A 60,948-nucleotide genomic window follows, 5' to 3' on the forward strand; every position below is an offset into this window, starting at 1 on the left:
TACCTACCCCGTCTTTGTCGTTTTTATTTTATTATTTTATCCGATCTGTCGAGACTTTCCTCTATTATAGAAAAGTACATAATTATTTATTTGCTCATTACTCGGCGATAATTCACTTTCTAATGTGCTGTGAATTGATACGATTCTCTGTCTGTATCAATGGTCAAGAACAACGAGTTTAATGACATATTATACATTCCGATATTTTTTTTTTTAGCTTAACTCCCCCCCCCCCCCTCCCCCGTCGTATTATTATTATCCTCCAAACAATACTTATTCGTGTACGACGAGTTTTTTTTGGTACATTTTTTTACTTTTTGTTATTATTGTGTACTCGATACTTATTATTTTTTTATTATTTTTTTTTCTAGTTTCACAATTTTTTTTTTATTTGTGCGAAGTATTTTTTTTCCTTTTTTCTCTGTGTTTTTTGATTACGATTACTTTGTAGCTTTTGAGATAACACTACTTAATAAAATGATTTTTGAAGTGTAATCTTTTGTGGTATGAATGCGAATTGAGTAATTGAAGGAGAAGTTAACGCGGATAGCTCGAATGTAAAACAGACGAGGAGTGGATCTTGTCTTGTTCAAACTTGCAAAGTTGCAAGTTCAATTTGAAATATGTGCAATTTTTAACATTTTAACCGCGAGGATCGAGGATGGCGGAAGGGTCATTCCACATCAATTGGACCAAGAAGTGGTAGGGGGGTTTGGCGATTTTTTTGAAATTTTTCCTGTGGAAAGACCTTCCGAAGGGATGACCAATGGCGCAAATCGCAGCCCTCCAGCCCATTTTTAAAGGCAGTCAGGGGGTGTCAAAGTCATTTTCCCATAGTTGAGGGTTTTGAAAGGCTTTTTGATGATATCATAAAAATTAGTGTTGCCACTTTTTTCGTACAAAGAATTAGCTCAAAAAGTTTCGAAACGTAGTTTTCATATCGTTCCGACTCTCAAAAATTCTGAAAAAAAATATATTATGGACAACTTTTCATGCTGAACAACGTATTAAAAAATTAGGATGGTACCATGTTGCAAAGTCGATTTAAAAAAATTCAAAGTTTGCGAAAAAATGCGATTTTTTGATTTAAAACATGAAAAAAAGTTTTGATAGGTGAAGTTGACCCATTTGACCCCTATTTTTACGTATCTGTTGAAAAAGTTGAAAAAACCCTTTCACTCGATGAAATGAACTCCTCACAAAAAAATTAAAATTTGAAAAGATTCAAAAAATGAACGAATTTTTATTTTTTTGTTGTGAGTGTAATTTTCAGGCCCGTAGCCAGCATAAGGGCAGCCAGGGCGGCGCCCTGGCTGGCAAAACGCTTTGCCCTGGCTGGACGAATTCGCAAATTTCTCCTCTTTCAAACAAATTTTGAAATCATTTTTACATTTTTTGAAATTCCACATTCAAAATAATTGCATACTTATTCAAGGTGTCTAACAGGTCCAATTGGTTCTAATAAAGTACTACTTTTTCTCAAAAGTCTTTTTAGTCCCACTAAAGTCCTATTGTTCAACAATTTTATCCAAAAGTCCTACTTTTTTCAAATTTTCAATGTTTCCCTTTTTCCAGAATTTTGAACAAATTTTGTAGAAAAGGGCTCATTTGTCGACTTTTTTAGATTTTGAATTACATATTTTTGAGAGCTTTTGCCCTCGCTTCGCTCGTGCTATTTGCTTCTTCTTTTCTCGCCTAGAAAACTTAGGTATTGTTAATATTCAATAAATGTTCAAAGTTTGACTCAGAAAAATAAACTACTCTCTCCATGAAGAAACTTTTTATTTTTGCTTCTCAAAACATGATTGAATTTTTGAAAGCTTTTGATCTCGCTTCATTTAGGACTGTTTGCTTTTCTTTTTCAAGTTTGAATTTTTTTAAAAATAATCATTCGAATTTTTAAAAATTTTGAAACAAAAATAATGAACATCTTCATTTCTTCATATATCATACAAGAAAACATCGTTTTCATACCCTTCATAATACCTACTAATTTTTCGGGATTTGCCATCGCTTAGCTCAGGTCCCTTTGCTTATCTTTTTTCGATTTTAAATTTTCCAAAAAAATCATCACTTGAATTTTAAAATTTTGAAGCAAAATAATAAGCTTTTTATGAGTAACTCATCACACACAAAAAAAAGTTGTTTTATACCTTTCGAAATACTGATTTTCAAGAGCTTTTGCCCTCGCTTCGCTCGGGCCCATTTGCTTTACTTTTTTAATTTTTAATTTTAAAAAAAAATCATCATTCGAATACCATTGTTTTTATGCCCCTCGAAATACTGATTTCCAAGAGCCATGACTGCTTGAATTATTAACCAAATACAAAATTTGCGCCTCCCCCCACACAACTCATAAATTTTGGTAAATTTTCATGCCCTGGTTACAATTCCATGTGCCCTGACTGAAAAAAATCCTGGCTACGGGCCTGGTAATTTTTATCAACTTTTTCATTAAATACGTCAGAAAGATGTCAAAATAACTAAAATAAGACAAACCGAATTAATTTAAACTTTTTTTGATGTTTGAAATTGAAAATTGAATTTTTGATAAGTGGAAATTCCAGAAATCAGCCCGATTTTGAGCAAAAAATTTCTCAAAAATGCTCAATTACATAATTATGTTCGTAGAAATATTTGATTTTTTCACGAAATTTTAACCCATTTTGATAAATTACAGCTCACGAAGCACATTTCCAAAAATTCCAAAAATCATCAATCATGACCCGACTTCGAACTCAACATTTTTCAAAAATGCTCAAAAAACGTGCTTGTGGAAATGTTTGAATTTCTCGCGAAATTTTAACCTATTTTGATATTAGGTCGCAAGGCACATTTTCAAAAATCCCGAAAATCATGACCCAATTTTTGGGCAAAAAATTCTTCAAAAATGCTCAAAAAATATTTTCGTGAAACGATTTGAATTGTAACTTTTTTTGATAGGTCGCAATATCACTTTTGAATAATTTTAAAGCAGTTCATTTCTACTCAATGTAGGTATGTACTCGTACTTTAAAAATGAACTAAGAAAATTGAAACTGGACGAAACACGCCAAACTCGTTTCAGTAACAAAAAAATACATAATGTAAGAAAATACATTTTACAATCATGAAATGAATTACAATAATAAAAAAATATTACAACACTCAAATTATGAGTATTTTATGAAAGACTAAGTTTTTTCCCCGAGTGATTTCTTAATTATGAGATAAGTGACGTGATGAGTATCTTTTACCAGGTCTTGAGATTTTTGTTTTATTTATTTATTATTTTTTTCGGAAAGGAAATAATATGGAGTCTTATAAATAGATGATGTCTCCATGAAAAAATAATCCCGGGGGGTCAGTACGTACTACGTACCTTCATTTCATACCTTGGCAACATTTAAAATTGAAAATAGAAATCATTTCGATGGTTGAACATTTTATTTCGATGAAATTCGACAAAAACAAAATAATAAAAATCCTAGTTCCATTTTATTTTCTATTGTCCGTAAAAAAAAAAGTCAAAAACTGGTAGGTGAGCGGGCTTTTATTTTAAAAATATATCATTCAAATTATTGGTAAGCCAAAAAACGAACAAAATTCTATCAATTTGTCAAAAATAGCCTCGTTTCTTGCCAAAAATTGTCACTTTTTCGCAAAATAATTCAAGCAGTACACATTCCCCTTCCTAAAAATTATGTAAGTACTAAAAATCTCTCCTTTTTGCCTAAAAAAATTCCAATCACCAAAAAATTCCTCCCATGTTCGACAAAGATTGTAAAAAAGTAGATATCCATTTTTTGGCCAATATAGCCAAAAATTCGTGGTTTTTCCCAAAAATAGTCAGTCTTGCTTTTGGCTTAAAATTGTCAAAATTCTCCGTTTCTTAAAAAAAATTCTAAAAAGTTTTATTTTTTCCCAAAAGTTGTTCAAAAGTCTTCCCTATTGCTAAAAATTCTAGCTTTTTCGCTGGTGAAAAATCACGATTTTTAAAATTAAAAAAAAATCGCCATAAGTTGCAAAGTGAAAAATTTCACTTTTCGAAAAAATTGTTTAAAAAATGTACGCGTATGTATTTAATTTCTTATTCTCAAAAATTGTCAATTTTTACTAAAATTATCAAATTTTTTCTTCAAAAAATTTATTTTAATCAAAGCCCAGCTTAGGTATTTTTTGCTAGAAATTCCCAAAGTACATCTCTTTTTGCTAATAATTCTTACAAAGTTCCTCTTTTGCTAAAATTGTCAAAATTCTGCAGTATGCCAAAAATTGTAAAAAAAAACCTCGCTTTTTAACAAAATCTCCAAAAATAGTCGCTTTTTCAGAGAGTTTCAAATATTTGCTTTTTAAAAAAATGTCCAAATGTCTCGCTTTTCTGCCAGAAACTGTCAGAAAACCATTACCTACCTACTTTTGTTGAAACTATAAGTCTCCTTCTACTAGGGTGCCCAAAAGTCACTTTACGCCATCAAAATCACATATAATTTAAGAACTAAGCCTCCTAAAGAAAAACTAATAGCATTGATCTGATAGGAAATTTTATCCTTTACAATTTTCTTCAGGATCATTTTTCTCTAGGATGCACCGTTCGCTGGAAAAATCAATTTTTATGTCAAAAAACGTGAATTAAAAAAGAATGAAAAGAATTTAAAATTAATTCAGCAGTCAAGTTCAGCTATTTTTAACATGATTCCCATAATTTGATGAAATTTATAATGATCTTTTAAAAAAACACGTTAATTTAAATTTATTGCTTGTTTGTTTGTTTTTTACAAAAACGCCAGACCCTTAATTGTGATGTGAGGGGGAGGGGGTTGCTACCAAAATCAAATTTTGTAAAAATGGGAAAAAAATTGAGTGATATGTCAATTTGATTTTGGTAGCACCTCCCCAAAGGGTTTGAGGGGAAAAAAGACCTCAGATTCGTGTTTCTCGACCCAAAAAATCTACATTTTGACATATCACTCGTTTTTTTTTCATTTTTACAAAATTTGATTTTGGTAGCACCCCCCCCCACCCCCCACCAAAAGGGCCTGGCGTTTTTGTGGGGAAAAAACAAATTAACATGTTTTTTTAAAAAGATCATTATATTTCATCAAATTATGGGAATCATGTTATTTTTTTTTAATTCACGTTTTTTGACATGAAAATTGATTTTCCCGGCGAACGGTGCATCCTAGAGAAAAATGACATGGAAGGCAATTGTAGAGGATAAAATTTCCTATCAGATTAATGTCATTAGTTTTTCTTTAGGAGGCTTAGTTCTTGAATTATACGTGATTTTTGATAGCGTACATACTGACTTTTGGGCACCCCAGCCAGGAAATGACATTTTTCGTCAGAAATTGCCCAAAATTTAACTTTTCAAAATTAAATAAGCACATTTCTTATTCTGTTTTTTTTTTAGTAATTTTTTCTGTATTAAAATATTTTGTTCCGCGCCTTTTTTTATTTTTTGGCTACTTTTCAATCAATTTTTGGTTACTTTTTGGAGCTTTTTCAGTTACAAAATTACTTTTTTGGTGGAAAAAATTGAGTACAAGCCTCGCCCTTGCTTCACTCGGGTCTATTTACTTTTTATTTTCCAAACTGAAACTTTTCAAAACTCGTCATTCAAATTTTAAAATTTTTGTATCAAAAGAAATTAACAAATTAATTTTTTTAAACATTATTTTTACTTCTCGAAACTCGAATTTTTGAAAACTTTTGCACTTGCTTCACTGGATTCAATTCTTATTTTTAAACTGAAAAAAAAAATCCCACTTTGAAACCTCCCTAAATTCGATAGTTAATGTGAATATTATCCGTACATTAATTGGCAAAATTGATATGTTTTTCTCATCCCAGTCAGCAAATTTTCAATCAACACCCCCCCTTCCCCTCCACACCACTCCATCCCCCTTTCCTCCAAAAAAAAACTCAATTTTTCTTGTCAAATCGACTTATTTTCGCAAAAGTGAATAAAATATTTTAAAAAACAATCGTACAACTCGCATTCAAGTATCCGAACCTGAAAAAAGATGGAGGGGCTGAGAGTTTGTGGGCCCTATGCCCTATTCGGCGCATTCGCCAAGGGCCTCCAACCAACCCAGTCCGCACCTACCCGCCGGGCGCTGGACCGTCGACCGTCATCCTTTGAAGAGATGATAAGACTTCTAAAAATTTATATTTTTGGAAATTTTCCAGAAATGAGAATGATGGTTGTACTTGTAGAAAATATGTAGACTTGTATTAGCGAGTTAAGTAATCAATAATCATTTCATTTCATTTTAGACAATTTTATTATCAATACTTTTCAAAAATTAAACGTCTTTTTCGTTCGTAATTTTCTAGCTATTTAGTATTTACAGCAACTTTGAAGTTTTCATGTTTCTGATTCTGTTCCGTTTTTATTTCTCGAATGAAAACGTTACGATGTAGAGTTACGGTCATCGATATTATCACGTGGTGGGACCCTGCCTGGGGACGAGCGTCTGTTTTGTTACAAATGGCGTGCTGGGGCGGAATTTTTTTTCTAGACTTTGTCATGTTTTCAAGTGTGGCGTGTGTGTGGATGTGGTGTCCTGTCTTGTGTGTGTGTGTGGATGTGGTGTTTGTGTGTTTTACATACGTTTTTTTGTTTTTAATTTTTTTAAAATAAATTTCATCTCTGTGTATGTGCGTTTTAGCATTTGTCTCTTATATATTATTGTATTGTGGTACTTCTCTTACTACTCACCACTAAAAATATGTTGGTATTAGTAACATAGTCTTTGATTAAATTTTCAATTATCGTCACTTTTGAAAATGATATTCCAGAGATCGCGGGGGGCCTCCACCAGCTCCGGCTCCAGCTCCGAAGATTTTTTATGAGTTCGTACCTCGACCTCGACCTCCACCTCCGGCTCCAGTAGAAAAATTTCAATTTTCAAGTACCTCTTGCTCCGGCTCCGGCTCTTGGAGCAAGGCCCAAAAAAGGGTACCCTCCGGGGTGGGCTCCAGCCCTCCAGCTCCGCCTCCGGAGGTCGAGGAGGGGGGTTAGAGCCTTCCCCTCCCGCTATTTGACCATTTTTTTGCCTTGCTCCGGGAGCAGGAGCCGGAGCAAGAGGTACTTAAAATTTTTTTACTTGAGCCGGTGGTGGAGGCCTCCAGGCACTTACAGAAAAACCCCGGAGCCGGAGCCGGAGGTATTTTTTTTTCAATTAGCTGGAGGGGAAGGCTCTAACCCCCCCTCCTCGATCTCCAGAGGCGGAGCTGGAGGGCAGGAGCTCCCCTGGAGGGTACCCCTTTTTGGGCTTTGCTCCGGGAGCCGGAGCCGGAGCAAGAGGTACTTGAAATTTTTCTACTGGAGCCGGAGGTGGAGGTGGTGGTACTCATAAAAAATCTCCGGAGCTGACGGTGGAGGCACCGACACTCCCCCCCCCCCGCGATCTCTAGAATTTCATTTTCAAAAGTGAAGATAATTGAAAATTCAATCAAAAAGTATATGTTACCAACATATTTTTCAGTGGTGAGTAGTAAGAGAAGTACCACAATACAATAATATATAAGAGACAAATGCTAAAACGCGCACATACACATGAGATGAAATTTATTTTAAAAAAATTAAAAACAAAAAAACGTATGTAAAACACACAAACACCACATCCACACACACGCCACACTCGAAAAAACGACTAAGTCCAGAAAAAAAATTCCGCCCCAGCACGCCATTTGTAACAAAACAGACGCTCGTGCCAAAAGGGCGGTCGAAGCGAGGCGTCGGTCGTGGTGGGTCAATCTAATCTATTTTGGTTCTTGTTCTTTATCTGTTGGTTGAAAATCCTCGAATCGAAATTTTCGTCACGAATCTCGAACTTGGAATGATTCTCGTAGTGCTAATCTAATGAGAAATACGTTTGAAATGAAACGATGATAAACAGATCTCGAAAGATTAGACTTTTTAGTGAATTGAACGCGTGCTTTTAACTCTAATCCTGCAGCAGATAAGGTAGTCGTCAAGGTGCTAGTCGTTGATTCAGTCAAGTGGACGTGTCCGTGTGATTTTTCGCAATGGCGTTGAGATTCGTCAAAAATTTCGTAAGTACATCTTTCGTTGCATTTCAACTTTCAAATTCGTATCAATGTTGTTCACTTATATGTTAGAAATAGTTAACGTTTGGCTTCGTGCCACCCGCTGAAATTTGTGTTTTTATCTCGTGTATCTCGTATCGAAGGCATTCGAGTACGATTCAACCAACTTTTAACTGCATACGAGTATACAGGTTCTGGTCTCCGGAGTCCGGAGTCGATAGACAGTCAAGAACTCAAGATGGGTGCTACGTGCGTAAGTACACGGATGAGTAAATTGACCATACGTCGTTTCAATTAGCTATCGTAGCGATAGAATGGACAAATATGTACCTACGACTACGTGTAATAATATTCCATCCTGCGAGTCGTTTCTCAAGTTGACCGTAGTAAAATGTACGATGTTGCTCATCACGTAGAATTATATCTCGACGTTTGTTTTTGTTTTGATTTAGGCTCGATTACAACAGCAACTGCCTCGAAATTACAGTAGTCAAATTCACAAAGCTACGTTGATTCCAGGCGATGGTATCGGCCCCGAGATATCGGCCGCTGTGCAGAAGATTTTCGAAGCTGCTCAAGTAAACACGCATTGGGCGCAATCTACTCGACGGATTATTCCGATGTGCTAATTTCATTGTTGTTTTCCTTTTTTGATAAAGGTTCCTATCGAATGGGAAGTAGTGGACGTTACTCCGGTCAGAGGACCAGACGGTAAATTCGGCATACCTCAGTCGGCTATCGATTCGGTCAACAAGAATAAAATCGGATTGAAAGGACCTCTGATGACTCCAGTCGGCAAAGGCCATCGATCTCTGAATTTAGCTCTGCGAAAGTAAGCGTTTGATACTCGTCTACACCTCGTACGCTAGTACTTAATTTGGTTTTGACGAGAAAATTCTCATCTGACCGACTGTGCTTCGAGTTCTATATTATTCTTCACCTGTTGTTTGACTATTCCTTACGTTAATTTACGTTACGGTTACATATTTAGCGATAGATACGTTGTCACTATTGTCAGTGTGTCTGTGTCTACTCGTTGTGTAAAATAAAATCAAAATAGTATTTTTTCAGGGAGTTCAATTTGTACGCGAACGTTAGACCTTGTCGTTCCTTAGAAGGTTACCCTACGTTGTATGAAAACGTAGATGTGATTACGATTCGAGAGAATACCGAAGGAGAATACTCTGGTATTGAACACGAAATCGTCGACGGTGTTGTGCAGTCTATCAAGCTAATTACCGAAGAAGCTTCGACTCGTGTCGCCGAATTCGCCTTTAAATACGCGCAAGAAAATAAAAGGCATAAGGTTACTGCCGTGCATAAAGCTAATATCATGTACGTTTATCGTTTGCCTACGCGAGTTCCTATTGTACCAATATTACGGTGTATAAAAATGTAGAAGATTTTGAACTTTATGATATTTTTTGTTTGCAGGAGAATGAGTGACGGTCTATTCTTGCGCTGTTGCCGCGACGCTGCCAGTAAATTTCCGGATATAAAATTCGAAGAGAGATATTTGGATACCGTTTGTTTGACCATGGTTCAAGACCCGTCCATGTACGATGTATTAGTCATGCCCAACTTGTACGGAGACATTTTATCGGATATGTGTGCTGGTCTAGTCGGTGGCTTAGGATTAACCCCTAGTGGCAATATCGGAATTAACGGAGCCTTATTCGAATCGGTAAGCGTTAGCACGTATTTTCACTATCGTATTGCTATTCCAGAGATGGGTCGATTCGAATATTCCAAACTAAAATGAATCGTGAAAATTGAATCCGACGATTCAATTTTTTGTGGTTTAGCAATTTTTCAAATTCTTTCTCTTTGAGTTGTAGTGTTTTTTAGTGATACAAAATGTTTTATCAATTTTTTTGAGAACTGAGCACTGTTCTTCTTGAAAATTGAAAACACAAATTTTTAGCTACACTAGAGCAGACTCTGCGCTCCAATTTTGAGTCTACTGCGGGTGGGTGGTTCGAGCAGAGGTCGCTCCGAATTTTCTCCAAAAATAAAACCTCAACTAACCAAAAAAAAAACAGCTTGAAAAAAATAATCACGTATGTATTTAGCGTGAAAAGACTGACTTCTCTTCAGAAAAAAATCTTTTACGAACAAATTGATTCACTTATTTTGAAAAATTGAAACATTTATACAGCAATTGATCTGTTTACAATCAAATCGAATTATTTACAAACGATTGATGATTAAATTAATTGATTGATTTCTTGGTGAATCATTCGCAAACGGATCAATTAATTCCTTTTTTTGTAAAACTAAACTATTGTATGGGAATTGATCTGTATTCTGTTTTCAAGCGAAGTGAATCGAATCGAATCAAATCATTCACAATCGATTGGCGATTGAACAAATTGATTCATTTCTAGATGAATCATTCGCGAACAAATTGTTCCATAGTTACTGAGTCATTCCGGTCATTCGCGAACGAGACGAATTGAATTTTTTAGTAAATCCAGGCCACAGGTCTGGAAAACCTGGAAAAGTCAGGGAATTTGGTCGGTCTGGAAAAGTCAGGGAATTTCGTAATTTTCACGTAAAATCCCTGGAATTTTGAAAAAACGAATCAATTAAAAATTTTGAATAAGGACCTGTGATGAAAGGAAAACACTGTTTTTCACTTCTCGAAACGCAAATTTTCAAAAGTTTTTGCCCTCGCTTCGCTCGGGCTTGTTTTCTTTTCTCTTCAAGGACAACATGAAAATTTCTAGATTATAAAAATCAAGTTTCTATGCCAAAAAATGAACTCCTCACGAAAAAAACATCGTTTTTAAGCATCTCGAATGTAGGTACATACAAATTTACAAGAGCTTTCGCCCTCGCTTGGGCCTGTTCTGTTTTCTTTTTGAAAATCAACTTTTTTCAAAAAAAAAAAAAAAAAAAACATAATTCAAATATTCTAAAATTTTAAAAGCCAAAAATAAGCTACTCGTCCTCACTAAAAAAACCAAACATAATTCAAATATTATTCTAAAATTTTAAAAGCCATAAAAAAGCTACTCGTCCTCACATAAAAAAAACCTCGCTTTCATGCCTCTCGAAACTCAAATTCTCAGAGGCTTCCGCCCTCGCTTCGCTCGAGCCTGTTCTCTTTTCTTTTTCAAGAGTAAACTTCCTTCAAAAAAACATCCATTCCAATATTAAAATTTTAAAAAACCAAAAAATAAACACTCTTTGCATTCAAAAAAAAAACTCGTTTTCAGGCATCTTGAATGCAAATTTTCGAAAGTTCTCGCCCTCGCTTCGCTCGGGCCAATTTGCCTCTCATTTTAAAATGAACAAATTTCACATTTTGAGGCCTTCAAAAATCAGAAAAAGAAAAGAAAAATTTTCATAAGTTATATGAATACATGTATTTTATCAATTGGCCAAACTTGATGCATTTTTAATTATTAGAAAAGTTAATAATCAAAGTTACGCTGGTTTTTATATCCGAAGAAGTATCCAGTTCGAAGAGAAGCTTATGAAAAAAAATTACCCCCCCCCCAAATGTTTAATTAAAGTATGGGGTGAGCATAGAAAATTGAGAAAAATGGTCTGGAAAAATAGAAAAATTGGTCTGGAAAACCTGGAAAAGTCAGGGAAAATCATTTCCAGAAATGAGTGGACACCCTGAATCCTTCACGAACGAATTGAATAATTTTTGGTGAATCATTCGCGAACGAATAGATTCGTATAAGTGACTCGTTCACGAATGAATCGATTCATTTACTTAATTTTTGGTGAATTATTCGCGAACGAATTGAGTTGTATGTCTATATTACTTTAGTTGTATGAGTGAATCGTTCGCGAACGAATTGATTCATTTACATAATTTTTAGTGAATTATTCGCGAACGAATTGATTTGTATAAGTGAATCGTTCGCGAACGAATCGATTATTTTACTCACTTTTTGATGAATCATTCACGAACGAACTGATTATTTTTTTCAAGTGATCAAGTGACCCGTTCGCGAACGAATCGATTAAATTACTCAATTTTTGGTGAATCACTTTCGAACAAATTGTTCAATAGTTACAGTTACTGGTACTGGTACTGAATCATTCGCGAACGAATTGATTTGTATAGTGACTCGTTCATGAAGAAATCCATTCATTTACTTAATTTTTGGTGAATTATTCGCGAACGAATTGATTCATTTACTCACTTTTTGATGAATCATACACGAACGAACTATTTTGTTCAAGTGATAGATTAAGCGACTCGTTCGCGAACGAATCCATTCATTTACTCAACTTTTGGCGAATCACCTGTGAACAGATTGTTCAATAGTTACTAATACTGAATCATTCGCGAACGAATTTAATTTTTTAGTAAATCATTCGCGAACAAATTGAATAATTTTTGGCGAATCATTCGCAAACGAATTGATTCGTATAAGTGACTCCTTCCCGAACGAATCGATTCGTATTTAAGTGATTCGTTCATGAAGGAACTAGGAAGCCATTCATTATTTTATTACTCAATTTTTTGGGGAATCATTCGCGAACGAAAACGAATTGAATAATTTTTCTGGTGAATTTTTCGCGAACGAATTGATTCGTATAAGTGACTCGTTCACAAACGAATCGATTCATTTACTCACTTTTAGATGAATCATTCACGAACGAATTGATTATTTTGTTTAAGTGACTCGTTCGCGAATGAATCGATTCATTTACTCAATTTTTGGTGAATCATTCACGAACGAATTGAAATATTTTTGGTGAATCATTCGCGAACAAGTTGATTATTCGATTCATATAAGTGGCTCGATCGTAAACGAATCGATTTATTTATTCACTCAATCTTTGATGAATCATTCACGAACGAATTGATTTGTAAAAGTGACTCCTGACTCGTTCGCGAACGAATTGATTAATAAAATTAAAGAATTGATCAGAGATGAGGCCCCGAACGATTTTTTTCAGGTTCTGGGTTTCGGGGCTTGGGCTTTTAATCAAAGATTTATTAGGTCTTGGGCTTGCATTGGGGCCCAGGAAACTTTGGGTTTGGGTTTCAGGGCTCAGTGTTCAGGGCTTTCCGGGGCTTGAAGTAGAGGGGTTCCATGAAAAAAGGGCCTTGGTGATTTTTTTGTTTTTTTTTTCGTTTACAGTTTTGAATATATATTACAATTTTTAAAAAAAAATTAATTTCACCATAATTATTGTCCATATTCAGTGATATTGAACTGTTCTTCCATGAAAAAAAACGAATTGAAAAATGTTAGCTGGTAAAAAAAATTTTCAAGTCCATTTGAACTTATAAAAATCACTAATCAGTAAAAAAAATTAACTAAGGCCCCTTTTCCATGAAGCCTCTCAATAGTCAATTGCAATTCTAATGAAGAATAAAGTGAAATCTGATTCGACTTTCTGTTGAAAAAAAAACTAAAAACATTTCAAGGGCAGATTCCGATTGCTTTTTTCAAAATTAAATGAATGGAACAGTTTTTTTTTTTAGTTTTTATTTTTTGGAATTTTTAATTATTGTCCAAATTTTCCATGTATCATTTTTTAAAGAACAATGAACTACCTACAGAATAGTATAAATATGTAATGTACCAAAAACCCCTTAAAATATTGAACTTTTTGCTGAAGTTGGAATTTTTTTTTTTGAAAATCATCTTTTTCGACTTTTGAAGTTTTGAGATGCACAGAACAGTAATTAAAATAGTAACTTACAAAATTTGCACAAGCCCTGAAAAGCCCCAAAAAGCCCTGATCACAGTTTGGGTTTCGGTGCTCACGTTCTGTGCTTGGTTTTCAGAGGAAAGGGTTTCGGGCTTTGGGCCAGGGCTTTGTAAGTTACAGTTTTTAAAAGGTTTTGGGGCTTGAACATTCGGGCTTCTAGGAAATAATCGGGGGTTTTTCAGGTTTCGGGTCTTGGTCCTGGGCCGGGCCTCATCTTTGGAATTGATTAACTCGTTGGCGAATGATTCGCCAAAAACGAATCTATTTATTCGCGAATGGTTCTTCCAAAAAATTTATCAATTCGTTCATGAATGATTCACCAAAAATTGAGGGTCGTATTAGTATGTAACGTACTTTGTAGGAATCGTGGAGGTCTAGTGAGATTTGAAGTTTGATCGAAATCGGTTCAACAACCTCAAGAGGCTGTTTAGTAATTTCTGATTTTCAAAAAATGCTCCAAAATCTGTCCGAAAAATTTTATGGTTTCATTTTGTCAAATTTTGCTGTTTAGAAACTTCTGTTTTTCAAAGATAGCAACATTGAATTGCGAGTTCATTGAATCCCATTCAGAATCGGATTTATTTGAAAACCGAATCGCTGATTTTGAATTGGTCGAATCGCGCCATCTGAATCCGATTCATTTTTTTGTGAATCGCCTCATCATCTCTGAATTTACTATACATATTAAAAATCTGAACCCGATTAACAACCCGCTCTCGTCCTATTTCAGGTACACGGTACAGCTCCTGATATCGCTGGCAAGGATTTAGCTAATCCTACGGCTTTGCTATTATCGGCCGTAATGATGTTACAGCATATGAACTTGACTTCGCATGCCAGCGCCATACAGAAAGCTTGCTTCGAGACCATTAAAGATAGCAGTTTCCGGACCGGTGATCTAGGAGGAAAAGCAAAATGTTCCGAATTCACCAACGAAATCTGTAGAAAATTAGAAGTGTCCAAGTAACGAAAGTTTTAAAAAACACGACGATAGTGCCGCCGCATTATCGAGTCATTTTCATTTACGTACCGTAGAAAAAGTGTTTCCTACTTTATTTCATTTTTTTCCTACTCACTATTCTAATTAATTTCGCTTGATGAGATGAGATGTATCTACATTATTCATTGTATAAGTTAATATTATGTAGCTAATTCTTTTTTTCTTCTTCTTCTGAAGCTGCTCCTTTACGTGTATTATTTTAAGATTGTAAGTTAGACCAGTCATTCTACGTATAGGTACCACGTCATTGTAAAATGTAAAATGTAACATTTTGTTAGTTTATTTATTGTTTTCAAACACACTCGAAAAAAATGGCCATGTTAGCCCTGGATGTTATGCGATTTTAATAATCGATCATTGTGATAATAAAGTATTAAACAGAGAAAAAAAAACACAATTTCTTTTTTTTCATTGGTTCAAAAATTAACAAACAAAGAAAGTAGGTAGGACACTATGTAACGATCATAAATAAAATGTAAGTTATAAAAGGTAAAACTACGTTGTCGATTTGATCAGTCTTTGCTTCGATCACAGACGTTATAATGAACACTACGCTGGCCCATGACACGTACGACATTTCGATGATACCTACACAAAACATGAGATCGTTTACCGTTGGATTAAAAGAATAGACTCGAGCACGAGGAAAGACTCACCAAACAAGGCGAATGTACCAAATACGATCAATTGAGACACGAAACAGAACACCGAACCTTCGATGGTTTTATTGCTACCTGAAATGGGGAAAAAATCAAGCTAGCGAATTGTTGAGTGCTGGATGTGTTATTTTGAAGTAGAATACCTTTCCACTTATGTTTACCGAGCAGGGTACCACCAACACTAGCAGCAGCATCTCCTACAGCCACCGGAAAGATACCAGCCAGCACTGGTAGCGGTACCGGAACCGAATACGATAACGGATATATCCAGATCGGAGCCGAGCATCCGATCATCAAGTACAACGGTGTAAGGGCCAATTCTCCTTCGTCTTTTTCATCTTTGAACGTGTCGAAGCACTCTTGCAGCCACTCGCCGTATCTGGAGAAATTCAATTTGCGACACATCTGCAAAAACCTTTCCGTCGAGTTTTTTGTTATCGCACAATTATGTAGAAGAATCGACACGTACTTCGATAATGATCATTAAAGCGAATCCGACATTGCTGGCGGTATAAAGTAGGCAAGGTGACCAAACGGTACCCGGTACGATTACGAGGAATATTAATAAATGGAAGCTCTTTCTTGTTACGGTGGTGACTGGTGTTGAAGAACGAATTTGCCACAATAAGCACAACACAGCGATAATCGAACAGAGCAACCAAAGCGAAATTAATATCATCTGCAAAAAAAAAACCGAGAGCTTTGATCGTCAACCCTGCACCAAAAAAAAACTACGTTCAGCGTAATTTTACTAACCGAATTTCGATCCGATATCAAATTGAACAGCCAAAGTATGGAATTAATATTGAATATCACACGAGGAAGCGCAACTACGAATATGACAGCGGACGTAATCAACGCAGCCAAGAATATAAAAACGTTGCTCATGCAGTTCCGAAAATAATAGGCCAATAGGAGCGTTATTAATACAGCGAAGAAGCCACTCTGCGAAACGTTGACGAGAAAGTGTGAAAATTTTAGGCAATTTTGCGGCGAATGAGAATAACGTACTTGCACTACGACGGTTGCTGAATCTCCGCATGATTTAGAAGTCGTACGTTGAAGCGATAAAAATATCTTGACGACGAACGAGCTCAAATAGAGTATCAATGATTGAGCTATCAACGAAGCTTCTCCCCAAGTGAAGCTATTCGGGCAACATTTTATCAACGTTTGATGTATCGGATGGTATGCGAAAGACGTCGCAAGGGCTATTGATAAACTATAAATTACACCTGCGAAAAAAAGAATGATGAGTTGTAGCAACCTCGATATCATTCGGAATCGCGTAGGTATTTCAATACCACCACATACCTCGATTGATGACGAATATCAACAATAAAGATACCACCGTTGACGATAAAATGTATCCGATCTGAATAAAAGGCACGTTACCAGAATCAGACGACCGCGAATCTCTGTGTAGAATACTACAGCAGGAGCTGACGAGTAGACCAATACTAATCAACGAAACCGTCGTGTATAGCTCTGACCATTCGGCGAAATGACCAATACCGGAGAGCAAAGCCAAAGGGACTAGTACACAAACCCACAATCCATTTCCAGCGTTCCTATATCGTTATTCGACACAAATTACGTATTTCTCCTTGCCATTTTACGTTTGAACATACGTTTTATTTATGTGAACCGTACCGTAAATGTAATTCATCGAGTTTACATCTATCTGCAATGTTGGCATCGATATGACGGAACAAGTCGACGTTGAGAAACATTATGGTAAAGAATCTGTACTAAAACATGCGATGAGATTCATTCGAACATGAATTTACGATGTGAATTTTGTTCCGAAAGCGCAGCCGAATACAAACAGCGAATAATTCATCTGAACCTTTCGATCGTTGAGTGATTTCATGATCGAGTCGGTGATTGTAAAATATCTACCTGTAATATAAAGTAAAACTGATTTAAACCTTGTCATCGGAATAATTACACATCACAACACCGCAAATGCGTTGACGAAAAAAAATTGTACTTGCAATAACTAACTACCTAAACCGAAACGAATACACGTACTTACCTTTCGTATATTATTCAGTATTCGCTTTTCTCTTGCAAATTATCATATCGCAACATGATAAGAAATTCGATTCAAGTTCTTCGAGTGAAATAATCACATATATTCGAATAATTACTCGAATTATTTTAATAATTAAAAATATGGTCAGAGCTCCAAGTCCATTCTATTCTATACTTAGTCCCGGCAAATTTGATAAGATTTTATCAGTACAACAACAAACAAACACAAAAATAACGTAACGTGCACTCGTGTCCGGAACGTAACGAATCGTCATTGGACCGCTGTGACTCCGTGACCTCCAACTTTCCGTCAACTTTCAAGTTTCAACGTCAACGTCAACCAATAGGTTCAGTTCAAAGCCTTCAAAGTTCAAAGGTTCCGTCCTGACCTATCGTATCATATCCTTAACGTGGTCCTTCGGGTGTTGCGTTTTTTAATCGTAGTATAACCAATGGGCTGAAGGCGCATCTGAAACCAAAATTATTTTAGTTCGTTTTCGTGTTTAAGTGCAGTAAATTGAAAATGTAATCGATCAAATCGCTAGTATATTGTGTAATTAATAAGATGAAATATTTTAAAGCATTTAAATAACTGTATATTAAGAATTTTTAGCTCTTTTTTGTAAGTGTTAAATTTCAAGATATCCGTTCGGTTTTAAAGGGATTTCTCCGCGAAAACTGAATGAAATTGGATGATTTTTGGATATGTTGTTCATGAAAGTGCCCTTGAGGCTGCTACGTTGCCCTTTTTTTCAAATTTGAAATGAAAATTCCAAATTTTAAAAAAAGGGCAACGTAGCAGCCTCAAGGGCACTTTCATGAACAACATATCCAAAAATCATCCAATTTCATTCAGTTTTCGCGGAGAAATGTCTTTAAAACAGTCATTCTGGACATCTTCCAAAATAACTAAACAAATGTACTTATATAATGTTTTTATCATTTTAAAATATTTTATTGTATTAAACAAACTAATATTAATCGTTCTGCGCAAAAAGTTTTTACTTTAGCACTTTTGAACACGAAAAAAAAAAGATTGAAATTCTCTGCCTTGATAAGTGAAACGCAACCCTCATGTACCGAAGGACCACGTTAACCCTTTTCAGTTTTCAGCTGTCCAGCCAGAACCAGAACAGAAACCTTTCCGTTATGGATTTTTATTCCTTCTCCTTCGAGTTCCTATGGATGGTGAAAAGGCCAAAGCCGCCAAAGGGCATGGAAAGGAAAGGGTATTCTGCAATTCTGCATCTGCATTCTGCCCTATTCTCAGGTAAGATAGGATAGGATCAGGGTACAGGATAGGGGAAAATGTCCCTGTTGACCAAGAGAGTGCGAGTGCCACTGCCAGAGATGAAAATTTTTAGAAAATTTTGACAGTTGTTTTCAGTTTTGAACTTTTGACATTTTGACAACTTTTTTGTCTTTTTTGTCAATCTAAAGAAACCTTTATATAGAATAATAGGTCTTTTACTCTTTATTGACAATTTTATTTTTTAATTTTTATTTTATTTTTCCCAAAAAATAAGTGTCAACTGTCAACTGTCAAGACAATTTACCTAGACTATAAAAACTTGAAAAGTAACTTTTTAGTTTTTGAGTTTTGTCAATTTTGACACATTTGCTCAAAAATGAGACTTGGAAAAATAAAATTTTGACAGCATTCTGTTTCTATTTCTAGTAAATCTTGACAATTTTGACCAGAGAAATTCATTTTTTTGGAAAATTTGAAAAATTTTTACAACTTTTTTCTCAATTTTGAATTTTAGCAAAAAATGTGACTTCAAAATTTTATGAAAAAATGAGAACTTTTTGATAACTTTTGACCAAAAATAAGTTTTGGAACAATTGTGACCGAGAGATGAAAATTTCTGGGAAATTCTACAGTTCAGACAACTTTTTTGTCAATTTAGCTATTTAGCAACAAATTTCACTTTGAAAATTTTACAAAAAAATTAGAACTTGACAATTTTTACCAAAAATGTGATTTTGGGAGAATTTTGAATTTTGACCAGAGAAATTCATTTTTTTTTTTGGAAAGTTTTGAAAAGTTTGACTACTCTTTTCTCAATTTTAGCAAAAAATGTGACTTCAAAATTTTAAGAAAAAAATGAGGACTTTTTGACAATTTTGACCAAAAATAGGTTTTGGAACAATTGTGGCCAAAGATGAAAATTTCTAGGAAATTTTACAGTTTTGAAAACTTTTTTGTCAATCTAGAAACCTTTGGGAAAAATGAGGTCTTTTTTGACAATTTTGTCCAAAAAATAATAGTATTAGGACAATTTTTGACTAGAAAAAGTAATTTTATGTCAATTTTGACACGTTTGCTCAAAACTGAGACTTGAAAAAATTTTGACAACTTTCTAGTAAATCGTGGCATATAATAATGTGACTTTGAAAATGTTGGAAAAAATGAAGAATTTTTGACAATTTTTGCCAAAAATGAAGTTTTGGGAAATTTTGAAGCTTGCGTTGTCAATCTCGTCAAATCGGTCTAAAAATGTGACTAAAATGTTTTGAAAAAATGAGAATTTTTGACAATTTTGACCAAAAATGTTAATGTGGGACAATTTTGACAACTTTTTTGTCAATTTTAGCAAAAAATTTGACTTTGAAAATTTTGCGAAAAAATTAGGACTTTTGACAATTTTGACCAAAAATGTGATTTTGGGACAATTTTGACCAGAGAAATTAATTTCTTGGAAAGTTTTAAAAATGTTGATAACTTTTTTCTCAATTTTAGTAAAAAATGTGACTTTCAAAATTTTGCAAAAAAATTAGGACTTTTGACAATTTTGACCAAAAATGTGATTTTGGGACAATTATTTTGACCATAAAAATTAATTTTTTTTGGAAGGTTTTGAGTAAATTTAAAACTGGGGGGTAGTCCCAAAAATTGCAATTTTCATCTAAAAAAATTTTCTACAAGTTCCCTATGTCAAAATTTTCATTTGGACAAATTTTCATTTTTTGGTTTTGCTCATTTTCTAGACTTTAGACGCCCGTAGTTTCTTCCCATGAATAGATAAGAGGGGCTTGTAGGTAGTGCCCCTTGTTCCCTGTGATGAGAGCTACAAGGCAGTGTTGTGCGTAACGATATTTTTTTTTGTTCCGTTATTTCGTTACGTTACAAAATTAGCATTTTTTTTGTTACGTTTTTTCGTTACAGTACTTGTAACGAAAAAAATGCTGTAACGGTATTTTTCGTTACACCGGTACTTGAACTTTTTCGTTACGTTATTTTCGTTATTTCCGTTACAATTTTTTCGTTACAGAAACGTTTTTTCAACGTAGAATTGATGATATTTTCAAAGAAAAATGCATTTGTAACGAAAAATTGTAACAGAAATGGCTAAAATAACGGAACCAAAAGGTTTAAATACCAGTGTCACGAAAAAAATACCGTTACATTTTTTCGTTACAGATATAATCATGATACAATTACGTTTATTAAAAAGGGAATTTTTGAAAAAGTCAAGCTTGGAAGGTAAAAAATCTCATTTTTTGACTCAACTTGAAAATATTGTAACTAAAAAAATAACAAAAAAGGTAACAGAATTTTTTCGTTTTTCGTTACGTTACATCAAGAAAAATATCGTTACGTTACGTTTCAGTTACACAACATCACATGATCAAAATAACGTTTTCGTTACAGTTCCGTTACCTGTAACGAAAAAAATTTCGTTATTTTCGTTTTTCGTTACAGTTACTGTTATGGGACGCCAACACTGCTACAAGGTGGCACTTCTGTCAATTTTTGGCAAAAAAAAAATGCAAGACTTTCCTACTCTCTGGCCTCTTGCACAAAAACGAGACTTTGTTGTTATTATAATTCATAAAAAAGTGAGATTTTGTACGTTTTTGTCAAAAAACCGAAAACTGCACAATTTCTCAAATTTCTCAAATTTCTGGAAAAAATGACTTTTTGATTTTTTTTTTTCAAAACAACGACAATTTGTTACTTATCCATTCTAATTCTAATAAAAAATATAGCACAACTTTGTATGTAAATTTTTACAAAATTGAGAATTTTTGAAAAATTGAGTATTTGAAACATTGAGAATTTTTGAAAGATAAAAAGTTTTTAATAAATTAAAAATTTTGAAAAATTGAGAATTTTTGACATTTTTTGCAAAGAGCATGCTGTTATTTTTTTAGCAATTGACAAAAGAAGATACCTTTTTGAGTTTTTTTTTGCAATTTGCTGAAAAACGTGATTTTTAGTCAATTTTTCGGATAAAGCAAGACTTTGGAATTTTCTGTTTTTAAAAAAAAAACTACAAATTTGTAGCCATTTCAAAATCAAAACAGCGAGAAGTCTTCAATTTCTAGCAATAAAACTCAATTTTTGGTTAAACGCATTAGTACTTTAAAAATTTTAGCTGCTGAGACTTACTTGCAATTTTTGGCAACGAAGGGAGAATTTTTCGAATTTTGATTTCTTGCAACAAAAAAAAAACAATTAACGGGAAACAGAGATACATTGACGTCATTGACGATTTAAGAAACAGAATAGACTTTTTCACAATTTTGTAAAAAGATGAGACTTTTGGTTAATTTTTGGGAAAATGAGATTTCTTGTTTTTTTTTCAACACAAAAAATAATTTTTAGCTGTGTTGCTAAAAAGCAGAAGATTTTGTATAAAATTTAAATTTAAATTAACAAATTATTGCTGGTGATAGTGAATGTTCGTCAACGTGATTTTTTCGCTCTTGACGACGGATTCGAACTCGAATTTTTTGGTAAATTTAACAATAAAAACTGACAGGATGGGGAAACTAAGCTTCGATTTGTGTTCATCAGTTCAAAGAGTCCGACTGTCCTACGCTTGTTTTTTTTTTTGTAGCAGGCTAATCAAAACAGTTGGTTTTCTCATTCAATTATTGTCTTCTTCGCCAAATCTATTTCTTGCAAATTAACACTCGGGTATAATGAATTGAAACTTTCATTACGGATATAAAAATACAAAATTGAATACGATACATTTGGTATACATATACTAATTGACACTTCGTAAGTCATTTTAATCTATACGATATAAAATATAAAACATAGAACAGATAAATGAAAAAAAACATATAGGTAATACAAAATACTTCAATTCACAGGTTACACTTACATAGATATGTTTAAGTCATCGAGATAATAAGTACCTACGCGAAGCAAATACTAGATAAAAAATGTCTGCTCCTCTTAACAGCTTTCTTCTTTGACTCTCGCCTTGAATTCATCAATCACCTCAGATGGGACCGGGTTCACATCGTGAAACCAAGCTAATAACTCTGGTAAATACTCGTATTCATCATAATCTACAAGATATGAAAACATAGCGAATTCATGCAAATCCAACATCTCCAATCTATTCAATTTATATTTAGTCGTTTCTTCGGTACTGGGGAAAATCCAATTCAAAAAATCATCAAGTCGATGCAGCAAATTATCTTGAAACTCGGAGTCATGGCAATAGAACAGGTTCACTTCGTCAATTACATGATGGAAGATTTCATCGATAGAAAAACTTTTCTTAAATTTCAGTAAGGCTTCTTCGTCACCCAAACACCACGTCATCAATTTACTGAAACAATTTATTTCGAACCATTGCCAACAAAATTCGCGTTTTTGTAATTTCGATTTGCGAGCTTGAGCAAAACGTTGCTTTTTCACTGCAAGCTCTTCAGGAGTAAAAACCTGTTCGACAATTTTCATCATCGCATCGATCTTCTCGTCCTTTAGGGTCCAATCAGTATACTGCTTGCAACTAGTGAAAAGCGAGGAAAGCAGTTGTTTCTTCAAAGTCGAGACCAACGTCGGATCATCGTGGAAAATCTCATCGATAAATTTATTCATTTTACTCCAATCATCGGCATTGTAAAAAAAATAACTTCTATTTAGAGATTTCGACTGCAGTACTCGCTTCGTGACTTCTTGAGCAGCTTTTACGTCGGTCGAATAAACTTTTAATTCAGACTTGAAATTTTCTATACCATTTCTGCAATGAAGGTATTTTGCCCAATGTTCGCTCATTGTGGACGAATCGATAATTTTTTTTTTATACAGCAATTGATCTTCCGAGCTAGGCAAACATAACCGGATTACATCAGTCATCAAACGAGGGTCGTAAATTTTCATCCCGAATGCGATTGCATTCTTCAGCATCAACTGTCTTCGAGTATCCGCATTTACTAGCGATAAAAACTTATACAAAAACTTCAGAGCGTATTCTTTCTTCGCATACTTTGACGCTGCTTCGTTAAAAGTAAGACCATCTTCCTCAAAATCCGAATACGCATCTATTGACATTGAATCGCCGAACTGAGATGGTGAAAAAATCACATTTACTAAGTGCTTAGCTGCATACGTCTTAAACTGGATGGGAGCCATATCCCATAAGTCAATGAGCATCTGCATATCTTTATCGAACCCAATTCTAGCTTGGAATATTTTTTCCACTACTGCGGCAAATTGTTTGGCAGTCATCGCACTTTTGGAATATTTCCATGCCCAACATACAAGCGAAGGTGATTTCACTAAGAGCCAAAAATTTATTATAATCTCATCGGGTACCATCGATAACAGATGAAGTTGCTCGGCGGACGTCATCATGAAGAATAATTGATCTTGGCAAAAATATGTGTGACCATCACGAGTACCAAAACGACTGATTTTGTGTTCAGCAACTGAAATTCGATCTTCATTGCCCAAACGATTCCAAAAATACTTGAACGAGCGCTCACCAGCGCACTGTTTAGCCATAGCGGCATCAATGGAGCCGGAAATTCCATCGAAGAGGTGGTGCAATTTATTTTTCAACGAAAAGATCCAGTAAGCGATTAAAAAGTCACGTTTCAGGTTCATTTTTTTGATAGAATACGCAGGAAGCGAACTTAAATCGAACGCTTTGATTTCGTCTTCTAAACAATATGCACACATGATGGCGAATTTTTGCGTTACACTCAGTTCGCAAGAAGATAACATCTTGTCAGCGGTCTGTTTATAATCGATCTCGCCGCTCGAAAGCCAAACGCACTTGTTCGGGTGAAAAGAGATATCGCGATATTCCTCCAAGGTAGCACATGAAAAGTCACGGGATTCAAAATGTTTCATCCATATATCCAATACTTTAGCAATCTTATCCACCGCTTTCTTAAGTATTTTTTCAATAGTTTGAGGAGTTTTCAAAGATTCCACCTTTCTACGCAAACCAAACGTCAAAGTTCCAAAATCATGAGAGAAAATGTACTTCTTTTTTGAAAAGTGCTCAAACATCATTGGCAGAACTACTTGAACGGATGCTAACTGTTGTAAGCTTGGTAGCGGAATGTGAGAGAAGAAACTGTCTTCCTGAAGTGAATCCTCCTGCAGTTCCTGCATCGGTTCGGATGGGTTGCTTGCACTCATTTTGAATTATTCTGGAATTACCTGAAAGTGAAAATTACTTTGTAGATGATAACAATTAAAAAATATGCGAGATATTTATGGATCTATAATTCTGTAATAAATGACAAGGTCAACTTTTTCATTCAACTTCCAAGAGAATGGGTTGAGAATCGAGATTGCCTCCACTAGAAATTATTCAAGCGGCGTAATAAATCTTAAATCCCATTTACGTTTTCATAACTAGTCCCACTTCTCTTTCAATCCCATTCCAAGACAAAAAACCCACTACCCAGTCGACTTAGTTGCAATTTTCAATAATTCAAACAGCACAATATTCTCAATTCTCATTCCAAGATGGAAAACCCAGCTGATTGTTCGAAAAACTAAGAATTTCAGGAAAAAACACATAATTTATTTCATTATTATTCCTTCCATCAATTTTTTTTACTTTTAGTCACATATTGTCAATTCTCGAAATAGTTAAATTTTCAAACAAAATAGCAAAATTCAAATTGTAAACTTTCCAAAAATTTAATAAAATTGTCAATGTTTAAAACACAAAAAGTCGTCAATTTCGATGTCTAAAAATTGAAAAATCATCAAATGACCGTATATCGGGTGCGCAGAAATATCGAGTACCCTCACTCAAAAAAGTTTTTTGCTGAACGTTTCGGATGGTCACAGGTCACAGACAGTCTCACAGTGATGATAACGATAGCACGTGATTGGTTGTTGGACTGAGGTTACAACATTCCACCAATCATATGCATTTATTTCATGTTGCCAACCTATATTTTTAAAATAAACAACTTTCTTGAGGTACTCGATATTTTTTTTGAGCACCCTGTAGGCAAAACACATGGCTTTTTCACAATTTCGGAAACATCGCAGTCGTAGTGGAATTGGACAGTTTTGGCATAAAAACCGAACCTTTCAAGCAATAACGAAAGACCACACAGTACTTTGGTTTCGCAATCTTGACATATGAATCCTCACAATCAGACAGCTACAGGCAAAAGTTAAGCTTGTCGTCATGTTTTGACAAAAAAACAGCATTTTCAAGACTATTTTAGCAAACAGAAATAATTCTTTATAGTTACCTTTAGAAAGAATTCGTACTTTTAGACGATTATGACATAAAAGCTTGACCTGTCACTTTCAGCGAAAATAATTACTGAAATAGTATTTCTTCACTCATCATCAACTTTGAAAAAATAAAAAATTACACAGTTTTGTTTTGGCGGTGGCATGTTTACTGATAAGAATCATCACACCACGGAACTCAGGGCTGCCAAATGGAAATCGCGAAAAATCACTAAATCGCTCCAAAAGTTTTGGAACATCACTAAAAAATCACTATATTATTTTTTTCTATTAAACAATGGTTACTGGTTAGTGGTGCTGTGCGCCAATCAAAAATGCTTCAGTTGAGCTGTTGAGCACCAAATTAATTGTTAGTGGGTTTTATTTCATCAGAGCTCCAACACTCCAACAGAAACCTTTCCGTTATGGATTTTTATTCCTTCTCCTTCCTTTCCTATGGATGGTGGAAAGGGCATGGCACTCAGGTAAGTAAGTAAGATAGGATAGGATAGGCGAAAATGTCCCTGTCTCCCTGTTGAAGTGTTGACCGCTGACCAGAGAAGAAAAATTTTGGGAAATTTTGACAGTTTTTATTTTACAACTTTTTTGTCAATCTAGTTCTCTAGAAACCTGTAGGAATAATAGGTAGGGGTGTTCGAGCGCTCTCCAGCAAGTTACAAAAACCTGCAGCAATTACAGAAAACGTTGAAATTTCTTTACAATTTTTTGTAAAATTGCATTACAGCAGTCTATAGTCCATTTTGAGTCTATCATGAGCGCACAAAACCCCAAATTTTTTACGTTTTCTGTAAATTCTGCGGCGTTCTGTAGAGCGCTCGGGCTCGAACACCCCTAATGAGGTCAATTTTGCCCCAAAAAAATAACTAATAAGTATTAGGACAATTTTGACTAGAAACACAAAAAGTAATTTTTCGTCAATTTTGACTCATTTGCTCAAAAATGAGACTTGGAAAAATTTTGACAACTTTCTTTTCTAGTAAATCTTGGCACATAATGTGACTTTAAAAATTTAATGTTAGAAAAAATGAGGAATTTCCGAATTTTTGACAATTTCTGCCAAAAATGAAGTTTTGGGAAATTTTGACTGCTTGCGTTGTCAATCTCGTCAAATCGGTCAAAAATTGTGACTAGATTTTTTGAAAAAATGAGAACTTTTTGACAATTTTGACCAAAAATGTTATTTTGGAACAATTTTGATAACTTTTTTGTCAATTTTAGCAAAAAATTTGACTTTGAAAATTTTACAAAAAATTAGGACTTTTGACAATTTTGACTAAAATGTGATTTTGGGTCAATTTTGAGCAGAAAAATTAATTTTTTTTGGAAAGTTTTGAAAATATTGACAACTTTTTTCTCAATTTTAGCAAAAAATGTGACTTCAAAATTTTACGAAAAAATTAGGACTTTTTGACAATTCTGACCAAAAATTGTTTGGAACAATTGTGACCAGAGATGAAAATTTTTGGGAAATTTTGACAGTTTTGACAATTTTTTTGTCAATCTAGAAACCTTTGTGAAAGATAAGGTCTTTTTTGACGATTTTGTCTAAAAACTAAATTTTAGGACGAATTTTGACTGGAAAAATTATTATTTTGTCAATTTTGACACATTTGCTCAAAAATGAGATTTTTCAACAATTTTTGACAAAAAACAGAATAAATTTGACAATTTTGGCAAACGTAGTGTTCATTTGCCAAATGCCAATTTAGGAAAAAAGTAGCCTATAGGGCTTTTAATTGCTATGTAATTTGACCGAAAATTTTAGAAAAAATGAGGAATTTTTGACAATCCATGCCAAAAACGAAGTTTTGGGAAATTTTGACAACTTTCTTCTCAATCTTAGTTGGCAAAAAATGTCACTTTAAAAATTTTACGAAAGAATGACGACTTTTATTTGACAATTTTTTACCAAAAATAGGTTTTGGGGAATTATGACCAGACTCATGTCACCAATCCCAGATTTGGAAAATGATTGACTGTTGTTGGGAATGTTGGGTAGTTGGGTAGGTACTTCCAGTTTTGGAAAACTTGTGATTTGAAAAGTGAAACAACATCAATTTTAATGTGAAAATTCGATCTTTCTGATCTGAACTTTTTTTTACATTTTACGAGTTCTCGTTCATCAAATAAATTATGGAAATTGTATGTAGGTAATGTTCGCCGCGGAGAAGGAAATAGAGAAAAATAGAAACTAAATCATTTTTAATATGAGAAGAAATTCGGTGAAAGTGGTTTCAAGTGACCACTGAAGCACTGACGGTTGTTGAAAATCGAATTTATCCACTTCATTCATTCATTCGAATATTCATTCAGTTTCAATTTTTATCGGTCACACGTAAATCCTCAGATTCTATTTCTATCTCTTCGTCAGAATTTCATTTTCGTTTCCATCTCTTCATTACACAGCTTTGAACTTTTCTTAAATCGAATAAAGTAGAAAAGCTCAGAAAGTTAATATGAAATGAACGAATCTATTCAAAGTACTCGAACATAGCCGAAGGCTAACCTAACGGAGTTGCACGAACGCTAACCTAACCTAACGGAATTGCCCGAAGGCTAACCTAACGGAAATACACGAAGTCTAACCTAACGTGAGGTTTGTTCGTTCGCTTTTGCTATCACTTTCTGCTAACCTAACCTAACGTAACCTAACCTAACTGTAGCAAAATTCGATCGATTGCTGCATTCTCTTACAATGATAGGGTCAGGTTTGCGTGTTTTTTCATGCGAACTCAATTAAACTGGTAAGTTTAGCAAAAAGCTTATTACAAATTCTCGCTTTTAAGCTATGGAGAATTAAATCATCTCATCGCAAAATGGAGAATCGATAAATAAATTGAGAAGATGTGTAGGTATTAAAATCGTTGCGAATTTTTTGAGTGTATCTAATTGTCGTTTCAGAAATCAACAATCAAGTCGGCGAAAATTTTTCAAGTTCATTATTTTATTAATTCCATTTCTCATTTTTAAAAAAATGTTTCATGTTGCTAGTATCATTATTGACAAAATTCGCCAATATCATTTTCATTGAGAGTACAAAAGTGTATAAATGTACGTATAAAAATGATGAAAAATAGGTACAACTTAGGCCAAAACCCACGTAAGAAATTTCGTAATAATATAATTATTGGTTTCTCTAAATTTTGAGTGCGAAGAAGAGAACCATATTGGCCCGAGCAAAGCGAGGGCTAAAGTCAATCAAAATGAAGTTTTCAAGAAGCAAAACAGCAGTAATTTTCACGTGAAAAGTCTGTTTTCCACAACTGACATTTTCAAAAGTTTGAATAAAAATACTTTCCTAGCACAATTATGAATAATTTGAGCGATAGAAAATTACAGTTTAGACCGAGCGAAGCGAGGGCAAAACCGTATTTTAAAAAAATAATAATTTTGAGGATAGATCGATGATTTTGTCGTTTCGCCGACGATTCTGAACATTGGAGGGGTGTCACCTCCCCCCCCCCCCTCTTAAAACTGTCCCTGGCTCTGAAAGCTATTCAAAAAATTGGTACTGTATTTTTTCGACCTCCCAAATCGATTGAAAATAGTTCGAAATATTTTTGAGCAGTTCCAAAGCTTCCTGCAGATTTTTGAAAAATGAAATTCTCTTAAAATTTCACCAAATGAAATTGTTGTGCAAAAATTTACCAACCGAGAATTTAAGTTTTCCATTCTACCATTGAGAGAGAGATTACCTATCGAAAATTGTAAACAAATTTTTCGACATCACAAGTTGGCCATTGTTCTGGTTCTTGATTTTACCTACATGGAAGAATTCATACGCAACTACAGAATCTTGAGATTGAACGAAAAAAGAAGAACGCTACAAAGTCACAAAACGATATAATATATTTTATTCATAATAAACTGTATTCGTGGTAATTTAATTTCATTCGAAGAATCGAAACAAATTTCAACTTTTTAGGAATAATGACGGTATTTAATATGAATAACACTAATATCACTCACACAGAACACGAAATTTATATCTATCTAGGTACTTCGTATTACTGCTACTACATTTAAGTAAGTAGGTACATCAATTCACTCACAATTTAAAAAAGTAAAAACAACGACAACATACACGCAACAATAATACATAGATAATTACTTTGTTTAAAATATTATAACGAAGAATACAATATACCAGAACACGAAATCTATTAACCTATAACAACGTAGAACGAACCAAACAGCTTAAATCTTAAATCATACCAGTTGTGTTATTTTGCCACCAAGCTTTTTAAATTTAGCAATTTCGGCGGCGTCATTTTTGAAAAACCATTGTAACACCGTTCTCAACTGCATATCGCCTCGATTTCCTCTCAAACAAGTCTGGAACATATCTATTTTCGAATACGAATGAATTATCTTCATTTTGTACTCTTTTACTTGATCCGGCGACTGGAAATACCAATTTAAAAACCGTTCGAGAACGTTGAAATCGCTGAGCTGGCACCGTTTAAAACTGCATTGCGTCAAATAATGATGGTACTCGTAGAACACACAATCTTTCAACATCTTGATGAAAATCGTATTCAGGGGTAACGTGCGTTTGAACTCTTGAACGGCATTATCATTTCCGAAACACCAAATCAAAACAGTTTGCAAATACGATTCATCATTATTATGCAATACCGCCTTCATCATCTTCATCATATCGCCGCCGATTACTTGTTTCTTCAACGCTTTCTTATCACCGTTTGAAGTGAGATAACGATTAATGCAGAGTTGAACGGCGTCTAAACGTTTATTTTTCAACAACTTCTGCAATTTGATAATACCCTCGGATGAAAAAACCATAGTTTTTTTATATTGTGTTATTAAAATCGAATCTGTCAAACTGTCTTCCAAGACCATATTCAGTATGTCAACTGTAGCACTAGCATCCATAATACTAACACACAATGCGAATCCGTCCGACGATGTTATCAAATTCTTTTTGTACTCGACTTTAACATTAGGATACGAGGCTAAAAGCTGCTCGAGATAATAATTCAGTCCATTCAAATCACCAGTAGTGTAAAACTTCAAACAGGTTTTTCTAACTTGCTCCGAATTCCTCACTAGCTTCAATTTGAACTGGGCTAAATTTTCGGTGCCAGAGAAACAATATTCCAGCAGTCGATCAAGCTCTTGAAATTTACTGTTTGATAATAAATTTTCGCAGTATACGTTGATAATATTGCTTTTCAAATCATTCACGAAGTTCCTTTTAAACTGCAGCGAATCTTCGGCGTCAGGAAGAAAACACTCCAGCAACTGGCTGAGTTCTTCGAATTTACAATTCATCAATAATTTCTCGCAGCGGGTGTAGAAGAATTTAGATCCTGAATTACTCACGAAGTTCGTTTTAAATTCAGCTAAATCATTGGCATCGGACAAACAAAATTCCAGCAATCGATGAAGCACTTTAAATTTACGATTCTCTATCAATCTTTCGCAAAAGGTATTGAAAAATCTCTTGGTTGTGATTGATTTTTTGATCGACGAACTCGAATCGTGTAGCAAAACAAATACGAATTCGTAATCGTCGCGCCACTTCCATTCTGTTAATACTTTTCTAACGATTTCATGATCGTTGAAACCGACTACGTGTTGTTTGAAATTATCACTGGCACTGGTCCAAATCTTCGTTAAAATTACACCTTTTACGTGTAAGCTTAACAGGTCTCGAACTAGAGTCAAAAACTCATTTTGGTTCATCAAATTCCGAGCTTCGAACCACGTCTGAAGAATAAATCTAGAATTGATTTGAGGACGAGCGTAATTCACAATTATTTTCGTAGCTCGTTCCATGTAAACGTGTTCACGCTGCATTTCATTCAGTTTCAACATCACAGCTTTCTGGTAAACAGAGGCATGTTTGTCAATTAGCCAAATAGCCTCTCGGACTTGCTCGTCAAGATTCAACTGATCGAAAAAGTATTCTTTGGCTGACCAGTTATCTACTTTGCTATTACGTAGCATATAAACATCGATAGATAGAGTTTGATCGTGTCCAATAATCCGGCTAATCTTGGACAATTTGTTTCTATAGAAACAATACCAATAAAAAATCATCGGATATTCTTGGAAGTTCGGATAATCGCGAATATGGTCTGAATACAACGACGTCGGCATCCGATCCATTTCATCTTTCAAACAATACACGGACAAAAATCTGAATTTCTCAACATCGCTCAATCTCATCGATGTCATCATATTTCTAGCTGTTTGAGCGCAGTTGATCGCACCAGTAGGATACCAAGCAATGTGATAAACCAGGCTGTAGACGTATTTATCGAGACTGCATTTCAAAAACACCGTTCTGTAGTGATATGATACCCAAGCGATTATTTGTTTCGTCATTATACGTATGTATCCAGTGATGTGTTCAGCGATAGGTTTCGGAACAGGTAATTGGTCGGTTAATGCGATTACTTTGCCGCACAAGGAGTTCCATTTTTTGGTTTCTTTTGCACATCTGTCAGTTACTTTGGATAGAGCTCTGGATATGTTGACGTGATTCCATAGAGTAGCTGCGGCCACAACAGAAGCCATATCCATTAATTTGGGAACGTTCGTTAGAATTACCGGATTTATCGTAACAAACACTGTGGAAAAATTCAAACATTAGAACGGATCCCCAAAGATTTGAAAGTAAATATAGATTTAAAATGATTGAACACACTAAACTCACCATAAGCATCATCATTTTTACACTTTTTGCACTCTTTGCATACGTGATCGTCATAGTAATCCCAATGTCTTTTTCTAGAATAATAATAGTCGTCTTCTTCCTCTTCAGCTTCCTCTTCGTCTTCTTCTGCGTCTTCATCTTCTTCGTCACTATCTTCATCGCTATCTTTAGATCCTTCCTCCTCTTCTGATTTTTCTTCGTCATCGTATTCAGATTTCTCTTCTTCCATCTCAATCTCAGCTGTGTTGTCAAGAATCTCTACGTTTTCCACGTGATTGCTCACGGTCGACTGCGAACATTGATTTTCAGATTTCTCTTCATCTATCTCAATCTCAACTATGTTGTCGAGAATCTCTTCATTTTCCGCGTGATTGCTCGTGGTCGACTGTGAACATTGATTTTCAGATTTCTCTTCTTCTATCACCATACTGTCAAGAATCTCTACATTTTCCACGTGATGGCTCATGGTCAACTGTGAACATTGATTTTCTTATTAATTCGTAGTTCATACACGAAAATGAAGACATGCGATAATAATTTCAGTGATTTCCGTAATATTTACCTTAAATTCAAAACTCCTACGAGGCACAATCAAACCATGTTACAGGATACAGAATGAAAAATCAATGAAAAATCACACGATAACTGAAAGTCTGAAAAGTGAAAACTGAAAAGAAGAGATGATCACACGAAAAACCAGTGCGCAACGCTAGACCTACTAAGCTAGACCGCTACCCTATCCCCTTTGTATTTGGAGTTGCATACCAGAAACTTTGCAGGTATTTTTCGAAAGTAAAATTATTCACTTCATTGGTCGAGTTCCTTGTTCAATTAAGTATAATTGTTTGAATTTGAAGATTAATGGCAATTTTTCAAAAACTGATGCAATTTAAATTTCGGCTCAATTTATCGAAATTTTGTACCATAACTGATAGGGTTGGAAAACTGAAAACTTATAACTAATCTAAAACTGATAGAATTGATCGATATTTTTGATTTTCGATGAATATTGAACGCTGGAACTGAGTGGATCGTAGAACTTATAAACAATAAAGAACACCTCTCATGTTGAAGATTGGTTGAAGACCACATTTTTTAAAAAAAATTCCAGCTTTAAATTTGTGTGATTTTTGAACTGTCAAAGTGCTTTGACATTGTACAACAGAATCAAATTAGGTAACCTCATTTAAAATGCTTTGGAATCTTAATTTTTATCAAAAAAAAAAATTAATGAAACATTTCTCAACAAAAGGTGCTTAAACTTGGAAAAAATTCGGGATAAAAAAGAAATTAAATCCCAGGAATCATGTCATGACAAAAATTTGAGCTCATAAGTCATAATTTCTCAAAAAATGCTTTATTGGGAATTTTGGATTTTTTTGTCAAAATTTTCACTCATTTTAACAAAGTCACATGACACTTCAAAATCTTTAAAACCATGACTCAGTTTTGTTTTATTTTCAAAATTCTTCAAAATCGCTCTAAAATCATTATCGTCGAAATATTTGAATTGTTCGTGAAATTCCAACTCAACTTGACAGATTGCGAGGTAACTTTTATAGTGTTCTATAATAATTGTACAACAATTCATTTTCTTTCACCCGAAATTGAGTCTGTTTTGCACAACTGACATTTTTAAAAGTTTGAATAAAAGTACTTGCCTAGCACAATCTGAATAATTTGAGCGATAGAAAATTACAATTTAGCCCGAGCGAAGCGAGGGCAAGAGCCGTTTTTAAAAAAAATAAGAATTTTGAGGATAGATCGATGATTTTGTCGTTTTGCCGACGATTCTGAACATTGGAGGGGTGTCACTCCCCCCCATACACTCCTTAAAACCGCCCCTGAAATCTTACCAAGATTCAAAGACCTTGAAAAAAATTCCAAAATTGTAATGTACTGAAAAGTCATCTAAAATTCGTTGTAGATCACGGATTGGTTCAAAATCAGATGAAAGTGAATGAGATGAACACTATTATAGTCCGGCATATGACAATAGGAGTAATTGCACCCCCCCGCCGCCGATCCTCCGGGACAACTTTTTTCTTAAAGGGGACATCCTAAGGAACATTTTAGAGCAAACTTGCCAAAAAAAAGTTGGCCTCACTTACAAAATGGCGGCTATTTTGATTGACAGGTCAGCCGAAATCGCAGATTTTGCGTTTTAACATAGGACTTGCACGAACTTATTCAAACTTTACAAAGGTAGATCGAAAGATCATGCAAAAATTCATCACCTGTCAAAATTTCAAGTGCTATAGTGGGTTTTTCGATTTTTGGTGAATTTTTGAAAATCGAATTTAGGCCAAAAATGAGGGGAAAAAATCAAAATTTTACCAAATTGACCAAGAAAGCTGAAATTTGGGATATACCCTATTTTCAACATGCCAAATCGATTGGAAACGGTTTCAACCCGTTTTGAGCAGTTCTGGAGCCTCCAGCAGATTTTTAAAACTCAAAATTCCTTCAAAATTCCATCAAATTGGAGTTGTAAAGCTAAAATTTATTCTAAAAACTAATTTAAATACCCTACGAAGTACTGCAGGTGAATTTCAAGTCGTTTTGGATCCTCCAGCGACTTTTTGAAAAATCCTGAAGCCTCCAGCAGATTTTTGAAAATTTAAATTTTCACAAAATTTCATCAAATTGAGATGGAAAGCTGAAATTTACTCTACACTGCAATTCTAACACCCTCTGAAGACGACTTCAGGTGGGTTCAAGTAATTTTAGGGCCTCCAGCGTCTCTTTTTGAAAATTACCGGAGCCTCCAGCAGATTTTTGAAACTTTAAATTTTCACAAAATTCCATCAAATGGAGACGGAAAGCTGGAATTTACTCTACACTCCAATTTTAACAACCTCTGAAGACGACTTCAGGTGGGTTCAAGTCATTTTAGGGTCTCCAGCGACTTTTTTGAAAATTACTGCAGCCTCCAGTAGATTTTTGAAACCCCCAGGCCCCAACATTAATTTATCAAATGGAGTTGGCAAGCTGAAATTTACTTCGCAGACTACATGGTGGTTTCAAATGGTTTTGAAGCTTCCAGCTACTTTTAGGAAATTTCAATTTAAAAAAAAACGTCATACAATCTTTCAAAAAGTTACTGAAGGCTCCAAAACGACTTGAAATTCACCAGCAGTCAACTTCGTAGCGTATTGAAATTAGTTTGCAGAATGAATTTCGACTCTACATCTGATGAAATTTTGTGAAAAATTAAAGTTTCAAAAATCTGCTGGAGGCTGCAGGAATTTTCAAAAAAAACGCTGGAGGATCCAAAACGACTTGAAATTCACCTGCAGTACTTCGTAGCGTATTGAAATTAGTTTTAAGAATAAATTTTAACTTTACAACTCCAATTTGATGGAATTTTGTGGGAATTTCGAGTTTCAAAAATCTGCTGGAGGCTCCAGAACCGCTCAAAACGGGTTGAAACCGTTTCCAATCGATTTGGCATGTCGAAAATAGGGTATATCCCAAATTTCAGCTTTCTTGGTCAATTTGGTAAAATTTTAATTTTTTCCCTCATTTTTGGCCTAAATTCGATTTTCAAAAATTCACCAAAAATCGAAAAACCCACTATAGCACTTGAAATTTTGACAGGTGATGAATTTTTGCATGATCTTTCGATCTACCTTTGTAAAGTTTGAATAAGTTCGTGCAAGTCCTATGTTAAAACGAAAAAATCTGCGATTTCGGCTGACCTGTCAATCAAAATAGCCGCCATTTTGTAAGTAAGACCAACTTTTTTTTGGCAAGTTTGCTCTAAAATGTTCCTTAGGATGTCCGCTTTAAGAAAAAAGTTGTCCCGGAGGAGAATTTTTTGGATAATTTGTGAAAACGAAGTCTTTGCCTACAATATTTTGTCAAAAAAGTAGAGCTTGCTCACAATTTTGACAAAAAACAGGTATTTTGAAAATTTTGACTAGAAGTAGAATGTTTTTTCTACAATAAGTGTAATAAAACAGGCTTTTTTGATGACTACAAAAAAAATTAATTAAGAAAATTTTGAGCAAAAACAAGCATTTTTACCCATTTTGGCAACAGGATTTTTTCAATATTTTGGAAAAAAGCAGGTAGGAGTTTTTTATAATTTTGACAAAAAAAGAACTTCTTTACAATTTCGACATGAACGAGATTTTTTTGATAATTAAGGCAAAAACAGAAATTTGCAGACAATTTTGGCAAAAAACATTTCGAAAATTTTTCGGGATAATTTTGGCAAAAGCAGGAATTTTCGAAATTTTGGCTGCTTTGTAACAAAAATTTATTCGATCATTTCTGCACAAAATATTGGCACTTTTTTGATAACCTCAAAAAAAGTTTTTTTCGACAATTTTGGCAAAAAACAGGTCTTTTTTGCAATTTTGACAAAAGCTGGAATTTTTTATAATTTTTTTAAAAAAGAAACTTCTGTACCTACAATTTTGGCAAAATGAGATTTTTCGACAATTATTCTGGCGATGAGATTTTTTGAACATTTTGGAAAAACATGTGCTTTTTCGGCAATATTTTCAAAAATTTAAATTTTTTGATAATTTTGGCGAAAATTCACATTTTTGAAATTTTGACCAACAACAGGGTTTTTCGTTCATTTTTACAAAAAACATTAGGACTTTTTTGATAACGTAAGAAGAATACGTATTTTTCGGCAATTTTGGTCAAAAAGAATGTTTTTTGACAATTTCGACAAAAGAGCAACTTTTCTCAACGACATTATCCTATTATTTATTTTCCTAATTATACTTCTGTAAATATGATTTACTGCAGGGAGAAAATCAATTTAATTTACGTACCTACCTAATTACCTACAGTCCTATCTATGGAGAAATTTTGTTCAGTATTTTGAATTTTTTAAAACATCCTTACCTATTACACAGTTTCTGTGTGTCTTATGTTTACTATAAAATAAAAATTGTCCTATGATAAATGAATCATTCCGATTGAAAATCAAAGTGAAGTTCCGTTATCATCATTTTTTGAAAATAAAAATGATATATCAAATAAGTTAGCTTTACTGGAAGGTACATATGTAATATGTAATATTACAGGTAATTAGTAATTTCAAAAATAGTTCCTTTGTACTAACGATAGAAAAATGTGCATCAATTTTTTGTAATCAATTAGTCTCAAATTACAATAAAATCGAACTTTAAGAAAACTTTGCTTCCTCTCTGCGAACCAAAAAACACAGTTTCATTGCGCAAAATTATATTTCATCGAAGCACGTGCTTATAAATAATACGTCTCTACACATAATAACCTACTTAAACAAAATAACAATTCGTAATGCGTTTAAAACGAAACCCGTCATGAATATATGCTTAAAATACATCGCATAAGTGATACTAAACTCAGAACGAATCGGTAATACAATCACACGAAGTATGTTAAGAAAAGCCAGAACTGTTTCGAAGTTAATCCTGGTACTTGTTTTTTTATTTTTCCTTCAGTAATAAGAAATGCATCGAGAAGGCATTTTTTGGTAACAAGTATAAATTATGTACATGGTATAGTTAAATTGTAAACACGGATTTTTATTATGGGTACATCATAATATACTGAAACAAGAACAGTAATATCTTGTACGGTAACTGGAAAATCAAACGTACTCTATTGGAAAATATCCCCTAGCCCCCCAAAGCATACATAAATAACCATTTCCGTTTCACAAACACACACTTAAACGAATAATAAATGAATGATCAGGAACACAACTGAGAAAGAAAATTATGATGAGGTTTGCATAGTGAGAAACAAGCATTCCGGAAGAAAATTACACATTTTTTTTTTTGGGAGGAAATGTACATACAAGTTGAGAATAATTTACATCGTTTTGAAACTAATTGTCGTAAAAATGTACACACAAAAAGCGAATAAATAATATAAATATTAAAAACGATATTAAAAATTAAATAATTCGGTCCACGATAATAATGTCATTCGATTCATGAATCCAGAAGTTCTCGTAAATAGGTAATGAATTAGTTACTAAAAACAGGCAATTCGTAATAATTTAAAATAGCATAACATAAAAGTCAATTATTATTACCAATCCGGCGATTGGTACTACAGAACTAAATTCCCACTAAAACACAGATTACTCGATAAGAAATCCTTATACATCGACAATGAGAAAAGAATCGCACACACAGTAAAATTAGATTCGTGTCCATTAGTTCTTCGAAAAAATTCCCTCCAAACAGGAGGAACGAATTAACACTAAAATAAACGTCACCGAGATTAAACTTGGTAGGTATGGTTTCGAAAACGACTGATAACACTTGGCAGCGTTGAAAAAAAAATGGACAAACGTACATCAAAAAGTAATATCTTCTTTCTTCAAAAAAAAAAAAATCAAAAATAAAGATGTAATGTTTAATTAATTAGGCGATCTTGAACGAGACCGACTTCTACGATGTTTGCTATGATTACTAACTCTTTCACTACGATCTCTGTTCTTTTGAGAGTCTTGGGGGGCAGCTGGCAGATCGTCCCATTCGGTCAAATCGTACTTTGATAAATCTCCATCGTCGTCCTCTTCCTCCTCCTCCTCTTCATCATCTTCTACTTCTTTTTCTGCCTTATGTTCTTCTTCATCGTCATCGTTTCGTCTGCTACGAGTGGTTTCGGGTGAACTTCGGTCACTACTTCTGTGATCGCTTCTCTTTTTCTTTCGTCTGCCGAATTCGTCGTATTCGTCGTCCGAGTCATCTCGTCTGATATATTCTACGACTCCTCTATCGTTATATCCTCCTCCGTAACCAGTACGTTCTTCAACTTCGCCATATTTAGGAGCGTTACACATATTACATTGTTGCCTGCGGGCCCAATTCACATTGCAACATTTAGAGCACTGCCAGTCATCGGCGCTAAACAATCCTTTACTTTTTTCTGCCGCAGCTTTGCCGATTTCTTGACCTAGTTTCTTCTTAGGTAGGACTTCTTTTTCTTTATTACAACGATTGCAGATTAAACGTCGAGCGAAATTCAAATTAGCGCATTGCGGGTCACTGCATATCCAATCGCCTTCGCTGACATTGTGCCGGAACTTACCAGCTGAGTCCGGTTTACTCGTACTCGTACGTTTATCCGCTGGATCGCTGCTGGTGCTGGTGGTAGACATTGGGAAATTACACTAATGAAGTAAAGTTCGTAGATAATCTTCGATCAGCTGCGAGTATAGCTGGTAAACAATACGACTGCACTTGAGCCCAATATCACTCGGAAATCACAAATACATCGTTTGTGAACGATACCGACCCATTCGGGAGATATTAATGTAACTTTTTGAAAACAAATTTCTGCGTTAGAATAGTAATAAATAATTTAAAATTCAAATGGAAACGAAACACTTATTTTGCCAAATGAATTTTCGTCAAAACGTCAAAATATTTTCTGGAAAAGCGGACATCGATTGTTTGTTGAATTTTCAACCAACGATTGCAAGCAGTTGCATACACCTCCTCATTCCTCCCATAATTTGCAGCTCAAAATTTCCATTTTGTTTCGAAATTTGAGTTTTAATTTTATTTTCATCTTTTATCATTTAAATTTACAAAAAATTATACGTTTTTTCATTAAAGTTATTTCATCTCGTAAAAATGGGAATAAACATGAGAAAAATTGAATTCATTCGTAAGCAATGAAGCATTCTTCAAACCAGTACAAAAACTTTGCACGAAAACGTAAACAAACACCTCAAAATTTTCATGTTTGCTCGCATAAAAAAAAAATATTTCTCAGAAGTTCGCGACATTTTAAAAATTTTTTTATTTTTTTAAATGTATCGGGAGATCGGGCTGAAAAATCAAATTGAAACAGTTGCCGATTTCATTGGTGTATTTTCCTACAGAAAAACGTGAAGCTGAGACATTGATGAAAAATTGGAAAATATGAATATTGACAAAAAGTTAATGAGAAAAATTTCAATTGAACGTTTGATAACACTGAAAAATTTAGAAGATAGAGAATTTTCAGTACAGTGGAAAAAAGGCTTTATAACCCATCAGCCTTTTTCTGGTATATAAATTGAATTGAATGCTGGAGCGGTTTTTTTGGACTTTCTTTTTTGATTTTTCAATGATTTTTCTGGGATTTCCATTTTTAAAAATTTTTTTCTCTTCAAATTTAGGCGAAGTTTCTTCAGTTTTGATATCACTATCAACACTTCACTTGTCATGTCATTTCATCCACAGTAGATTTAGAATTTCAGATTAAAATAAGACTTCTCAACTTCGAATTTTCACGACTGTAGTTTTGCTGCATGATATCTAACGGTTTTTTTTTTGTTGAAAAAATCACTACTTTTTCACAACCGGTCTTCAACTAAATTTTTAGAAAACTCTCCACGCCACTCCTCCACCTCCCAAGTCCCAACACACAAAAAATTTAAAAAATCAAATTTTTCACAGGAAAATTTTCAAAAAATGAAATTGTAAGAAAATTTGTACACAAAGGATTTCTTAATTTCGATCAATTTTTTCAATAATTTGAAGGTTTTTGTCGCGCGTTTGGATTTTTTTTCACTACCTTTTTGACTGGATTCATTACTTTTTCAATACTCTCACTACCCATTTTTAAAATCACTACATTTTCACTACTTTCACTACCTGTTAGATATCCCGTAGGTATTTTGAAAAAAAAAAATTTGGACGGTTTCTAGACCACTTTTTAGATAGGTAATCTGAAATTTCCAAAATATACCCAAAGCCTCCAGAACAGCCCGAAACCACCTACAATTGAATCAGCAAATTGAAAATGGGGTACTAAGATTAATTTCATTTCATTTCAACAATATCTCAATTGGGTAGAATGTTGTGGAAATTTCAATTTTCGAAAATCTGCTAAGGTTCTTTCTCAGGAACTACCACTCAAAATGGTTCAAAACCGTTTGCAATCGATTTGGAGGGTCGAAAACAGGGCACAAGCCAAATTTCAGCTTTTTTGGTCTATTTAGTAAAATTTTGATTTTTTTTCATTTTTGACCCAAGTTTGGCTTCTTAAGAATTCATTAAAAATCAAAATCGTTTGTGAACTCAAAAATTTCATCTATACTGTTTCCAAATTCGTATTCAGAAAATCAAATCACCTCAATTCAAACCAGATGGACAATTATTTCAGCTGATTTTAAAATTCCGCGATTTTCTAGATTTTGTTTTTTTTTATTTGCTATCGAAAATAAAAGGTCACAGGTGTGGAAATGACTTACGTAACTTTTCTCGTAAGGATTATGAAATTACTTACTTATTTTCTCATACGCGAAATTCACCCAATATTATTATTATTATTTATGGAAGGAAATTTGTACTCACCTGAAAAAAATAAAAAAATTAAGGTGGATTAGTTATACCTAGTTATAAAATTACTAATCTATCAACAAATACATACATAAAATAATAATGGTCGAAGGCCAATTAAGCAAAAATTCTGACGATCTCGACGTTTAATAAAGCGGTAGAAATGAATATTCACAAAATACGAGATAAAATTTTCAAAATTGATTGTGAAAATCGCTCAAAACTATCAAAAATTTGAGAAAATGTCTCATTTGGGTAGAATTTTGCACAGACTGCTGAAGTTCTTAGATTATTGAAAATACCAAGAATTAATCGGAAATTCTCAAAATTGAATGATGATTTGTCAAATCTGCAGAAAGTCAGTGTCATAATTGAAAATTTCCAGAATTCGATTATGGTACTGATTTAGTAATGAAATTTTTTTTTCAAGAAAAAAATCACCACTTTTTTCAATCAAATTTTCAGAAAGCTCTCTACTTGACCCCCCCCCCTCCACACGCACACACGCACACAAAAATTACCCAACGATGTCAAAAAAAATTAACAGGAAAATTTTCAAAACAATTGAAATTTGATTTTGAACAGAATTTGTTTATTTTGCCATGATTTTGACTGAATTTTTTTTCATTTTAGCAGTTTTTCTTCTAGCTTAGCCTCGTGCTTTAAAAAAACTAATGATTTTTTGTTAACATTTTTGTGGAATTGGCCGAATTGTGATGTTTCTTCTTCCAAAAGTTATGATTTGCTTAAAATTTTGATTATTTTTTTTAGGGAGGGAGGAGAGCTTCTTCAAGATTTGATGAGTTTGCTTTTTCATTTTCATCTCTTGTGGTGGATTTTTTTTTTCGAAATCTTGATATCTTTCATTCGTTGATCCTTCTCTCCTTTCTCTTTCCTTCGCAGTTATGAGGAAGATCCTCGGGATTTCCTCTCTCTTCGAACAATTTTTTTTTCATGTTCGAATCATTTTTTTCTTTCGAATCGTCTTGAGTTTTGCTTGGAATTTTTCGATGATTTTTCTCGAAATGTTTTTGATTTTTTTCTAAATTCGCACTTTTAGTTTTTATTCTCGCGAGTTCACCTGAATATTCGAGAGTTCTCCCAACATTTTCATCCCTTCCATAATTTTATTTTGAATTTTATCGATTTGTTTTTCTGGATAAATTTTTGTTCTTAATTTTGACGAAAACTTTTTTGTTGAATTTTCGTGATTTTTATGAAATTTTATCCTAATTTCGCGCCCAATAATTGTAATTTTTTCTGCTACATTTTTGTGAAAATCTCCTTTTTACAGTGTTTTTTTTATTATTAATTTTTCGGGGGGGGGGGGATTTCAAGACTAGATGTTTTTATTTCGTATTTTATTTTCTACTTTTTTCGAAGATCCTCGTAATTTTTTTCAACTCAACAGAATTTCTTTTCTTTTCATTTTTTTTTGAACGTGTGCCAAATTTTTGCCAATTTTTTTGAAGTTTTTTGAAGTGTTTTCCTCTCAGAAACACGGTGCATTTTTTCGTATTCGAATTTTTAAAATGATTTTCACAAATCCTGATTTTCTCAAATTTGGATTACAAGCTCCCCTCACCCGTTCCTTACCTTTGATTTTGATAACTTTTCTGTTCTAAAATGATTCTTTTTATTTACGGAATTTTTCACATTAATTATTTTTCATTCTTTCTCAACACTCGAATATTTTTTTTCATCAATTGCTCGCTCGTGTCGAATTTCTGCAATTTTACAATTGGTACCTATTTTTTTGTTAAATTTTTTGAAATGATTTCGGATAAGATTAATAATGTAGTTCATCTCTATTTCAGTGGACGACTTCCCCCTTCTTTCAATTTTACAATTTTTTTTATTAGTTTGGAACGTTTTTTCGATTATGTTTCCAGAATCCAATATTTTTTTCAAGCTCTTTTTTTGCATTTTTATTCCAGTTTATTGTCGACGACTCGACGTGTTGATAATTATCTGTTTTCAGCTTTTGCTGGTTTTTTTAAAACGGATTTTTTTTTGAATCTTGATGATTTTTTTTGGGTATATGTACTTAAGTTACCGTATTTGAGAAAAATTCGAATACAATCCCTGTTCACATTTAAAATCTCTAAATAAAAATTGAAGTTACTCTCCAATTTGAAAAATGTTTAGATCAGAAAAATTGAATCCTTTCATTAAGATTGATGTTATTCTACTTTTCGAATTACATATCTTTCAAAGCTTTTGCCTTCGTTCGAGAATTTCAAGAATTTAAAAACTAAACAGGAAAGTTCCATTCTTCGAGCAGTAGGTATTTTTACCTTCGTTTGTGATAACATGACTAGAAAAAAATCAAGTCCACAAAAAAACCGCTCCATCATTCAATGTGCGTTACGCCCTTTTTCCATGTTATCTCAGTTATCTGCATCAATTTTCCGATTTTCGTTCTCTGTTGTTTTGTCTTGAATTTTCGCAATTTTTCGTTTGCTAATTATGTGTCCCTAGCGATGGGAATTTGAAAAAAAAATGCTGATTTATTGTGGTAATTGAAAGTGAAATCTTATGATGAAAATTGAAAACATTAAAAAATATGTTAATTTTATCTATGACTCATTGTTTTGAATGATATCACGTCGATATTCAACAATATTCCCGTATTTTTCTCCATTTCTACAAAATATCAACGTGTGTTACGTCAGGTTGAAGTGAAATAATCTCTGCGTTTACTTCGAAATTTCATTTAAAAAAATGTCTGTAATTTAAATGAATTCTTAAAATCGTGTTTGTAAATAATCTTCGTGCGTTCAATATTGTTTCATCTGTTAAATTCCACTTTAATCGCCGAGCCGAGTAAGGTAATATATTTCACCTTATCAATTTTATCATAGTTGTGGAATTTGAAAAGTATCAGCAATCAGCATTGGCTTGTATGCTTTTTAGCCTTCATGTTGCGGTTTTTTCTCTATGGCTAATGCTTTTTCCTTTATATCTTTATTACAGTTGAGTATTTAACGTATATATATTATTAAACTGGTGTGTAGAATAATGGCGGAAAATATGGCGAGTACGGTGAGCGACGAAGAAGAAGATATCGATATGAAAATTAAGTACCCAGAATTGCAAGGTTACTTGAATAAATGGACTAATTATATTCACGGCTGGCAAAAAAGGTGGATTGTTTTGAAGAACGGAGCCCTATCTTACTATAAAACTCAAAACGAAGCGGAATGTGGATGTAGGGGTGCTATTAGCTTATTAAAAGCTTATATAAAGGTAACTATTATTGTGTGCAAACCGGTGATTTGGTTAGCTAAACGATACTCTTATGTTTTGGTTGGTTTCGTTATTAATTATATTGTACATAGATCGACGTTGAATGAGAAAACGTTCGGTCGTATTTATTTCGGGTATTGGGGAATGTGTTTTTGGGCTAACACGATGGTGCACATGTACTTAGTACTCTAGTACTACTAACCATTTCGTTAATTATTACACCGTATGGTGTGTGTTGAACGAGTGTTTGAAATTTGAAACATTTTTACAGGCTCATGAATTCGATCCGTGCAGATTTGACGTAGCAGTAAATGATTGCGCTTGGTATTTACGTGCTGATACGCCCGAAGAAAAAGAACAGTGGTTACAGGCTTTGACTGCTTCAAAGGTTCGTTTCATTTTCTCTGTATCTATCTATACTTCTTTTTAATCAGATTATTATCCTATGTACTAAATTATTACTTTTGTATTGACTTGAAAACTTCCAGTAGAAACTAGTTAGTTGCCCCTATATTCCTTCTATAATTATTATTAATCCTGTTATAACTTATTTCTCAGACCTTTTCTCTCCCACGTCATTTTTAGAGACACTCGTTAACTAGCTTAATTGATGACTAATAAAGATCATCGTTGTACTGGTCGAATGTGTGTGTGTTGTTGTTACGAACTAACGAATCCTCGTCGTCTGCTGTTTTTTTTTCTGTACAGTTGATGTCTTCTTTTTTGTAGTATGTTCGTGTTTTTTTTCCTTCAAATTTTAAATTTCAGTGAATGATATTCGTACGTAGCCTATTGTTTATATTAGAAATGTTAGATACTTGATATCGTGAATAATTTAATGCTAGCGAAATTGAAATGACGTTAAAAGGTATGAATTGCTATGTTTTTCCAAGTGTTCGTGTTAATGTACATATTTGAAAACTTTGTGCTTTATTCTGGTATTTTTGGAAATTGAATTTTCATAGTGATCAATTTACTCTTGAATTTATTTCGATTAGAAATTTAGTTAAGATCTTATTTCGATTAGAAATTATTTGATCGGATAAGTACATATTTATAAGTTTGATAGAGCTTATCGTACATCGAACTCGTACTTCTCGTATGTTTTGTATGTAGGTATGAAAGTGCCTTTTGTAGTTCATCTTATTACTACATATTTCATTTTACAATCTTCTAATTCATTCAACTTGATCTGCTGCTCATCTAATCACTTCTTAAATTCTGTTCAATGTTTCATGTTTCATTTTTCAAAATAGCAAAAATTCACCATCATCAGCCTACATTTGTCAAAGAATATTACGGAGCTGGTGGGGGGGGGGGTGTTTTTAAGATTTTATTTCTTTTTCAGTGTTGTCTAAATTTTGATTTTTTTTAGAAATTTGTCTGCTTCAGAATTTTCAAGTTCTAGAAGGCAGTGAGATTGGGGAAGCATAGCATAGAATTTTTAAAGCCAGAAATTACCATAAATATGTTTTTTTGTGACCTTCCCCTCCCCCCTCCAAATTACGTTGCTTATTATTATGGAAACTTATTGCAGCGTTATTTTGTTACTGTTGAATTAAATGTAACCTTCCTTGAAATCTAACTAGAGCTTTGGTCTTGTTTTCATTTTAAGTATTTATTATGAAAATTTTGTTTGTGATTTTCAATTTTTTCCCTCGTATTTTTGTGATTTATCGACACTTAAATTAAATTGAAACGTTATTCTCATTTCTACTGGAATTTTTTTGAAAGGCGTTCATGCGATATTGTTTCATATAGACTCTGTTAAGCCTTCAATTTTTCAAATTCAAATTTATTTATTGCAGTTGACACTGTTGACAGCTTTCACTGTATTTACAATGTCAATGCAACAATAATAATTATGAACATGAAAAAAAAGTATCTATTAATAGATACAAAATATAACATTAAGCATGGTACAGGCGGAGAAGAAAAAAAAATGAATGAAAAGTACAAATAAAATTTTTGAGGCCATGAAATCAACATTATTTTGCATTAAATTTTCACTTGTTGCAAAATTTCTAAATCGCGTTTCATATGTGTGAGAAGGTAAGGTAAGGTACCTACCTTGAGATTTATTTATTAGTCCATTCTTTATCATAATACTCAGTTGAAGTAATGATGTACTCATCATGGAGCTGGTAGTATGTCATTTTCAATAAAGACTGATTTACAGGATTCCGATTTTCTTGGATGTCTTAGAAACATTATTCTTAGAACTCTTTTTAGTACACATAGGAGTAGACTGCATCAAGGCTTGAAAACCGGATAGATATCACTCTTGGTTTTGGTTTCAGTTTTATGTTTTTTGAAAAAGTAAAGGTTTTGGTTTTGGTTTTTTAAAATATTATCTCTCTCGTTCCAGTTTTGCTTATAGGTTTTGATTTCAAAGGAATCGGTTTCGATTTCAGTTTTGTTTTCGGGTTTTTATTTTTTTCTCAATTTTCTAGAGGGAAGAAGGCCAAGAAAGTGGCCACTTTTTCAAATACTTTGTGTATGTGACTAGAAAGCGGCACTTTAGCAGTGCCAAATTTGTCAACTTTCTTAGTTTTCTGGCCTTTTCACCTTTAGCATCAGTTTTTACTTCATTTTTTACCAAAAATTTTGTATTAATTAGGCTAATTACTTGAAAAATTCCAAAACCTAAACCAATTCAGTTTTCAATTGTTTACGCTCTCAGTTTTGGTTTTGAATTTGAGAAATAAACGCTCCTGGTTTTGGTTTTAGTTGTGGGAAAATAACACTCCTGGTTTCGGGTTTGAGCAATTTTAATCGGTTTTTAGGGGTTTTGGTTTTGGTTTGCAAGCCCTGGACTGCATTTACCAACACAAAGTGCTATTCTATAGTGCAGGTTAGAATAAAATGAGGAGCTCATTGCAAAAATAGCCCTTGTCACATGACCTCTTAGAACCTGTGCAACTCCCAAGCTCTCCCTTGAGCGTACCCAGTATCATGAATGTGAACTCTCTAACGCAATTCCTCTCCGGGCTACTCAGGGTAGACCAACTTGACGGCCATTTCATCATCACAACATGATCTCCTCAGTTGGCAATAGGTGCAATGGAGTGCATAGGGTCAGGGTCTAAGTGGCGATGTGACTAGGGCTATTTTTGCAATGAACTCCTCAAATAAAAGTATGTGAGTTTGTGAGTGTGTAATTTCACAGAGTTGTCTTATTAAGTAGGTATAGGTGGAGAGTTTTTTGATTAAATGGTCCACTTGATTATTCCATTTCAAGTCAGAGACAGAACTGTGGGTCTGAAACAATTTTGGGATTGGGTTTCAGTTTCGGGATCAAAATTGATTCATTTCTGGTTTGGATTTGTTTTAGTTTTGTTTTGTTCTTCTAAATTTTTATTTCAGTTTTGGGATTGAAAAAATTGTTTTGGTTCTGGGACAAACCAGTTATGGGATTTTCATTTCAACCTATTTCAAGCCCAAATCGACTAACGGATCCCGCAAGGGGTCTAAAAAACAGGATGGAAACCAAAATGAAAAAAATTATTGGTCATTTTTTTTTCAAAATTATTGATGATGGTTATGGTTAAGGGTTATGGTTATGACCAAGAAAAATTAAGGTTACAGTTGAAAATAAAGGTTATGGTTTTTTTTTCATTTCTTGAAAATTATTTGCACTTTAATCATTATTGTCAAAAAAGTATGTCTGCTGCCAAAAAACCCAAAAAAAAAAAAAAAAAACAGATTTTTACAGCCAAAAAATATGAATTTTTTGAGTTTGAAGGAAATTTTAGACAAATTGAGCCTTTTTTCCTCAAAAATCATAGTAAATGTCATATTTTTTTACACAAAAAAATGCGATTTTTACTAGAAGTAATAACGGTTAATTCTGTAACCAAAACAAAAAAAATGAATTGGTTTTGGTTATGGTTAAAAAAATTTAAATCAATATTTTCAGTTATGGTTATGGTTACAGACTTTGCCTCATTTTAACGCTTAAAATTCATTTTGATTGAAAATGGGAGGTTTTAACATGAGGAATCCGATGGTGTAATTAGTTTGATGTTTTAAAAGCATATTTTGCTCAATTCTTCAAATAATTTCTATTACTGTGGAATTGCGATAACTCTAACTCCGATAACTCAAAAACATAGGTAACTTGAAGCAAACTGCAAAGTCTGTATCCCTTCAGCTCCCTATAAGACTAAATGTAAAATTCACTTCTTTAGTTCTTTATCTTGAAATAAAAAGTCTGAAACCTCTGATTACTCGAAGTAAAATTTGTTGAAAAATATAGAAAAAGCCTCTGTTAGTTTAATGGTGCCAACATTTTGCTCCATAACTCACAGTGAAAGCTTGTTATAAGTTATAATACGAGGTCTGGCAACTAAGTTCTGGAAGCCATTCTGAGAGGTAGAAGATGCGACACTGGAGTGTTCGCGAACACCTTGTCCAGTAGATTGGACCTTCCTTTAGTAATGTTCAAAGTTTCAATGCCTTAGGTTGTTCCGTTTTTTTTCTGTGCGTATTTTTCTAATGTAACTTTTGGTAGGACGTGAAAAGGAGGGTTGCAAATTACTTCTTGGAGGAATGGTCACCTCCTCATGACATTTTAGGGTCTCCTCACTATTTCTACACCCCAGATTTGATTCCTAGGGACCTCTACTTCATTCTCAGTTGGTTTTTACCTGAGAATCAACACCTATTGCATTTTTGAGGAGGACTCAAAAAAATCCACTCAAATTTTGAAAAATTCACCTCTGAGGGACACAAAACAGGTTTCTAAATGGGAGCATTGAGTAAAAAATAAAAATACGGTGCTTTGAGTTGAAGGAAGACCACAATAACGACTTACAAGGTCAATCTCCTTTGAAATTTTTTTTTTACTCACCTCAGAGGACATTTCCTCACAGCATCTTGGCAACAAGAATCTCATAGCCTACTTTTTGTGAGGTTTTGATCACCTGATCTTCCTCAAACATTTCCTTAATTTTTTTTAACATCTCGTTTGACCTTTCAAGACATTTACCTCTCTCCCAACTCAAAATCTGATCTCCCTGACTCAATCATCCTCCTCAAGTCACCCCTTAAAGTTTTGCGACGCGACCTTGAAAGTTGTTCACTTTAAACAGCTATAGATCCCGCAAAATTCACCCGATCAACTTGTAACTTATAACAGTATTAGAGGAAGGTCTAATCTACACAACAATGTGTTTGCGAGCACACCAGTGTTGTATCTCTACCTCTCAGAAGCACTTCCCAGAACTTAATTGCCAGACCTCGTATAACACTTTTGGTTATAACGTTGATTTCATTATAACGCTGATTTGCTCTGGTCCCTAGACAACCCCATTTAAACCAATGTAAAATTAATCGCAATATAACGCTCACGAGCAATTATAAATCTTGTTTTAACGCTTTAAAATTCAGGAAAAATCACATTTTTTCATAATTTTGACTACAAAAAACCAATTTTTGAGACAAAAATCTTACTTTCATGTAAAAAATTCTCACTTTCTAAAAATTTTGGGTGCAACAAAACTTTTTTTTGCAATTTTTGTAGTTTTGATTTTTGAAAAAGTAAAAACTTTTATGGTGTAATTTTGCCAAAAAATTAACAGTTTCAATTCATACAAACAAGTAAAATTATTTTTGATTTTGGCCAAAAAAAGTAAGATTTTTGATAACCTTATCAAACATTAGTAGAAGCTTGATTACAATAAAGTAAAATTTTAAATTTTTCAAAATTTTGGTAATCAACTGATTACTTTTTGGAAAATTTGGAACAAAAAAGCAAGGCTTTAAAATTTTGACCACAGAAAACAGTTTTGCATAACTCACATATTTATTTATATTATTATAGCAGACCTCAAAATCAAAACAAAATTTCCGATTTTTTTATTTCCAAATGGAACAGTTGTTCAATTAATTCAAAATAAAGTTCACGTTTCAACTTCTTTTATTATGCTCTTATTGCTTTAAAACAAGAATTTGCGGCATTATATGCTCATCAGTGTTGAAACAAGACTTTTGCTTATAACGAGTTTTGGCTTATAATGCTAGCTCTTTTTTCAGGTTCCTTGAAGAGCATTATAACGAGCTTTTACTCTACATAAACGTATACAGTAGACTCCCGATTATCCGACCTAATCGGGGGTGTAAGGTGAGTCGGATAACAAAAAAGTCGGATAATCCAACATGGATGTTTTAAGCGTAGAAATGAAGTGCATAAGCTTGAGACGACAATCTTTCATTCAGAAAACCAAGTTTTGGCTCAAAACAGGAACAAAGAATCGAAAAAATAACAAATAAACAAAAATAATGTACTTTTGTACATAAAAGACAATGAAATACTGACTCGAATTATAATTTTTTGAGATAAGTTGGATCGATTTCAAGGAAAATAACACCATTAGAATACAAAATGTTGCATACTGCATTATTATTTACACTCCAAAATCAAAAATTAGGTGTTTTTTGGATTATCCGACCTTGGTGGGTCGGATAATGCGAAAAGTAAGTCGGATAAATTCGTACCGGATAACCCGAAAGTCGGATAATTGGGAGTCTACTGTAATACAAATACATGTTTTCACTTCATTCTGGTAAAAAACATTCATCTGAGTAATTCAAACTTTGCTAACTTGAAATATACCAAAAATGAACCTCTATAACTCGAACTGCGATAACTTGAAGTCAACTATTTCTCCCTTCAGCTTTGAGTTATCACAATTCTACTGTGTAATCTGAACGAATGATGATAAATGATGCAAAATGACAATTTATGAAAATCAAATGGGGGGGGGGGGAATCAAAAATTGAAAATCCCAAAACCGTAACAATTTTGTTTAAGTTCCAGGATTGTTTTAGGTTCAAAATTGTATCAGTTCTGGGATTTTGGGATCAAGAAAAAAAAAGATTTCGGTTTTGGAATACGATTTGAATCGGTTCAGGTTTTGGGGTCATTTCAGACCTATAGGTAGCTCTGCAGAGTCTATTATAACTCCACAACTCCCAAAAATTTAGTTGATTCAATTATCCTGTAATGTAACTTCCAGTTATAGAGGAAGTTACCTACCCAAATCCCAAGAAATGTGTTTTATTTAAATTTAGTATCATTTTGTTGGCCCAAAAACCAAGCTATTGACTTATATGCTGATGTGAATATGATCACTGTCGACACCTTTGTTGATTTCTAGAAGAGCTGTTGTGTATGTTGTATCATTAGCAAATTCTATTAGACTGTATCCAAAATAAGGCAATAAATCATTGATATAAATAGCGAAGAACAGTGGTTCTAAGATAGATCCTTGAAGTACTCCTTGCTTAATAGGTTCCACAATGGAAAATGTTCTATTGTTGATTTTTACAATTTGCACTCTATCAGACAAGTACCTTTTGACCCAATCTGATAGTATATAGTATTCCTCTAACACCATATCTCCCCCATTTTTTCAGCAGAATTTTGTGGTCAACCCTATCAAAAGTCTTGTACAAGTCACAAAGAATTGCTAAATAGGATTCTGTTTTGTTGGAGACCATTCAATACCTCATGAACAAATTTATAGATTGCAGAAAAGGTATTCATATTTTTCCGAAAGTTGAACTGTGATGGCTGGAGTTAGTCATGTTTTTCAAAGAAGGCTGCTAATCTTTTGTGGAATATTTTTTCAAATACTTCAGAGAAGACAGGGGTAATTAATATTGGTCAGTAATTATTCAGTTTATCAAAATAAAATATTACTACAAAAGCCCGGCTTATAGTCTTGCATTGAAGTTTTAATTTCAAGATGATTTCTATCACATTTCGCACCAAGTATAACCTATTCATTTCCAGCTATTTTTTTCATTTTCATCAAATCGCCGCGAATCGACATGCAGTTGAAAACGTGCTCGGAATTCGCACACTGCGCTGTTACGTAATACACATATTTTCGAATTAATTTCGTAGACATAACCATCGGAATATAAAACGAGAGTTTAAGTGATTCATAAAGTTTAAACGCGAACGCATATTGTCGAAACGTTTCAAATGGGCAATAAAATAAGGGGTAAAAGGATGGTTTTTCCTCGAACCATAAGTCGATTTTAACGTAACCTATCCTAATAATACATAACAAAGAATTAGAAATTTTAATAGTATTTGCGAAAGTTCCGAATCCCCTTCGAGTCGTTTAAACATTGACAGAGAGGGAGAGACAAAGTGAAAGTGGAAAACCCTAACGAACCCTTTTGTCAGACGCCAGCCACGCACTATGTACTCGATAAAAGGAGAGAGAACTTTCATTATCGCTTACGTAATAGGTATACGGTATATTGAAGCTTTGAACTTTGAAGTAGACGTATGTATAGGTACTAGGTAGGTACTACAAATAGTACGTAAAAAATAATTCTTCGTGCATGTCTATCGTATCGTACGGTTTTAAAAATGAATTAGCTAGGTACCTATTTGCCGATTTCGATTTCGTGTATCGTACAGTACGTAATGAAATAATAAAAATTGATTTCGTTTTGTAATTAAGTATCCGAGAATAATATAATGATACTTTTGAGACTAATCGTACCCTCTACCTATATATTGATTATTTACCATGTAATTTTTTACTCCTTCGGTAAGTAATTTTTTTAAGAGGTTGATGCTAGAGTGCCATTGCCACATTAATTTCATTTCGCGATACGATTGTAATCTATATTCTATCGTGATGAACTTTGTTTGTTGCTGGGTCGTTTTTCATTATTCTTCGATAGATTGTTGGGTGCTTTTTTACGCAAGGTGGTTCGACTCGAGAAGCATTCGATAGGTATTTTTGTATAGATAAGGTATCTGTTGAATGTTCAATTCGATAAGAATTAATTTTTGCTACAAATATTACCTATCTAAATGGTTCGAGATTCAGTTACGATTTGCTTGTTTTTCATCGTCGATTTCGAGTGTTTGTTTTCGAATCTTCTTGTCTTTAAGTGTAGGGGAAAAATCAGCGAAGACGAACATCTTTATTAATATTCGTAATTTGTGCCATTAACGAAGGCTATCGTCTCTGTTCGTTTCGTTATTTATATTTTGCAACGAATGAATCGAATACCTATTTTATTTACGATGTTTTTTTTCATTTTTTTTTTAGCAAAGAGCTGATTCCGGATACAACAGCGAGAATAATTTGATAAGACATGGAAGTACTGCGTCATTACAGTCGAATACGCTTTCCACCGGTTCCTCAAATTCGTCTTTAACGTTTCAAAAGTCGTCTGGTAAAAATATAAAAATTAACGTAAATATTTATTCTAGTCGTCGAAATTTATTTATCTATAATTTTATGGTACTTTTTTGTTTAGAATTGAAATCCAAATTAACCGAAATAGATACGCTTAAAGATTCGTTGTGCAGGCAAGTTGATAACTTGCAGCAACATTTCGAGAAACGATTCGTTCCTTCAAATGGTAAGTTTAGTCGCGTCATCTGGCTTTTTATCTTATCGCGTTCGTAGGTAGATGAATCATTATATGACGAGCGCATAGAGAAAGAAAAATACCAAGATAAATCGTGTTAGTAATTTTTGTAAACGCGTGTTACAGATGGTAAAGACAAAGAATTAGTCGATTTCAAAGTAGATGTGATGACATGTAAAGCTACGGTTCACAATATTAGCGAAGTACTACACAATTGCATCAACCTGATTAGTTTGCAAGAAGATTCGTTCGTTAAATGCATTGAACAAGAAACCGAAAAACGACAACAGATGGAGGAAATGCACAGGAATCACGTTACTAGTAAAAATCCAGCTCCGGTCGCCGAAAGTGAGGTTGGTTTACTTCGATAATATTATTATTTATTGGTGTTCGTAGTACAAATGTACAGAATATTTTTCGCGAACGTGTACTGTTTTAATTATCAATGTACCTTGACCATTGCCTTGTTGCTGTTGCTGCTGCTGCGACTTGCAAACTACATTCTCGTTCATGGTATAGATAGGTATATATGTGGTGTGAGTTGAAGTACTATCTGTAAAATCGGCGAAATATTGTACGTAATAGATACATTCAATTGACGCCGATCTTTGCATAGTACCGAATGGTAAACATTGTATATCTCAAGTTTGTAAACACCGACATGTAGTTTACTGGTTATTGTCGCCGGTATTATCTCGTAACTAATATCTTATTTCCTTGTTACTTATTTCGTAATGTTAGATGTAAATTTTCGCTTGATACTTATTCGTTATCAAATCTAAGACGTACTTATAACGGCAGAAACGTGTTCCACAGATTCGAGCTGCTCACGAAGATGAATTTTATGACGCTGTCGAACCGAGTTTAGAATCTAGTGATAACAAAATGTCAACGAAACCGGATGAAAATGAGAATGATACCTTGGTCCAGATCAACCGTTTGGAACATCGTCTTTCGGCCGAGGTGAATAGATTTAATTTGTGTATTTACGATTGCAGTATTTATTTTGTCACCCTGAAGTGGATGGAGGGAGTCAAGTTCATCTTCATGGTATCTAAATACCATTTTCTAATTCTGTTCATTTGGCTATTTTTTTGAGCCTCTATTATCGATAATTCTCGAGGAAATTCGATTACACTGAAAAAAAGTTCGAAAAAGGTATTCCCAGGTAGGATAGGCGAAATGGCCCTCAGGCCCTGTTCCCAGATTTGGAAAATTAGAATCGAGAAAAATTCTATGTATATCCACGATTAGTGGGGAGAAAATTCTGATACCACGTTAAATGTGTTTGGGAAGCCTGGGCCTTGCAACAGGATTTTTTTCAAAATTTTTCATCATAGTGGTGGCGGTAAAAGGCTCTTATTTAAAAAAAAAAAAAAAAATTAAAAATACAGGTGTTTTTTTTGCAATATTATGCGAAATATGCAAAAAATGTATGGAACAAAAATTGTTGAGCGTCAAAAAATTCAAATTGAAGTCAAAGCAATTCAGTTACAATTCTCACATTCTTTTCAATTTCAACACTTTTCCACAATGCTTGGTGAAAAAAATCCTTCAAAATGAAAATATCGCAAGTCAGATTTACAAAAAAATTCACCAAGAATGAGCAAATTACCCAAAAATTGTTACTCAAAATTAGTAATTAATTGCAAAAAATACAAATTTCAAATTTCAAATTCAATTTTCAAAAATTTCAACAAAATCGTTTATCAAATCCAAAAAGTACCATAAGTATACACTCATGTGTTCAACAAATTTTACCAAAATTCAAAAAGGAATTTCAAAAAATAATTCTGCACTTTCTGATTATTGTTACGTTATTTGAACTTGCCGAAAATTCATGTTTTTGCCAAAATTATCAAAAAAGTCCCATATTTGTCAAAATTTCAAAAAAATTCCAACTTTTGTCGAAATTGTCAAAAAAGCACTGTTTTTGGCCATAATAGTCGAAGAAAAACATTTTCTTCTGACGTTATCAAAAAAGGTAATACCTAATATTTTTTGTAAAAATGATCAAAAAACCGTGTTGTTTGTCAAAATTTCAAGAATTCCCATTTTTGCCAAAATTATCAAAAAATCTTTCTGTCTTGTAAAAATTGCATAAAAAGCACCTGTTTTTTTGTCAAACTGATAAAAAAATCTCATTGCCAGAATAAAATTGTCAAAAAAGTCGAATTTTTGCCAAAATTGTGCAGAAGTTTATTTTAAAAAAAAAATTATTAAAAATCCCAACTTTTTTCAAATTTGCCAAAAAGTCCTGTTTTTTTGTCAAAATTGTCGAAAAAAACATTTTTTTTTGCGTTATCAAAAAAGTCCTCTAATATTTTTTGTAAAAATGATCAAAAACTCATGTTGTTTGTCAAAATTATCAAAAAATCTTACGTTTTTGTAAAAATTGCATAAAAAGCGCCTGTTTTTTTGCCAAACTGTTCAAATAAATCTCATCGCTAGAATAATGGTCAAAAAAGTCTCATTTTTGCCATAATTGTACGGAAGTTTCTTAATAAAAAAAATTATTGAAAAATCTCAACTTTTTTCAAAATTGTCGAAAAATACCTTTTTTTTAAAAAAAAAATTTGCAGAAATTACCACAAAACTTTGTTAGCAGCCAAAGTTTTTTTTTGTCAAAATTATAAAAAGCTCCTAACTTTTATAAAAATTGGCAAAAGAAACTCAGTCACGCTTTTTGTCAAAAATGTCCAAAAAATTCTGTTGCCAAAATTGGAAAAAATTCTTGCTTTTGCCAAAATTATTCTAAGAAGTCCTTGTTATGTTCTTTTTAAAAAAAAATTATTGAAAAATCTCAACTTTTTTCAAAGTTACGAAAAAGTTCTGTTTTTTTGTCAAAATTGTCAAAAAGTACCTTTTTTTTGACGTTATCCGAAAAGTCGTAATATTTTTTGCAGAAATGACCACAAAACTTTGTTTGTAGCCAAAGTTCTTTTTTTGTCAAAATTATAATTATAAAAAGCTCCTTTTATAAAAATTTCCAAAAAAAAACTCTAAGTCATGCTTTTTGTCAAAATGTTCAAAAAATCCTGTTGCCAAAATTGTAAAGAAGTTTCTTTTTTGTCATAATTATAAAGAACTCCTGTAAAAATTACCCAAAAAAAAACTCCTGCTTTTTGCGAAAAGGTTCAAAACATCCTGCTGCCAAAATTGGTAAAAATTCTGGCTGTTGCCAAAATTATCCAAAAAACCTGTTTATTGCCAAAATCAATAAATTATTGTAAAAAAAACTTTTGTTTTTAGCCGAAATTTTCAAAACTCCTGCTTTTTTGTCAAAATTGTCAGCAAGTCCTTCCTTTTGGACAAAGACCATTTTTTGACAAGTTATCCAAAAAATTTCTATTTTATGCCAAAGTGGTCAATAAAATCTTGTTGTTAGCCGAAATAGTCTGAAAGTGCAGCTTTTGCCAAAATTGTCGAAAAGTCCTAACATTTGTCCAAATTTGTCTAAAAAGTGCTGCTTTTTCCATTTCTAAAATCAATCTTCGTAATTTTATAATTTTTCTCTCGATTTCCTTTTCTATTCATTTTTTCTAGTTCCCTTTAAAAATGAAAAAAATCTGACCCGAAAAAATTTCGATTTTATTTTCTATTCATTTTTTCTAGTTCTCTTTAAAAATAAAAAAATTCTGACCCGAAAAAAATGTTCAATTTTGGTCAACATTTTTTTCCCTCTCCCTGAGTCCTTGTCTAGCCAAATTTGAATCATGTTAGTCAATTTTTTTATGGTTTGAAATTTCCATTGAGAAATAAATAAATAAATTGTATAGGTAATTTATCCTTCGGCTATTTTTAGAATCATTTTTTTCATTCTTTTTCATGAGACATTGACCTGATTTTTCTATAATCGCGTAAATTACCTCTTGATTTTGGTACCATAATCCGATTTTGAACCAATCCATGATCTGGAACGAATTTTAGATGACTTTTTTAGCACAATTTTGGGATTTTTTTCGAAGTTTTTGAATTTTTTTTGGAGATTCCCAACACTAATCCATCATAATTTTCCAAATCTGGGAACAGTGCCATTTCGTCTATCTTACCTGGGAATACACTTTGCTGTGAATCATCAATGACGTAAGGCATTTTATTGGAAAATTTCGTACATTTTTAAAAACAGAAAGAATTGAATGGAACAATTTCCTTCTACATTATTCAAGTTGGGGAGGTGAAATTGCTGGAAAAGTGCGAAGTGGAAAAATATGCGTTATTTTAAACGTAGATTTCGAAATATGTGTAGGCTGGCATTTTTGTTGAAAATTATTTTAGTAGATATTCGAAGATATTTGACGAAAATCAACGTAGTTTTTTTTAGACACATCAATCATTATTTTATTTATTCGATGGTATCGGATAAGATTCGAATAAAAATAAAAATGAAAAAAAGGAGGAAACGTTGTGAAATATTTGAAATGGGATATAAATACCCCGAGTTCGTTAAAATTAGAAATAAAATTCTCGTCGAACTAAATTATTCAACATTACTAAAGAAAAAACACTTGAATTTATTTACAGATTGATAAAATTACCACGCAACAAGTTCAATATGCCCGAATGGGTATCGGTCGCGATGCTTGGCAGTTATTCGCCGAAGAAGGAGAAATGAAAATGTACCGAAGAGAAGAAGAAGTCAACGGTCTAGTTATCGATCCTCTGAAAGCATGTCATTTTGTCAACGGATTTACCGCTTATGAAATTTGTAATTATTTTTTCAAACCAGAATTTCGTTACGAATGGGAAAGTACGTATCATTTTTGATCAAGTTCTTATAATAGAAATGAACTGTTCGAGAAACATGGTCGGTTATATGTGATTGTATTGCTTTTTTAGCTACTTTGGAAGCGAACGGCATGGAAGTATTAGAAATGTTATCGGATGATACGCTTATTTTTCATCAAATACATAAACGAGTCTGGCCCACAACTCAAAGAGACGCTGTGTTTTGGTCACATATGCGTCAAGTACCAAAAGACGAACAAGATGATCAATCCGTATATGATTCTTGGGTAGTCGTTAATCATTCCACAGATGTTAAATCTCATCCTGTAAGTTTCACGAATACGTTATTGATATCGTTATAATAACGTATGTTATTTTTCTCTAAAATTTATATATTTCTTTGTTTTTTTTTCTAGCCCAATTCTGGCAAATTCGTCCGAATTTTTATGACGGTATGTTTAATGTGCCAGACCATTATCTTAAATCCATCCAAAGACGTTTCGCAACTGAATAGAAACGAAATAGCTTGTAAAATTACGTACTGTTCTGTTGGTGAGTGATATTTTTGTTTAGTTTTTTTTTTTTTTTTTTTTAATAAGTTCCAAAATAATAAAGTACCATACGCTTAAAACATTTTGGTTACCTATGTTTTTTTTGTTATCTTTTTTCAGTGAATCCTGGTGGATGGGTTCCTTCTTCAGGGTTACGTATGGTTTATAAACGCGAATATCCTCGATTTTTGAGAAAATTTACCGCCTATGTTACTGATAAAACTAAAGGCAAACCGATATCATTTTGATTGTCAACCTGTTCACACGTCAAATTATTTCTTACTCTTGTAATATGATTTTTTACAAGCGAAGAAATTCATATCAAATACTTAATCCTATTCGTTTTGTGTGTTCTTAAAAATTATATAATCAAGAGGGTAATATTTTTTTTACATTTGCGTAGTACTTTTTTAAGTTGTATTTTCATCGAAAACGAATCTTCGTTGAAATATTATTCTATTACGCATTGCGTTCGATTTCACAATACACCTGGAAATTACGGATATGTACGTATTTATAATATTTTTTTTTCTTGGTCAACGATACGGTTTTTTTTTCATGTACAATCTTACGCAATGTTCAATGGTTACTTATTTTTAAAATTTTTATTCATCTTTTAATTTGTTAATTTTCGTTTTTTATAAATAAATATTGAATTGTTTTGGTCATTTTATTATTTTGTGGATATTTTTTCTGTAGTGAAGGAAAGGAAGATTGCTTTGTGACTTGTGAGATTGAAACGGCTGAACCGATTTCGATGAAAATTGAAATCTCACTAGACCACCATCATTCCTAATTTCCTACTACAAGGGAATACAATCACCACGGTCGAGGTCCAAAAGTTTGCAGCTTTCGAATTATTAACAAGTGGTTCATTTAAGGGAATCATTCATGAACGAATTGATTAATTTTTCAAGAGACAAGAAGCAATTTATGAATCAATTCGTGAATTGAATTCTTATGAATTTATGAACTTCAATTCAATTGTGAATGATTCACCAAAAAATAAAAACAAGTAAATGAATCGATTCGTTCGTGAACGAGTCACATAACCGAATCAATTCGTTCGCAAATAATTTACCAAAACTCAAAAATTTTTCAATTCGTTCGCGAATGATTCTTTAAAAG

The 60,948-nt window shown here is 33.4% G+C and overlaps 7 protein-coding genes across 13 annotated transcripts in view; 3 read left to right on the forward strand and 4 right to left on the reverse strand.

The window, feature by feature from the left end:
- Positions 1-495, forward strand: part of Prosap (prosap) — a 12,882-nt gene extending 12,387 nt beyond the window's left edge. For all 4 annotated transcript variants that reach the window (XM_065370107.1, XM_065370103.1, XM_065370104.1 and 1 more), the window contains one exon: positions 1-495. This exon is cut by the window's left edge and continues 2,036 nt beyond it. The gene's annotated coding sequence lies outside the window, so the exon portion shown is untranslated.
- Positions 496-7,736: 7,241 nt separating this feature from the next.
- Positions 7,737-15,125, forward strand: LOC135849625 (probable isocitrate dehydrogenase [NAD] subunit alpha, mitochondrial). 2 transcript variants are annotated; one of them, XM_065370110.1, is made up of 6 exons: positions 7,737-8,043; positions 8,490-8,615; positions 8,697-8,869; positions 9,109-9,372; positions 9,472-9,721; positions 14,459-15,125. In XM_065370110.1, the coding sequence occupies exons 1-6, from the start codon at positions 8,017-8,019 to the stop codon at positions 14,693-14,695; spliced, it is 1,077 nt and encodes a 358-aa protein (XP_065226182.1). In that variant the 5' UTR covers positions 7,737-8,016; the 3' UTR covers positions 14,696-15,125. The 2 variants fall into 2 exon arrangements, with proteins under 2 accessions (XP_065226182.1, XP_065226183.1); XM_065370111.1 differs by lacking the exon at positions 7,737-8,043 and adding an exon at positions 8,145-8,290.
- Positions 15,111-17,615, reverse strand: LOC135849624 (dolichol kinase-like). Of its 2 annotated transcripts, XM_065370108.1 has the most exons (9): positions 17,426-17,615; positions 17,041-17,289; positions 16,702-16,958; positions 16,399-16,622; positions 16,144-16,332; positions 15,857-16,066; positions 15,531-15,792; positions 15,385-15,462; positions 15,111-15,316 (listed from the first exon to the last, which is right to left on the reverse strand). In XM_065370108.1, the coding sequence occupies exons 2-9, from the start codon at positions 17,118-17,120 to the stop codon at positions 15,180-15,182; spliced, it is 1,437 nt and encodes a 478-aa protein (XP_065226180.1). In that variant the 5' UTR covers positions 17,121-17,289; positions 17,426-17,615; the 3' UTR covers positions 15,111-15,179. The 2 variants fall into 2 exon arrangements, with proteins under 2 accessions (XP_065226180.1, XP_065226181.1); XM_065370109.1 differs by lacking the exon at positions 17,426-17,615 and having other exon boundaries at positions 17,041-17,419.
- Positions 17,616-22,354: 4,739 nt separating this feature from the next.
- Positions 22,355-25,978, reverse strand: LOC135849626 (uncharacterized). The gene is made up of 2 exons (XM_065370112.1): positions 25,903-25,978; positions 22,355-24,844 (listed from the first exon to the last, which is right to left on the reverse strand). The coding sequence occupies exon 2, from the start codon at positions 24,821-24,823 to the stop codon at positions 22,619-22,621; it is 2,205 nt and encodes a 734-aa protein (XP_065226184.1). The 5' UTR covers positions 24,824-24,844; positions 25,903-25,978; the 3' UTR covers positions 22,355-22,618.
- Positions 25,979-29,953: 3,975 nt separating this feature from the next.
- LOC135849627 (uncharacterized) lies at positions 29,954-33,347 on the reverse strand. Its single transcript, XM_065370113.1, has 3 exons — positions 33,151-33,347; positions 32,589-33,060; positions 29,954-32,502 (listed from the first exon to the last, which is right to left on the reverse strand). The coding sequence occupies exons 2-3, from the start codon at positions 33,052-33,054 to the stop codon at positions 30,116-30,118; spliced, it is 2,853 nt and encodes a 950-aa protein (XP_065226185.1). The 5' UTR covers positions 33,055-33,060; positions 33,151-33,347; the 3' UTR covers positions 29,954-30,115.
- Positions 33,348-37,779: 4,432 nt separating this feature from the next.
- Positions 37,780-39,983, reverse strand: LOC135849628 (zinc finger Ran-binding domain-containing protein 2-like). The gene has a single exon (XM_065370115.1). It carries the CDS (start codon positions 39,709-39,711, stop codon positions 38,968-38,970), a length of 744 nt encoding a protein of 247 aa, XP_065226187.1. The 5' UTR covers positions 39,712-39,983; the 3' UTR covers positions 37,780-38,967.
- A 4,376-nt stretch (positions 39,984-44,359) lies between these two features.
- Positions 44,360-60,488, forward strand: cert (ceramide transfer protein). Of its 2 annotated transcripts, none has more exons than XM_065370120.1 (11): positions 44,360-44,715; positions 44,861-45,133; positions 45,405-45,521; positions 54,217-54,343; positions 54,428-54,532; positions 54,668-54,894; positions 55,358-55,504; positions 59,066-59,291; positions 59,381-59,595; positions 59,686-59,821; positions 59,941-60,488. In XM_065370120.1, the coding sequence occupies exons 2-11, from the start codon at positions 44,906-44,908 to the stop codon at positions 60,066-60,068; spliced, it is 1,656 nt and encodes a 551-aa protein (XP_065226192.1). In that variant the 5' UTR covers positions 44,360-44,715; positions 44,861-44,905; the 3' UTR covers positions 60,069-60,488. The 2 variants fall into 2 exon arrangements, with proteins under 2 accessions (XP_065226192.1, XP_065226191.1); XM_065370119.1 differs by having other exon boundaries at positions 44,361-44,715; positions 44,902-45,133.
- The last annotated feature ends 460 nt before the right edge of the window (positions 60,489-60,948 follow it).

Source organism: Planococcus citri, chromosome 1 (assembly GCF_950023065.1).
Source record: "Planococcus citri chromosome 1, ihPlaCitr1.1, whole genome shotgun sequence".
In the NCBI taxonomy this organism is placed as follows: Eukaryota; Metazoa; Arthropoda; class Insecta; order Hemiptera; family Pseudococcidae; genus Planococcus; species Planococcus citri.

Coding starts and splice junctions, on each gene's coding strand:
- LOC135849625 (XM_065370110.1), top strand. CDS start 8,017: ATGGCGTTGAGATTCGTCAAAAATTTC. Junction 8,616..8,696: donor AGATTTTCGAAGCTGCTCAA/GTAAACACGCAT, acceptor TTTTTGATAAAG/GTTCCTATCGAATGGGAAGT. Junction 9,722..14,458: donor ACGGAGCCTTATTCGAATCG/GTAAGCGTTAGC, acceptor GTCCTATTTCAG/GTACACGGTACAGCTCCTGA.
- LOC135849624 (XM_065370108.1), bottom strand. CDS start 17,120: ATGTTTCTCAACGTCGACTTGTTCCGTCATATCGATGCCAACATTGCA. Junction 16,333..16,398: donor CAGCAACCGTCGTAGTGCAA/GTACGTTATTCT, acceptor AACGTTTCGCAG/AGTGGCTTCTTCGCTGTATT. Junction 16,067..16,143: donor TGATATCGGATCGAAATTCG/GTTAGTAAAATT, acceptor TTTTTTTTGCAG/ATGATATTAATTTCGCTTTG.
- LOC135849626 (XM_065370112.1), bottom strand. CDS start 24,823: ATGAGTGCAAGCAACCCATCCGAACCGATGCAGGAACTGCAGGAGGAT.
- LOC135849627 (XM_065370113.1), bottom strand. CDS start 33,054: ATGAGCCATCACGTGGAAAATGTAGAGATTCTTGACAGTATGGTGATA. Junction 32,503..32,588: donor TAAAAATGATGATGCTTATG/GTGAGTTTAGTG, acceptor ATTTTTCCACAG/TGTTTGTTACGATAAATCCG.
- LOC135849628 (XM_065370115.1), bottom strand. CDS start 39,711: ATGTCTACCACCAGCACCAGCAGCGATCCAGCGGATAAACGTACGAGT.
- cert (XM_065370120.1), top strand. CDS start 44,906: ATGGCGGAAAATATGGCGAGTACGGTGAGCGACGAAGAAGAAGATATC. Junction 54,895..55,357: donor CTCCGGTCGCCGAAAGTGAG/GTTGGTTTACTT, acceptor CGTGTTCCACAG/ATTCGAGCTGCTCACGAAGA. Junction 55,505..59,065: donor AACATCGTCTTTCGGCCGAG/GTGAATAGATTT, acceptor ATTTATTTACAG/ATTGATAAAATTACCACGCA.